The following is a 59,950-nucleotide window of genomic DNA, read 5'->3' as shown; positions in this document are numbered from 1 at the left end:
AGAAGTAGGAGAAAAAAAGCACTATTAATTATGACAAGCATATTTATGGGACAGCTGATGTGGCCTTCAGAAGCACAGCCAGTTTAGGGGAAAAACTTTCCATCTGTGGCAAGTACTTCATGGCACATGGTGAGCTCCTTTGTGGCATTTGGCTGGCCAAACCAGCAGCATTGTGGTGAGCTATTGCTCTGTTTCCTTTAAAGCAGCCTGGGGATGGAGGTGGTGTGGGAGCTGGGTGACAATACAGCCTCTTTCCTCCCTGTACAGCATGACCCAAAGCTGTGGGTCACTGCATGAGCACATGTGCAGGCTCCCTGCTGAGAAGGGTGTTGTGTGCTCCCAACAATGCAAGACAAACAGGATGTCCCCGACATGAATGCTCTCGCCCCCACGTGCACCTCCAAGGGGTAACCACTGCGCACTGCAGCAAGGCTGGACATCTCTAAACTCTTTTTCCTGATTGCCACTCATGATCTAACAGAATCAACTATTTCCCCTTGCTCATGTGTACCCCTTCTGCATTCAATTCCCTGTATTCTTATACATCCATCAAAGGGGCCAAGTAGCTGGGGCTTTCCTGGGTCATGGGGATCCCAGGACCAAGACCAGGAGATAAGGTGTGCCTAAACTCTATTTATTGAGCCTCACTGAAATTTAACAAATACCCAAAGATCACAGAAGGCTGCTTCATGAAAACCCATTTTCTTCACATACCTAAAAATTAATAGCTGCTGGCTCAGGTATTTTTCACCTCACAGAACTGAAGTAAAGGCACCTTCCAAACCACAAGAGCTGCAAAGTCAGCGCATCCATCAGTTTGTTCAAACTTCTGTTGTTCATGTCACCAGGCTCCAGTTTCTTCTGCAGGGCCTGGAGCTACTGTTGCATTTGCAGGTGACCCCAGCTTTACGGATCAGATCCTCCATTTGTTTTGTTAAGATGGAGCCCAGGACTCGGTTTTAACAAATACTGCTCACTGTTCATTCACTGCTCAGAACAGAAACCCAAGGAAGGCACAACTTCCATGTTCTTGCTGCAGCAGATTTCTCTGCCAGGAAAAACATTTTTACACTTATTTTTTTTTGTGTGTGTGTGTTTTAATGGTAACTATTTCTACATTATCTATTCCTAAGATTATTTCCTGTGGGAAAGATTTAATATTTTTAATTCCAATAATAATTTTAGCAACAGTTGCCATTTTCTGCCAATGTTTCTGCATTTTGGGATAGGACCAAATTATATGTTCTAAATTCCGCTTCTTGTTACAGTTTCTCTAGGAAAGCTTCTAAGGCAGTTATTTCATACCTCAAAAATTACAGGGAAAAGAATTTTCTTATGCTCATGAGACCAGTTTTCCATCCAGTTCCAGGCTATCGCCTGTTTCCTGCATAGTTAACCTCATTCTTCCATTTCCATTTAAAAGTCAAATGCTTCTCTCTCTCATTTAGCTTTCATGTTGCACTTAGTTATAACTTCCACTGCCAGTTCTTTTGCATCCAATTAGGAATAATTTGCTAACCAAGAATTGTGGCTGCTGCTCGGCAAATCTGGCCACACTGAAGAGTACAGATATTAAAGGCCTTCAGAGGCCCCTTTTTGTTCCTGTGCCCCTGGCACCCCTGCTTTATAAAGTTTTCATTCTGGAAGCAGCAATTTCTTAAAAGTTTTGAGGCAATTATTCACACTTTTGTACACACAGTAAGTAGTGTTACTGTGCATACATGTCTTTGCTGAAACCCAGGAATGAAATTCTGGTCTTCCCAAGATCAGCAGCGGGTTTAACCTTAGTAAAGTCAAGATTATGTCTCAAATGTCACCCGTGACCTTAATCAAGAACACTACTTCAAAATTAATAAACTCCTTGCTTGCAGTCAAGAAGAAATACATCTGGGCTTTTTTGTTTGTTTTGGGGGGTGTTTTTGAGGAAGAGGGTTTTTTAAGACAAACACTGAATTTATATAACCTCTGAAAAGAAGATACCTGATGTTTTTGCAGGAAGTTCAGCAGAACCAAGAATGCTGGGCACCAATCTCAATATATGGCATATTGTTCACTTGTCCAGATTTCCTAATATTTATTCCCAAGTTTCTGTTTGCATCTGAACTGTCTGCAAAGGATGTGAGCCTTCTACAGACAGTGCCTAATAAAAGATTTGTTTTTCAAATCAGTTCTTCTGTAGGTGAAATGGAAGTTGGCTTTTGTTCCCTGCAGCATAGATTCTAAATGACTAATACATGCATTGTGGAAGCACCCATTTCCTTCTGGGCTAGTTTCTCTTGTTTTGCTTAGTTGCAAAGATTCTGTATTTGCAGGTGAATTATTTACAGTTTAGAAATAAATCAGAGGCAACAGTCAGAGGGGGCAAGCAAGGGTTGCAGCTGCCCTGGAAGCACCACCACTACACAGAAAGTGACTGTGTTGAATTTTATGCCACCTGTTGACCTGGTCACACCACAGCAAGTTTTTCTGCAATCCTGCTCCTTATTCTTAAGGGCCATGAGGACAGAAGAAATTGTCTGAAGGTACTCAGAGATTCCATATCAAATGCTACATGAGAGATGAGATTTGGATCTCATGTTTGTAGCTCAAACCCATCACTAACATTACAAAACCAAACCCATTAAAACTTCTGCCTTAAAAGAGGCAGCAGAAGTTATCTGTTTCAAGAACACATAACACATTTTAGATTTTGATCCAGATTTTTAATAAATTGTGCCAGTAGAAGCTTTCAAAGGCAATGATATATCAATAAATAACAGTTAAATTGAGTTCCTGAGAAAGAACCTACCACATGAAAGAATGTCAGATAGATGTAAATAACAAAAAATGGCATTACTATATAAAAAAGCAGTAATACTGAATCTTACATGAACTGTCACAACACAAGCACTGCATACCTCAGAACATTCCTTTCATACAAATGTAAACAAATACACAATCATTTTTGTTTAGTTCAGGCTGATGAATTCATATGTTGTTGCTTAGATATCTAAACAATGGATAGGATAGGATATGCTAAAACATTAAGGAATAATATGTGGAATAATATACGGAAAAAATAATGAAGCTCCAGATTTAAAAATAAAATAAAGCAAAAACACATTAAAGGAGTGTTTTCCTCAAATGTTATTAGGTCAATCGCTTTAAACAGGACTGTTACACTAATCTGAATTAAGGATTTTTGTGTGTGTTTACTTATTTAGTTATATATAATATATATGCAAATATGTATGGCTTAATTATCTTTAGTATTCTGATATCACTTTGAATAATTCTCACTTATACATACAAGAAAAACGCGTATTTTAACATAGTTAAAAACTGATATTTCAAAATATGCCTATAATTTGACAGAAATGAAGGCCTATTGTGCTCCATCACAGCAACATTTTAACCTCTAGACAACAGGACAGAATGACCTATCAACAATGCCAGCATTTTCAGATGTCACTGGCTAAAACACCAGGGTCCTTAATGGACACGCAGCCAGTTACATGTAGGGATGTGATGTCTGGAAAAGCCACGTACTTCCAGGTTCCGCAGATGTCCGTGGAGCTGCACACGCCCAACGTGGCACTTGGGATCTGGACGCACTGTGGGAGCACAGCATCAGACATCCTGGTTTGCATCTGTGAGCGCTGGTGGAAGTGAACCACAACCACCTGCCTGGACCAGCCCCATCCAGGCAGCTGCCACAAACCAGTTTTGTTGTCATGGTCTTGCTGCTGAACCTTGGTGGGGAAACGTGTGCCGATGACGTGAGCTTACTAAAACGGTCTATCGCATCAGACCACAAAATCTCTATTCAGGTACAACCTTTGCAATCCGTTTTACAAAATTAATATTGGATACAATCACAAGAGGAAACCACCCACACAATACATAATCAACACACGGCTTAAAATGGTCTAATTTTAGACCCTTAGAAAAATGGATCCACAGGACCTGCCTGTGAATGGCAAGAAAAGGCCATTTCAAATAGAAAAACACTGCTCATGCAACATTCTTCACACACTAGACAATGAAATCACACCCAAATTGTCACTTGCTCACACTTTCTATTACACTCCAATAAGCAGAAGGAAATAAAGCAGCTTTAAGGTTATGTCACAATTTTGAAATGTGGAAAATACATATAATAAACAAAATCACCGTGTGAATACAATGGCATCAGTAAATTTAGAAAATTAGAGAGCAGTTTTCTTTTTTCATTTTTCTTTTTTTTTTCTTTCTTTCTTACATTATTGCACAGAGACCTTTCATCACATGTTCTTCAGCTTTATGCTTCTTCCTAAATGTGAAATAAGTGCTATGGATAAAATAAAAATGTAGAAAAGAAGAACAGCAGCATGATTTGTCAAAGTTAATCCCTATAATTTAGTAGGAAAAAAACCCTGCTATAAACAAAATATAAGTGCTCTTTATTCATTTAAAAAATAACGCTGACAGTTGCAGAAGTCTGTAAATGTTAATCTGAGTAGGGGGATGCTGACCTCAAATAAAAATAGGCCTAGAAATTATAGACTGCTGGCCTTGCAGATTTTGGTGAAGACCAGGATTTCAAGTGTAATTATCAACAAAGTTATTTACAGTAGAACTGACCTGAACTTTCAAGATTGCCATTTTTAGGACCTGGCCCTGCAAGCATCTGACTCCCCAAGATGTCTCCAGCCTCAGCTGAAGGTACACCTGAATAACTGCTGCAGGATCAGATCCTAAAGGATCAGCTAAAGGCCCTATTGGATTTGAGATTAGTCTCATCTGCAGTAATCTATACAATAATTTACACATATACAGGCTGACAAGCTCCAGTCTGATCCACCACACCTTTGTCTTCTACGTCAGATTTCTCAGACTGGCCAACTTCCATTCCAGAAGGTTTGGGATACCTGAACGGATACCCGTTGTCATCAAAGAATCTTCGGAAAGTAAACTCGTAAAAAGCATGTTCTGTGTGTTTGCTATTGGAAGAGGTCAGTGGATCCCACGTCCTGGTGCTGTCACCGCTAGCATCATTCCAAGGACTTTCTTCTTCAACCGGATCAAAATTTGAAGTGTCCATTGGATGGCTGATTTTTGGAACATAGGGAGCTGGCTGCCTACGGATATCAGTAGAGAAGTCCATAGAGTGAAAGAAAGAATGGGCTTTAATATCATCTGCTCCATTTCTTCCAAGCCTGTCTTCAGCAGCACAGCAGAGCTTTGTGATGAGATCAGTTGCCTCAGGGCTTAGCTTGATCTGTGAGGGAATGTGCAGTGTGCTTTCCCAATTTATCACCTACAGGTAAGAAAGGTATTAAGCAACTTGTAATCCTGTAAACAGACCCCTTGCAATGGCCAACACTAACTGTGCAGAAGTATACACATAATGAGTCCACTCATAGCCTGCACATTTCAGAGGTCCAAGAACCCAGTTATTAGATCGCATTGCTTGTTAATAATTATTTTAATGGATCAAAAACCACTGTTGGCCAGCAGACAAAAGAAGTAATTGCATTTTTTAGAAAGGCAGATTCCTTCTTGAATGCTCCCATAGCAGATTTGAGCATACTCAATTTACACATGATTTTGTGGAATTACTTCAAGGAATTACTCCACTTTTTCTCCAAAATGTAAACTAGGAAAAGTGATCACAAGACAGATCCTTTCTAATAAAGAACTACCCACTGCTCGACTTTGAAACACATTGCCAACTGCAATTATCACTGGCATATCAGCTTACTGATAGGCACTCTAAGGAATTTAAATGGATGAACTTGTGCTTAAGAAATCAGAACTCTGCTGAGAAGACTCATAAAACCAATACCTATCTATGCAGTTGGAAGAGTAAGTTCTGGTCTGATATTCAGTGTCTTTGTTGACTGGGAAAGGATATGTGCTTGCACAGAACTATTTAAAGTCAGGCTTTTTAAATTACTCCTTTCTCTAGTGAAACAAAGGGGAATTAGGTCTGTGCATGGAGAAGGGAAGGGAAAAGGTTAAAATTTTGCTACCAGAGATTAGGACTTTGCTTCAACTTACCTTCAGTTGGGTTTCTGTGGGTGTAGGAGCCAGAAAAGGAGGCTGTCCCACTAACATCTCAAAGAGGATCACACCAACACTCCACCAGTCACAGAGCTGAGTGTATCCTGAAAGGCAAGCCAGAGGTTGACCTCCACAAGCCAAGGAGAATGTGTATAAAGCTACTTGCAATTAAGTATTAAAACATACAGCACAGATTTCTGCCTTTTCTCAGACTTCATATTTGTGACTTCTGCTTGCTGACCCAAATTTTCTGCTGCCACTAGAGATCTAATCCTGTTGTCTGTGAACCTTTCTGAATAAATTTCATTCTGAACACAAACTGAGTCGTGAAACCATATAATTAGAAAGAATGAAGGAGGTTTTTTTCGTGCCCTGTCCCACACCTACACAGCACAAACTGGATCTCAAAGAATAACAAAAAATGTTTAGCGACCCCCGTAGGGTTCGGTGGAGGTGATACCACAAGTTTGAAAAGCTGCTGAAAGACACAGTCTGGCTCTAGAGACAGAAGAGATCCACACATGACTTTCTGAGCAAGTTCCAAGCAGATGAACAACTTCAATCACTTAACTGCTGTAACAAGACAAATAAGGTATATGTTTGAGATCTCCAAAAGGGAATGGGGGATTTAAACACTGATTTCAATGGAGACTTGTGTCATCAGATGATGTAGGGTCCAGTGTGAAATCTCTCAATTAGAGAAAGATCAGGCTTAGGATTTAGCTTGCAGACAACTTTGAACACCTAAATCTCCTTACTGCAGTGACCATGTCAGTTCTGCACAGATAGTCACAAAGTACTGTCTGAATTCCTTGACCGAAGCTTTTAAATGCAGGGTCTCCAGCGTAAATTGTGGAAAACGTTTTGCTGGGTTCCCCAGTTCTGGCTGGGAATCTGGAGGACATGTTTCCACAGTGATCCAGAACCATCAGCTGGTTGGCTGCTCACTGGGCCATGTAAACTTGACAGCAGTCAGTTGTACTCCATGAATACAGACAATCTGCTATACACCTGAAAAATACCACTGCTAATGTTATCCCACACATTTATTAGCAGTCTCGCTTAAAGGCCTCAGAGTGGGGATATACAAATACACACAAAGTATGACCACCACCACTGCCAGTAAGGTGATGCTAAACACTGGAGCATGGAGAGTTCTCCTTAATCTGAGCTAAGTGTTTGTGGCCTTCAGAATGACAACCTTCCAAAGCAGCAAGCTTATTTAAGGGAAAAAAAAAAAGTATTTCAAAGCATCAGCGTTCACTTAAACAGGAAAAAAATAAAGGTTTATCTACCTTTACGAAGCAGGACTTCAGGAGCGATGTAATTTGGGGTTCCAACTAATGAGTGGGCTAGACATCTCTGATGCTGCTTCTTAGCTCTTTGTTCCAATGTCTTCAGCCTATCTCCACATCTACAATTGGACACATCATCCCAAAGATCACTGGGCTCCATGCTGTCTTGTCTGATATGGCTCCCTTTCAAATGCAAGAGAAAGTTTACATTCATGATCATAAAACATGCACACGAAGAGAAAAATAGTTACCTACATCTAGTGCCATCTTCTACTTTCGCTAAAGAACAGCATTGAAATGTTAAACCCAAGGTATTTCCTTCTGCCTTCCTCTTCACAATGGGTTTTCCATACAAAATGTCCAACAGAATGTCTTTGTCTCTGCACAATGAAGTATGCTTCCATATGGTGGATACAGAACAATGGAGTATATTTAGGTTAGCTATATGAATTTTTTGTGACCTTTTTGCCAACAGACACCAATACTCCTCCACAGCACACACAGGACATGTGTGGACTACTTCAAATCTGTAATTAAATCATTTCACCACTAAAAGAATAAAGTGAAAAACTGCTGCTGCTACAGTGAACAGCCACTTTACTGACAGGGTTTTGAACAATACTGGAAACAAAAGGACTGGAAACAAACTAATTGCATAAATCAGAGAGAGACAGACGTAATACTGCCATTGACTGTTTGTCCATGTTCACACCACCTCAGTTTCCTCAGCTGGTTTCTGCCAAAAGGCAGGTGCTTGTTTCAAAATAAACAATGTAATACCATTCCCAATAAAGTCTAAAAACATTACCTTTCTGATAGTATTTTGAATTGTGAGTCCACCTGAATCCAGTGCACAGTCCAAAGTCAGTCAGTTTGATATGCCCATCAAGGTCTATCAGAATGTTGTCTGGCTTTATGTCTCGATGAATAAATCCCATTTTGTGCACACTCTCTATAGCCAAAGTGAGCTCTGCAATATAAAATCTAGCCAAACGCTCTGGGAAGACCTCCATCCGAATCAGTAGACTCATCATATCCCCACCAGGGATGTAGTCCATCACAAAGTACAAGTTGTCTTTATCTTGGAAGGAGTAATAGAGTTTAACCACCCACTCATTGTCTGCCTCAGCAAGTATGTCCCTCTCTGCTTTGACATGAGCCACCTGGTTCCGGTTTAGCACATCTTTCTTTCGCAGAGTCTTCATGGCATACAGGGCATGGGTGTCCACTTTGCAGGCCAGGCATACTTCTCCAAATGCACCAATACCCAGAGTCTTGATTTTCACAAACATAGATTTGTCCATTTTGGCCCTTTTAAGTCTGTTGTAGTTGGACTCCTTCTGGTAGAGAATTTTTCTCATTTGTTCCTGTTCTGCTTCACAAAGGCCAGCCTTTACAAAGAAAAGGAAACCACAAGAGCAAGTACTGTTATATCCATAGCAAGAGAACAATAAATGAGCATTCCCAAAACACATTTCTCAGAAAAATTAACCAAGAACCAGAAAAGATGCATTCATGAGAGACATACTCTCTTGTGAGTATTTCTGAGAAACCGGCAAATTCACTGTACCTTAACGTGTTACCTGAATTTGCTGTATCTGAGATTGGTCTGCCTGTCTCATTTGGCTGAACAAAAACACATGGGGCAATGTTGTCAGAGAGGGGAATATAACATAACAAACCTGACCATGCAATTTGGTTTACACCTTTCAAATGTGCACTTTCTCACTGCACTCCATGGTATGTATGCACACTGCAGTACAGCTTAATTTAAACTGAAACTTAAACCTAGATGCAGCAGTTCACTTTGTTCATGAATGGTTCTCCAGGGCAACTCACATTAACAGTTCCTACCTTGGGTGCCGTTTGCCTGTTGGTTTTTGTGTTGAAATTAATAAGCTGGTTTTGACCTACACATTCCCAATTACCTTGGAGCCTACTTCATAAACTGTTTTTCTTCCCCTGCCATATACAGCCTCCACTCTCAAGGTTTGTAGATCTCTTGAGCATCTGTTCTTTAAACTTCTCTTTCCCTCCAGAATATGTGCATCTAATCCTCAGGTCTGGCATCTGCTTAGCTACTGCAGCCCAGATCCTAGTGCTATTTTCCCCCTAAATGTATTATTTTCCCTCTGTATCTAAGTTGTAAAAGTGCTTACTTGTCCACCTCCTGTTCCCAGGGAGCCTTTCCCCAGCCTTCAAGACAGAGCCTGTATGCTGAAACTTTGGTTGTCCCACACTGTCCCTCTCCTGAGAGCCACTGGTGGCCTCCACCAGCAGAAGCCCCCTGGGTTGATCCCCAGGATCCTCTGACAATTCATCCACTGCCACATGCCCCTTTCTTCCTGCATACCCCAGTTCCAAAATCCTGAAGTAACTGGCATCAACTGAATCACTTCTGAGAAAAAGATTCATGCCTGGTGAGAAGGGGCACTGGGGAGGGGAGACGAAGGTGAAGCTGACTGATTAGCAGGCTAGACACCCAAGCATACGCCCACAGGGCTGCTGCTTAGGCTGATTTAATTTCACATCTGTAGTCTAGGTATCTAAACATGAATGTGGGCAGCCAGACTGTGCAATGAGATCCCCACAGTATAAAAATTAAATCTGTCTGAATAAAGGATGGAGGAGGTCTGCAGAAACTTGCAGAACAGGTAGGATGAATTTTCAAACTGAAGGGAACAGCCAAATTAAAACCAGGAATACTGTTTTTAAAATGAAAGGTAAGACCATCAATCCATAATAAAGGAAGTGTTTATTTTTTAAGGTAAAATAATTAGTGTGTTGTGTTCTTGGTTAATTCTAGAATAATGCAATATTCAGACAACCAAAATCTCCTGTGTGTATATTTTTAGTCAGTGAAGAGGTTGCTAGGGGAAGGAGTTGTTTTTGTTTATAGCTGAATTATCTCTGAATGAGGGAAAGCTGAAGAGTCATAAGAACTAACGCAATTAGCTGCTGTTTTGCTTCTCTAGAGATCATTCCCTATCTCAGTCTCAGGAAAATACTCACTAAATCCATGCAACACAACACAATCTGTACTTGCAGTGAGGACAAACTATTAACTGTCACTAAACTGCTGACCTTTCAAGAGATTTTAGAAGCATCTTCTTTTAATTTTAACCTCAACAAACAAACCATTGAGTTTTCTGGATCAATGTGAGCATCAAATGAATTGACTCTGGAAACTGACTGTGCTAGGGAAGATTGGATAGTTAATTATTATCTTATGCATTAATAATAGATTTCCTTAGAGCTTATCCTTAAATGCAAAAGTAGACTAGTCATATTCTAGTCATGCCTGGGAAAAAAAAACCCTCTTCCTCTGCCATATTTAAAAATTAAAACCAAAACTGCCAGAGCAACCATCAAAACTTGGCAGCTTTGTTTTAAGCAGCATTATCAGAGAATAAGCTTAGATTTGAGAGCAACAATTAGGCATGAAAGAAGCTCTATCACACAAAGTGCACCTCCCTGAAACCTGCCTCTACAACAAGTTCCAGCAACTATCCCAAAATCAGTTCAAGCTGGTCAAGATAAGATTACTTATATGATATTATTACTTACATGTGTTCAACAGACAACTTCCAGTCAAGTATTACACACTCATCTGAAAATATGGCACAGTTAATATATTGCCAAGTTGAACAATATCTTTGGTGAATGAGCAGCTATCATGGAAGAGGGAGGAAAGAGTTTTTTGCAAGAGCTGCCAAAGTATTGCCAGAGTTATCTCAGCCTCAAGCCTGCCTTCTGAGTTCTTACCTATGCAATCCTAATACTTTCCTGCTATGGGAGTTTTTGTTTATTTTCCTTTTCTCGTATGAAGATATATCATTTCACATCTCAGGTTTTTCAAACAGCCTTCCATACCTGCATCCACACTTCTAAGTGAGTACAGTCTGGTATAGGGAGGTGTCTGATACCTACTACTTCCACTAGAGACTGCCTCTTAACTTTTTTGATGGATTAAAAATAGAACTAACCAATTTGACCCACTAGTTTTTATTATAACAAAACAAGGAGAATTACTTTTGCCATTTCTTGCTCCAATTGCAATCTTCTGTTAATTTTCTGCTGGTAGGTCTTTATGACATTTTCTACATGTTGCTCCATGTAGAACTTGAAGGCAAAAGGTGAGTAGCTCTTTATTCGGGATTCTCGCTTTTCCTCATCTTTGCCGTTTTTTCGCACAGGCACCGGAGACGTCTGAATCTGCTTTTTATCCTTGCTTGGTTTTTCAGCTTTAGTGTTCTTGCTACTTTTATCATTTCGCTCACTGTTCTCTTCAGCCTTATTGCACGTTGAACTGGGGACTGGGACACGGAGTGTCTGCTCCACACCCATGCATAAGCAGTTGATATCAAACTGCTCAGAGGTACCAGGAAGTAACAAATGCTTGGGATACGGTGGTGGTGGACACCGCAGTTCCTGGTTACCATAATCCACGTCTAGTTGATAGGCATTAGCTGCCCCAACAGGTGGCACGTGCTGCTCAATGATCTCCAAGCCATCCACAGCTGGTGCCTGCGCAGGTAACCAGCCAGGATGGGAAGGTCCCACTGCAGTCTGAGGCTCAGGTCTCAACACTCGCATGCTCTTCACTGGCTGCAGAATATGAGCAGATGTGACTGCTGTGATTGTATTAGGAGACGTAATTGAAGGATCAGGTTTTCCTGGAGGAACCTGTCTTATAGACACTGTCACTTGTGGCTGTTGCTGGTGGTTGTTAAAGGAGTTTGTTCTGCTTGGCACTGTGGCATCAGGTCTGAAGGATACGTGTTGCCGTGGAGATGTTTCTATTCCTGGATTTTGTAAAGAATCTCGGCGTGACGGTGTTGCTGCCTGCCACTGCTGAACTTGAGGATTATTCATGTCATATAGGTCCATGTTTAGGCTATTTCTAGACGGAGTTAATAGATTTTGTGGTGGACTGTCTGAAAAATCATTAGCGAAGGCTGGACCTCTGGGTATCACATGCATTTGATGAGAAGAAGGACTCGTCTGTTTGTGATGAGAATGTGATATATACAGGCTTGCTGGTGCCTGCTGAAATGCATGACCAGTATTATTCTGAACAACTGCCCCTTTATTTGGGAGATTGGCATATCCTCCCTCCTGCTGCATCTTGTTTTGGAAGGATGGACTCCGCTGGACACCATACCCCATAGGCTCCCCCTGCACCATCATGTGCTGCCTACTGTAATGTTGGCTGTTGGAGCCATGGGATGCCTGCAGCTGCAAGGCCTGACTGCTGTGATTAGCCACTGGATAATTAATCACAGAAGACTCAATATTTGTAGGGTATGCTTTCTGCTGATGGCTAGTTGGTGTGCTGTGAGTGCCTACTCCAGAGGGTCGCTGTACAGGAGCATTCATAGCTGAAGACTGCGAAGCAGAGATTAAATAGTCCATGTATGGCCTTGGAACTTCAGTAAGCATATTTGCACCTTCTGCTCCAAAGCCTGTCCCTTCATAGGCTGCATTACTCATCTGATGGTAGGATGGAAAAGATTCATTGGATCCTTCAAAGCTTGGCCTGCGGGTTACATTATTTGGCACAATACCCTTTCCTTTATAAAAAGAACACAGAAGAATGTTAGGAAACAATTCAGGTGAATGAAACTCTTTGTATTTTATTACTCATCCATCTATACATACAGACATACACACACATACTACATAGGGACTATGTGTTATAAAAACAACTTTCAAAATCTAAATTAAGTACTCTGAACATTTAAAGTTATAGGTGCCAAGTACTCCTACTGATAACGAGCTACTGGCCCACAACACTGCTCATGCCAGGAATCATCAGGGAGTCCTATCAAATCATGAAAATAGAAGCACAAATTCCCTAACTATGAACTCATCAGATTACACTACAGCCTGGTTTTTAAAGCTGGACCAGTATTATCACTTATTACTCACAGAGAGAAGGAAGCTACAGAGCAGGGGGTTAAGTACAGCACCAACAGGAGGACAAAAGCTCCCAGAAGGACTGTCAATACAACTTAAAGTCAACATTGCTGTAAGCTACTAGGTCATCACATAGTCCACATCTTCTGTATGGTGAGCCCACTGCTCACACGAGGGATCTGTTTACATCTCTCTGTTCCATCTTTCTCCTCAAAAATCCTTCTTTCCTTCTCCTTCACGTAAACAAAGGCATCATACAGTTTGTCCTGTATCATTTCCAATGTGTTGGACACAGAATATCCCCTCATATTACTCATGTTCCATCTGTTTGGAAGGAAAATCTTTCAGGGTGTCAACATATTAATTTTAGCTTGAAGAATGTGCAGAGACAAGATAGCAGCATGCCTACAATGGAAGTGTTAATGGCACTTTTCATCAGTTCTTTGATCTGAGGACAAATTGCAGGTATACAAAGAACTGGCTGTGCTAAAAAGACAAGGGGAGACACTGTACTGTTGTGATTTTTTTGTTTCCCTTCTGATACTTTAGCTTTCAAAAATCACAGGATTTGGCCCATTTATGCCCAAACAATTTCCTTTTAAAATCTTGACTTCACAAGGCCCATAAGAATAGTCATGCTGAACTAACAGGCTTTAGCATTGGATTGCAAGCTTTTTGCATTACAGTGTGTCCCAGCTGGGCCAGATGTAGCACCCCTGAGCACAGCTGCTGACTCTTCACCTTGACACACGTGCCCTGTTGCATACAGACACACAAGAATGTGCACATTATCAAGACAGGTTTATGTCCCCTCTCTGCACACTGGAGAGGCTGCCCCCATACTAAATGACACCTTCATAAACAGTGCAATGTTCTGAAATGGAATCAGGTTGGACAAATTATCAGAGTTCTTTAAAGTGAAATCTATAATCGGCAGCTCTTTCTCCTGTGATAACAAAAGGCCAAGCTTACCGAGGCTGTATTTAAAACAACAGCCCCTGACAGTTCATCTGTTGGGACACAGTGAGAGGTACTGATGAGGCTGTGGCATCCTAAGAAGTGTGTACTCTGGCCTGGAAGTGGGAGGCAGCCATAAGACCCATTTGTCATCTCTGTCAGTAGGATTCATGCTGAGCCTCAGAGGCAAACTGATTTTGCTTTCCCCTATCAGAGGCCATGAGGGAAAGTAGCAGCAATAATTGTCCTTCTTTGGGACACATAATTCATCTGTGCAAAGAATCTTGATGTCAAGAGAGATATGATGTCCACCTCCTAGATTTGTATACCAGTAAGTCTGTTCTGGTCTGATAGAGGAGTATTTGGATTTGTAAAGACACCAAACGTGGTAGCTGCAGATGATTTTTTTTCCACATACTTCTATCCAACATGGATAGGAATAGTCTATTGCCATACACCAGTAAATGGAATTCAAAACTAGAAGATTTAAATTCTCAAACTGCAAATGAAAAATTGCTCAGTAGCATCACATGCTTCCTAAGAACCAGAGAAGACATATGCTATCCTAGCACAAACAACATCATATCAAACACATCAGTATGATTTTGTGGCACTTTAGGCAGGCAAACATCAATTGCATGATATTTAAGTTTTGTATTCTGTGTATCCTAAAAGGAAAGGTGTATCTTCATCTGGAAAGCTTAAATATTCAAAACAGCTGCACGCATTGCAACGATAAGAAAGCAAAACTAGATGCAAATGAAAGACAACTGAGCAATTAAAATGTTAGCCTAGAAAGGTTTTTCAACCCTTTCATGGGAAATGTATGCTCTTTAGGACTGGGTGTGTTCTTTCAGTTTAAGGAAAAAAGCCTTTATAATATAAAGCAAAATACAGTTTAGTAATTCCATCAAAGTTATCTGGAATTTTGTTTAAGGCCCAGCTGAGGTCAGATTTGAGCATGTATTAGGACAGAGCTCTCCAAATAACAAATTGGCCAGTACTACTTTGTCATGTAGGCATTCTGCAGGCTAACACTCTCAGAAATGTTTTCTTAGAGGTTTCCAGAATTTCCCCAAATAATAAAACAGGAAGTCTAAGACTGATAGAAAGGGCAGCTGATCTGCTCCTTATACAGCCAGAACTGTCACCCTTTTCCACCACATCTGAAGCTTCATTTCTGAGAGTGACCACCTGAAAAATGAGATTCTTCCCTGCATGTGGCTACCCTCAAGGTCCCCCAAGGAAAGAAGTGGCTTTAATGAAGATCCCCCTCCTATCTGGGATTTCTCTTCCTCAGCTTTTCTCATCTTTGGACATGCCTCTCAATCAGCTACACCAAACTGAACACTTTTCCCAACAAAGATCTTCAATTTGACCAAGAGGCAGAGGATGGGTCTCTGTCTGCTTGGCCAATTTTTGAAACTGAAAGAAGTCACAAAGTCTATCCAAACCAGACCAAAGACATTCTGCAGGGCGGTTAAGTGCTAATATCTGAATGAAATTAACTCTTGCAAGGCCTTTTGTCAGCTATGGTCTGATGTTGGCTGATGAGGCATATGCAGGGCCCAAACGCTCCAATTTGCTAATTTACATAAAACAGCATAAGCCAGCAGGGATGAGTGGAAAAGCTTCTGCCATCTTGGCCCTCACTGTTTCTGCAGTGTACTTAAAAGGATGTTAACATGAATGGAATTCCTGGGAAGTGAGCTATTTCACAACTCCATAGCAATTACCTACAAGCACAAGCTTTTACCTCGCAGTAAACTTGAGATGACTGAGCTGACTAGCACCAAAGGATAAACAGATTTCAGTTTAAGAAGGACTATGAATGTGTACGTAGACAACTCTTTCGAAGCAGGTGAGCTGTATTCATGTTACAGACCAGCTCACCTTGCAGGGCCATACTCAGTTTACTGTCTCCTACAAGACTATATGCAACACTGTCAATCCACTACTTCTCCCCAGCGACAGCCCTACTTTAAAAATTAGCTTATTGCAGGAAAGAAGAACACAAATTTAAAAAAAAAAGTTCATGCTTACCTGGTGAGGTTTGCTTAATTACACGTACTATCTGTTCATTTCTAGGATCCAAGTAGCTCATCTTACTGATATACTCCAGAGCTGCTTCAATACTTCTGCTGCCCGTCTGCTTCAGTGCTCGGACAGCCATCTCCTGTATAAAGCAAACAAGAATTGAATCACACTGAGACAAAACCCAAGCATTGTACCGCAGGCTAGTAAGCAGTGTTTTTACATTTATAGAAACATTTTAAACATCACATCACAGCTGTCTGAAACTAAATGGACTCGTATTTTGAAAACATCTGCATGCCTTACACAACTCAGAAAGTAAAAGAAGAAAATAACAAAACACACAACCTCCCCAGAGTCTGGCAATTAAAGAAGCATCAAATTGAAATGCGTGCTTTAAGATTCCTTAAAATAATTTTTGAATCAGGTCTGGTAAAGGCAGCATAGTTTGACACTGGATGAAATGAAATTAAATATTTAGCTTTTGGTATTTGAGAGCATGTCTCTTAGTCACACCTGAACACAGTAAAAGCTTTATCCTTTCACAGATGCCACAAGAAGCTAATTAATTAGGTGGGGGCTGATTTCTGCTCACTAGAGTCAATGGGGAAGAAAAACTGCTGTTTTCAGTACAGCTGGGACATCATTCACTATTTGTTTGGAAAATGACTAGGCATACCAAACTGAACGTCCCATTGTTAGTCTTTTCAGCTGTACTTTATTGGGCACATGTCCATCACTGAACAGTTAAAGTGAGTGCCAGACACACAACATGAAAGCTAAAACTGGGGCCAATATGAATGGTCTAGATAAACTACTCTAGTAACCCCTGTTCTGCAGCCAGCAAGTCACAGCCCCCTGCAGTTTGTTTGTACTTTTACTTATAGCACAGGTATAAAGAACACCTTTCAACAATGACTAGCACTGCATGACTGCAAAACAAAATTCACAAATCCTCATGAGGCTGCATGGTCTTTTCTAAAATGATGGAGAAACTGAAATCCAGAGCTTTAATGCTGAATTGAATTGAATTCAGTGAATTGAACTCACTGAATTCAACCATCAGAAACTTAGATACCTGGTCAAAAGCAGTTGCTGAGAACCTTTCTATAATCACCTTCAAAAGGCAATTCATAAATAGATATAACAGTAGATAAACTGACCTTTAATGATAGGTGATTAGAGGACTAACTTGAACTAGACTCCCAGCTCTTGGATGGCTGAAGCTGTATGAAACGAATTCCGCCCCAAGGAGTTGCCTGCAAACATCAGTATCCTATTATCTTGCCACTTTACTGCTATTTTTAGGGGAATTCTGTCATTGCAACCTGCCCACCGAGCACTGAATCAGATGGAGTTTGTGCCTCCTTGGCCTGGCTGATTGATTGCAGATGTGAAGGCTGGGCTGGTACAGGCACACGGCCCTCCCACAGGTCAGCTCTGTGCACTGGCTGGCAGTCAGGTAGTCCCGGCTGGAGCAAAGAGCAGCTCCGCTTGACTGAGCTGGGAGCACATGTAACATACTCGCTAATTGTTTACTTAGCAAGGGAAGATCATCTCAGATGACACTAATTCACACTTAGCACAGAGCCACACGCTGGCAACTTGGCATTTTGCTTCACTTAGCTCGTTCCCCTCCTACTCCCCCCAAAATGGCAGCATTTTCTCCATTACTCAGAGGTTCTGCTTGGGGAACAGCTATAGCAAGCTGAATATTTTTCATACAATTTATGATTCATAATTCATAGAAAGGCAGTAGTTGGTTTCACATTTCCTATAGCTGAAATACTTCACTGGCATCAGCACATTACTAAGGACAATTTTAAATCAACAGAAAACTATTATGTATAAAGGAAAGAATCTCCCATAATGTTTTTTCCTCTTTCTTTTTCTTCTTGTGGATACATTTCTAAAGTTTTAGCAAATTTGCATCCTAGTGCTCAGCATTCTCATCACCCAGGGACTCCAGGCTTTACAGCCCTGTTCCACAGGGCTGCTAACACACTCTGATCCTGCGATTCTGTGATTTACAGCAGTTGGATCTAGCTTTAGTTCACAAGTCTTACAGTTTCCTAAACCAAATGTGCTCCATACACACATTTGTGCTGGCTTGGATGTTGGGGTTTTTTGGTGTTGTCTGCAATGGAGTACCAAGAAAATAAATGCTTGGTAAGCAATTATATTAATGATTAATAAACCAGCCCATATAATCCATTTCTCCCTCTCTTAGCTGTGTTGGCTGTATACAATTCAAAGGAGCTAAAATAGGATAATTTTTTATCACCAGCAAGGTGATATCACCTCTGAAAGCAATGCTTTTCCTACCCATACTGTGGCAGGACTTTCTCCTCTATTGCCATTGCCTAGGTGTGAAAAGCACAGTAAAAGTTACAATGGTATTCTTGAAGCCATTGCATGTTTTACCTTCAGCACATATATTAGGGGATTCATATTTAAGCTTCAGCGGGAATAATGTGAGGAGACAAGCACAATAGATTTCTCTGTGCACTGCTGGATAGCCTAAGAGGCCAGCAAGAGCTTGGGACCAGCAGGTGTGTCCCTGGCAATCCTGCCCTCGCACTGCAGCCCCATGTTCCAGATCACTGCTTCTCATCTTTCATGAGGTCAGCTTCCATCCTCCCAAGGGTTTCCTCATTACATACCCTGTTTGCTTAGAACTTACATTACTGCTGGAAAAATGAAGTAAGCTTTTTTGTGGCTGAAAAGAACACCTGTGATTCTCCTGTACACCATCCTGTAGCTTTGGCCCTTTCCTCTGTAGCTCTCATGAGACACAAAATAGCCCCAGTTTCTGATGCTGGTTCACAAAAACCTCACATCATCTCCAAGCAAATGGAGAGTGGCCAACAAAAAACACCCCAAACATTCCACATACAAAAGGAAAAGGTTTTTCCTCAGAGGCAGATCACATATAATTCTCCAGCCAGGGTACAAATCTCTCTGGGGGCACATGATACTCCAGAAGAGTGGAGAGCAACAAGAAGCTCAAGCTGACCTTTGTCCTCCTCAGCATTGTTTATCCCATTGCCACTGTCCATGCCTACAGCTCTCTTCTCTCTGGTAGCCACCTGAAAAGGGCTCCTTTACTTCCAGCACCTTTTCATTAGGGATGGAGGACACACTAATGTGTGGCTGGGGCTCACAGAGGATGTGCTCTGCCCGAGGTGGCTGCTGCTCTCAGGGCATGGTGGCCCTCTCCTTCCAATACTCAATGCAGCAATGACCTCTGTTGAGTAAGGCAGCAGGGCTGGGATGACACAGTGAAAGGCTGGCCTCCAGGAGCCTGCTGAAGGGGAAGCTGGCTCCCCACTGGCAGCAGAGGCCAGAGCCTGAGCTGCATCTGCCAGAAATCAATATAAGGACTGTTTGGAAAAAGGGCAGAAGATGGATTAAGCAGTGTCAGTAATTACACTGGTTTGAGAGCAGAGGCTTAAGTGAGATGGAGGGTGTTTGTGAGAAGCAGCAGAATGGTCAAGAAGGAGAGAAATCAATGACAAAATATTGCAAACTGATACGGTAGACAGTAGAAGGGCTGAGGAAATAAGAGGGCAGACACCGAGGGAGGATAAGAGTGCACAGCTACACTGACACAGATAGAGCTGTCTTGATTGTATGCCACTCTAAGGTAAGTATATCTTAGAAAGAGAAGGGGGAAAAAAAACAGACCAGAAATGAGACAGGAAAAAAAAATCCACTTGGAGCTGTAGCCAAAACGCTCAAGTAGGCACAGGATCAAATCCAGCTCCTACTGAGGTCAACAAAGATTTCCATTAACTGCAGGGTACACTGCATCAGGCCCTTTGCTTCAGATCGTTTCCTTTTCACCAGGCCAAATGCTGTCAGCTACAGCAGGGGTTGAGAAACCCGGCTGCTGACTGTGTTCTGCTGCCCCACAGCCAGCTGTCAGGCTCCAAGGAGAAACACAAGCCACTGGCAGTGTGCTCATAAACCACAAAGGAACAGAGCAGTCCCGGCCCAAACTCATTCTTTGTGTTCTGTGTATTCCCTTTGGAGGATTCAAACATCTCTCCGTGCACAGCTTCTATGCATCTTTTGCTTCCAGACATCACTAATTATTGGTGAAAAAATAAACCAGAAAAAGTAAAGCTGAAAAGCTACAAGGGGAAAATGTGAATTTACAATTAATTTTATTAACTCTGTAATTAATGTTACAGCTGCAATATTAAACCAAGGTTTCAGTGGTCAGCTATGGTTCTGCAGAGATATAATGGAAAACCTAAACCACAAAGGAGATTGAGGAAACTCTGCAGGATCCCAAATGTGTGGATTCATGGAGAAAAATGAGGAGGGTGGAGTTTCCCAACTCATTCCTACAGTGGTCTACCTAAACCAGACAGCTGCATGGTCCACATGCTCTCTGTTACTTCCCCAGTCTCACGATGGTAGATGGCAGCTTTCCAACAGATTGCAAGATTTTGCTAAAAGGAAGGCCACCTTTCAGCTCAGATGCTCAAGAGGGAAAATCCTTGTTTGATGGTAAACAGATATCTGGATGTGTGCATATAAAGACTTCATCTCACTCTGTGCTCCGTAGGCAATGCAAAAGGCTTTCCCCATTTTACCCTCCCGCCTGGCTGCACTCCACCAGCATTGGCAGAGGTTTGCGTTCTTGCTGTACTACAGGGTTGTCCAGCAACATTTTTCATTCAGAAAGGTCCTTGTTGCCAAGATGTATTTATCATCCAAGCGAAGATTGCACAAGAGGTTACAATAAGTAAGACTTTTTCCCAAGAACATTGTGTCTGAAGGAGACAATAGGTCCTCCAAGATTTGGCAAGGGTAATTAATTGCTAACAACAACAAAAATTAATTACTTGCTTTCCATTCACAAAGAAGGATGGGAGACAGATGCAGGAAACAGATACAGGTTCCCTACAGAAGGGAAAAAACTAAAGCTCATGCCAAAAGAGATGATCCAGCATTGATTACGAGCCTTTCTGCAACAGCCCAACATTGTAGGATTTTTCATTCATGATTTTAAACATTCAAACCCCAAGAAGTTCAGGAAACGATGTACAATATACTCCAACAGAGCTGCTGCAGCCCCACAGAACAGATAAACTGTTGGGGCGCTTCATCCGATTTTGTACTCTACTTTTGTTTTGCCTGTTTTCAGGCTGCTAACACCAGGGGCTAAATTTTGCACACACAGTCCCATGCCTACTATAACCTTGATTACAATATTCTAGCCACATAATTAAGAAACTATCCCGAGTATCATTAGTGCTTTTCAGTTTTAGTGTATCAAAAAAAGCATGAGGAAATTAGTGCTGGCAGGAAACTACTGAGTGACCATTTGTTTGCTGCAGTATCACTTGAAACATTCATAAACCATTCAAATGGAGAACAGAACAGAAACTAATGGAGATCTACCCCATGGCTAGTTAGAGGTTTTCTGCCCCCCAGTGCTCCTGTTACAAACTCCTCCAAAGCTATACTGCTTTGGCAGTGACAAACTTCCGTCTTACTTTCATCCTAAATTATGCAGGATCAGTTTATTCCCTCCGCCTTTAGTTTTGATTGTCTTTTAACTTCATCCTTGGCCTCCTGGGTGAACAAACCACATTCTTCTAGTTTTCGCTTGTAAAACAGGATCTTCATTCTCTTTACAGCTGTAGTAGCCCATCCCTTTATCAAGAAAGATCAGATTGGGACATGTTTTTGATAAGAGCTGCACACACCATTTTTGATGACGTGCAAAGAGTGGTAGAAAAGTTATCCTTGTGGTAAAGTCACTCCTTTTTCTTGGTTGATTTCAGCAGAGGAAGTTTAAGTTTGGAGCTTTAATCCTGGCTTTTGGTTCTCTAACTTTTTGTGCTTCAATTCTGGTAGCACTCCAGCTCTGAAGGTCATCCTCTGTTTTGGTCAGGTGCTCTAGCCCCGCTTTCCACTGACTGTGTATTCCCCCCTCACACTGTCAGAGCAGTTCTTTTCTTTTTTTTTCTTTTTTTTTTTTTTTGTTAAATACCAGACTTACTAAGGGTTAAAGTATGCAAAAGAGACACACTGTAGTACATAAAATCGGGGTAGAAGAAAAAGAATATAGACAGGTGACAAAATGTAAGACTCACAAGTTAAATCACATCAACATATGAAACAAAATACATGACTGTAAATTAGGAATGGGGAATTACATGTAAGGAACAACTTTAAGCAGAAGGTTCTTATATAACATTTTCAAGGGATATTTAAAGAACTAACAAAGGGAGCATGACCAAAGAATCAAGAGGGGATTTTGGAAATGAAACAGTGCTCTGGTAAATTTCCTATCACAAGAAGAAAAAATAAAAATAAATCTAATGTGACAGTCACTGCTATGCCACTGCTCATTCTGCTTGCCTTCCAACTCTTGTAGTCTTTATTTAGCTGGTCACCTACAGAAGGTAGGCATATTTACTATTCTCTGTTTGTATGGCATCCAGTACAATGGGGTCCTGCTATTCTGTTTATGGCAGTATGATAACCTATTATTAAAGTGAGGTAATTAAGTCCAGCCCAAAATATGCAACTTGGAGTAGCAGGCAAAAAGATGTTGGAGGGGTGAAATGTCAATTCTGCTGGGTCCCAGCATAGAAAACCTTGTATTGCTACCGCCACAGAACAACTCTGAAATAAGATTACCTTAATCCTCTAAGCCACAGGACATGGCACATTTCACAGAGTCACAGAATCATTAAGGTTGGAAAAGACCTCCAAGACCACTGAGTCCAACCTTTGACAGAATATCACCTTGTCAACTAGGCCACAGCACTAAATGCCACATCCAGTTGTTTCTTGAACACCTCCAGGGATGGTGATTTCACCACCTCCCTGGGCAGTCCATTCCAGTACTTGACAACCCTTTCTGTGAATAAATTGCTCCTGATGTCCAACTATATTCCTTCCATAGCTATAGGAACTATAGCTATGGAATAAGCTAATAAAACAAAAGTAATAATATAGTAAGATAAAGTAATAATAAAGTAAGAGAATCTATCTACTTGCTTTTTTTTCTCCCAGAGAGCATCCTCTGAGGATCAAGACTAGAGCTATTCAAACTTTTTCCAGTATCTTTTCAGATTTAAAACTGCTCTTGATGATTAAAAAGCAAACAAATGAACCAGATAAGAGACACCCATATTTGAAATTTATCACTTCAGTTTTTGTATTTTACTAGCCTTACAGTTCTTTCACAAGTATCATAATAAAGACTTTTTGACTTTTTTTCCCAGCTGCTTTCCCTTAAGTTGATGACTAATCAAAACTATTTAAGTTCTTCCAAGAGAAGAAAAAAAAAATGCTCTATAGATTTAGCAGCAGGGTAAAGAACAACCATCATAACACTTTCACCAGCTTGGAAAGGGTAAGAGAGAAAAAAAAAGTTGAGAACAGTAACTCGAAATACAACAGAGCTCCTTGTCAGGTGCCTAAAAAGGCACCAGTTACATCAAAATACTTTTTAGCACTATGCAACTCGTATTAAGTAGCAGTATAGAACTTTTTTGGGGGGTTGTCCTTGTTTGTTTGTTTTTTAACTGAACCTCTGTGGTACATGCCCCCACCATAGACACACTGTGCTTGGCCGTGGGTCACAGAGGATCCCTGCCATTTTACACCACAGTCCTTGTGCTCCACGAGCTGTTCAAATATGGCTCTTTGCCTGAAAAGGAGAGATACGAACTTCAGGCTGTGAGCCAATCCACTGTCCCAAAGTTAAGACATTTGGAAACAAACCAAGCATGGCTGCTCAACATATTTCCAAACGAATGCCTGTAAAATGAAGGGAATATTTATAACAAGGCATCTCCAGACAAAGAGAGTGTATGTAAACACTTCAAGAAGCTCTGATGAACTATTCAAGAGATGCAATCTGTTTAAAGGAAAAACACACACGCACTGCAATGTTAATTTTCAAATCCAATCAGAACATTTAATCAGACAACTCCTGTTGATGTCCCAGTAAGTGTGTGTATGTACTGACACATATAGGGATTATATAGCATTCACACATCTGTGGATATGATTTTGTTTAAAGTAATCTAATTTCAAGTAAGCCTGTGAGCCCTCTGAAAGTAATATATAAAAAAAAGACAGAACAGTTTCTTTCATGAAGAAATAAGGCTCTCAGTTGTATAACCAGTCAATGAAGAAGAGTAATTTCATTATATATAAATATATATAGATTTATTGTAGCATTTCTGGAAGCATATCAGGCACTCTGGAAAGGATCCAGGAGAAGGCCACAGGAAGCTGGAAGAGGTCCTGCCCCAGGCAACAAACCTGCACTCTGCATGAAGCTCAAGTGCCATGAAAGAACACGCAAGGAAAGAGACACCACAGTATTAACACCACCACCACAAAGAGAGTGGAAATAACCGAGAGCCACCATGAATACCACTTTTTTTTTCTTTTCTTCCAAATAGGCTGGGAAGGAAGAACAGAGCTGAGCTGCTCTGTCCCAACCAGAACACAGGTATGAGAGGAAAAGGGAGCAGGGTGTGGAGAGCTTCATCATGGAGACAACTTAATAGACAGACCTGAGGAACAGTGACACAGAGACTGTTCTCCCTGGTCACACTGGCCTTGGAAAAAGCACATCTGTGGCTGAAAAGCTGAAGCCAGAAGACTAGTTTCCCTAGATATTTAGTGGAGAGAGTGATACACCCAAGATATGCGGTGACTTGCAGCCTACCTCAGAGGCTTTCTTACCTAGCAGGCCTTTTCTGAAGGCACCCACTCTCTCCCCCAACTTTTCAATGAGCACACACTCCTCATTTAGCAATCAAACTTGGCCAATAGTAATAGGCAACAGTAATAGCTCCCCGAGTAAGAAAATTGCCATAATGGAAAATACACACGTTCAGATCCCACATTAGGACTGAGGTGTAAGGAGTAAGAACATAGAATTCCATTTTGAACACACGTAGTACTGCAGGACTATCTATATTCCAAAACTTACAGGCCAGGTTTACATTAACGGCAAAATAAAGTAGGGCAGAAAGTGTGTATTTGTACCTCTGCAGTGCTCAGAGTACCTCCTAACTCCACAAAATCCTTTCTACTGAGATGGCATCCCAAAGCCTTTTGCATGCACTGTGCTGAGCCCTACACAGACACAAGGGAACAATCCTCCTCTGCAAAGGATTTTTAATTTAAAACAGAACAAACAACTGTATATACAACCATAACTGTTACTCATTACTCTTTAAGTATGCTCACTGGAGAGCTATTTAAACTATTTAGAGTTCAAGTCTAACAAATGACCCATGGCGGGTGCATCAACAGACAAGAAGTTGGACAAATCTCTCCTATTCTTTCCTCAGCACTAGAGCGGGAGCAACCAATTAAGTGCTAATTCAAAAATCTTACACTGAGGCAAATCATGTTATAAACAGCATTTACAAATTACTGCACTGGCAGGTTTACATTACTGAGCAGCATGGAAGAGTTTTGCTTACTTCATGCATGAATGAATGCACATGCACACACATGCAAGTGTGCACATAGCTCCTTCCCAAAGGTGCTGTTTTACTTTCCTGAAATTCCCTTGCTTTGGTTACAGGAACAGGGAACTTCCCAGCCTCTGCACACAGTCTGTAGCAGGTTCAGCCTCAGCTCCAGTTCACTCCTTCTGGCAGCCACTCTAGAGACCTGTATTCTGTCACACAGTGCCTCAGCCACATGCCTTGCATTAACTAGCGCAGCTTAGGAGTTTTTCCTGTTCCCACAAGGCAAGTCACAGCACTATTCATCAATACTTTTAATATTACAAAGGTAAGATAAAATCCTGCAATAGCTTTTGAACTCGGAAGAAAATTAAACAGAGAGCAATTAGAAAACAAATTCAAGTAGAAGCAAATGAGTTGTCCCAAACCAAGAAGCACCATCATCTTCCTGTAATGTTCACTGAAAACCCCTTCTGGGTTCCTGTTCACAATTTTTAATAACTAGAGGTGTTACCTAACACTTCATTCCCTTTTCATACCAAGCCCAACACTGGGTGAACTCTAAGGCTTACAGCTGTTACTCAAAGAATGAGAGTCACCCATCTGGTACTCCAAAGCAAATCCTTTCTACACAGCAGAGAAGTTCAAGCTAGTGGAGAGATTTTTACTAAGCCTCTGGATTTCAATTCAAGTAACTTGACTTGAACAAGACTAACTTGTATGTAATTTGAATGAATCTTGAATGCAACACCATCTATCTCCCTGTCTTCTATTTTCTTTATCTTAACAGTAAAGCAGTTGACTTGACATAGGGAGCAGAAAACCCTTTCAGCAGCAGCAATGGGTAGCAGGGTTTGCCAAAAGCTATTAGCAGACAGTACCAGCTGTTACAGCCTTTATAACTAGGAGGAAGACACACATGGAGCAAGAATCTCCAAATATCCAGTCAGTACTAGGTTTGAAACTTTCCTCTGGATTGGTATGATTTACACTCAGAAAGCAATGATGAATCAAGAAACTCGATTCAAAGACAGAATTCAGTTTGAAAAGACATGAACAGGAAGCATTTTACTATCACTTCTTCATAAAGTGTATTGAAGTAATTAGGAGAGCAAGAGAGGTGCTGTGCGTGTCACCAATGCAATCAGAAAGTTTTTCCACCCAAGAGAATGGACAGACTTCAGCCACACTGATTCCTCCACTTCTGCCCTCGTGTGACTCAGCCAGCCTAATGAAACTTCCACATTTGGCCAACAGTGCCGACATTAATATCAATGTCAGTATTAAAGGCCAATTTGAGAATATTAATAACACTGCAGCACCCATCAAATAGGCAATACAAGCTCCTGGAGAAAAAAATCGTATCAAGTTGCCTTCAGGAATTTATCAATTCCACTGAAATCTGCCAAACTCTCAACACACATGGAACATAATAAAGAGCCTTGCTCAGAAGGCATCTTCAAAGTTGACACAGAATTGAATCCAACTTCAAGGGACAGGTGCACCACACTGCAGAACAGCACTGTTGCTTAAAGAAAGGTGCTCCAGGATTGCTTCATTGCCAGTTGTGTACCAGGATCCTCCTATATGAAATCCAGCCATGAATAAGAAATGGCACCTGCTACTCTGCACTCTGGGGGTCCAAGCGAGTGTCCCTACACTCAAGGAGTCCAGTCCTAAAAAATAAACCCAAACCCCAATCTACTCCTGATACAATGCATCTCAAATTACTAAATATATTAAGAAGGCAATTCCCACCAAAGCATCACTTTGCTGTGCAAAGGCCAGCTGTTATTTAAAAAGCACTATACAAACTCCTTCAAGTCTACCCTTGGAATTGGGTTCTTTCATGTTCTTTCTCTTGGGTGGGATATTTTATGGTATTAGTATTTTACACCTATTAGTAATCAGGGTATATTTGCTGCAAGAGCAGCAGGCCATCCATGCTCTCCTCCAGACTTGCTTTTCCCATACTGAGCTGTCAGAATGATAATACAATCCCTTCCTTTTTTCTTTTTTTTTTTCTGAGACAGCAGTTACTTACTCTATGAGGGCACCTAAATCAAGCTGGATAGAATAGCAGTTCAGTGAAGGTTTCATGATGAGCTTATTCCTCTTCATTAGCAGCAAGTGATGTGTTTTCTAATTTTATTGCTCACGCATTAGCCAAAAATGCATTTGGCTGGCATTACATTTACAATAATGCTATTCACGTATCAAAGCATTTCTTTTCAGTGGCCACAGATAGCAAGATGAATGCTTCTTGTTGCTCTTCCTTCTGCTATAAGGATACATACATATTGAGTTATGTATAAAAGAGGATTTCTACAAATATTCACAGAGCTTACAAATTATTTCTTAGCTAAATTGGATACAAGGGACCTGTAAACTGAGTATTCAGATTCAGCAAGATGAGTTATGAGGTTTGTTTTCCAGGAATAATGCCCCAAAGTACAGAAAAGAATTGTTTCAAAGACTGGAAGAGTGGTTTTGTGCTGCCAAACGACAGCTGTTCCTCAGAAAGTCACATGGTGCTGAAATGTGCAATGCTTTAGACCTGTTTATTGCATTTCTCCATATCCAACTCTACAAATCGAATTTTGCATGTATTCCTGTTAACAGTGCCTCTGTAATTTTTACTGAGTGCTCCCTACTTAAGGCATTACCATTTTTCTTATATTTTGTAAGATTTTATGTAACATTATATGGTGGGGTTTTTTCAGTTTTAAACCACTAGAACTTTCAGGTGTTGTTTTAAAACCTCCAAGGTAAGAAAAAAATCAAGTAAAGACAGTAAAATTAAGCTGCCCATCCATATTCAAAGTCAAGTACTAACATAATGTTTCAAACAAGGTTCAAGCATATTCCCGATATGGCCTTTAGAAGTTTACAAGAGTTTTGTTCCCCTAATTATTCTTTGGGGAGCACTTTTATAGAACTTATAAGAGCTCCAGGATGTCTGGTTGGAATGCATTACCACTGAACTGTTCTCTCCTTTGAGGATTTGTACCCAAGTGATATCAAGCAGTAATGCACAGTCTAAAAGAAAAATATATCTGAGAAATATAGCTCCACTGTGAGACAAATGAAGGCTACTTCTCTCTCAGCCTCCCAGTGCAACACAGTATATCTCATGTGATTGAAGAAACATCTGGGTTTTATCTTGAGATTCCAAATATTTTTCTGTAGAGATACATACACACATACACAGAATGCAAGTGCTGCACAAGGCAACTTGCCATATTTATTGTTCATAGCAGGAAAATGCAAAACTTTTACATACAACACTATTTTTAAAAAAATTGTTGGCATTTTTGAATTTTATGTGGTAATTGTAATGCTATCTTCCTTTTTTCTTCCAAATTCTCTTTAAAAAATATAAAAAGGCATTCAGCTTTTAACATTTTAAAATCAATATGCTCAACCTTGTAATGCAATATACTCATACACGGTAGCATACTAGGGATCTCATTAGACATTTTCCAGAAGTCTCCATGCAGCACTTAGTTTCACTGACTCTATCAAATAACATGTATAACTACAGGTCCAAAAGTAAGAATTGCTAAACACCACTAACTGGCATTTAATGATTTTTAAGACTACAAAAATATCTCTTTGTACTAAATGCTTTATACGACTACAAGTCAGTGTAGCTTTCTGCAGTTGCAAGATAAAACTCTCAAATCTACCAGTGCTAGAGGCAAAAAAAAAAAAAAAGAGAAAGAAAAAAAAGACCCAGCTGCATAAAATATCTTAAGGTCAAGCTTTTTACATGTAAAGCAGCCGCAGCAAAATTATTCACATTCTTAGTACATAACTGACCAGCACAAAATTCCATGGAGAGGTAAACAATTCCCCCAAGAGAGCAGCTGCATCTTCTTCAGACTGGGAGCTACTGTGGGGAGGGAGAAGTGCCCACTGAGGTCCCCAAAACTGACAAGAAGCGTGAAGAAAAGACTGCTTCTGCTTCATGATAGTGCTTCACTTGAACTGGTCCTTTACTGTGCTCCATGAAAATAGAGAAGTGTAAAAATAAGTAAATAAATAAATAATAAATTGAAGCCAGTTGGTAACACACACTTTAATTGATGTCCTAGAAGAATGCTGTAAGCAGGAACCCAAGTCCAATTCAACACAGAAGAGTAGGGGGACAAATATTAGACAATATTGAACAAAACTGAAAGGAATACAGTCATCCAGCTTTGCTTTTATTGTGTAATTATTTTCAAAAATGTACTTTGAAAGTGTAAAACTATTTCTTTCTAGGTTTCCACATTATTTCTCAATTTGTCCTTTTTTAATCTTTTTTTTTTCCTTAGCAGTATCTTTACTCAGTTCATCTCGATGTTACTTCTGTTGGCTACTGGCCAAGTGGCACACTTTATAGTCAAGACACACAGTACTAAAGAGGCATCTTTCTCACTCTGCTCCATTTACATGCAAAAGCTGTGAGATGTATTTTAGTTTGTTGTAAGAAAATAAATCTTCTGGGAAGATTTTCCTCAATGCCATTCCCTTAACATTAGAATCTTCTCACAAACCTGCCACTAGCCATCAATGAAATCAGCACAGCAATATGAAAAACGACCACATCAGCGTTCATAACTTAGTATTCATATATATCTTCCAGCTGCAAGTGTGTTGGCAGAAATGTCTGTCTTGTCCCTGGCTGCCTGTCACTGCTCCTCGTGCTGGAGGTATCATTTGCCTCCCTCTTGCCTGACCACCCTGTCGCCCACTTGCCACCAGAGACAGCTGGGTTAGCACAGATTTAGCTGTTGAAGCATTTTGCCCAAGTGAGCTAGGGTTAACTCCAGCAGCAGCTCCACTGGGGCAATAAGACCTGGGTGAGAGGAGGAGTAAGATGAGACAGCAGTGAGCAGATGGCCCTCTCTGGAGCACAGCTGGAAGGAGGAGAGCACGTGAGCACAAGGCTGATCTTTCTCAGCATTTCCTCCAATGGTGGTTGACAGCCAAGGCAGCTGCTACCACTCTCAACTTCTCTGCTCCTTTCTATGCCTCCCTGCTGTACCCCTCAATTGTGCTCATGTCCCTCCCCTCATCCCCAAAAAGTTATTTTTAAGTGGGATCACTTCCCCAGTCAGTCACCACTCAGCTCTGCAAACACTGTGCTGGCACAGCTTGCGAGAGTGAACTAGGGAGGAACAAGAGGGAAGACCAGCAACTCTGGCAGCAACAGCAAAAGCTGCTCTCCAGGAGCCCCAGCCCAGAAGTCTCCTCTGTTTCCTTCACACCAGCCTACAAACTTCCCAGGTGAACGGAATATGCTTGTGATATCTCAGACCATAAGGTTTTTCTTATTTTGTTTCCTCTATGCTGCCTTAAGAAAGTTTTTAATTGCCGTATTTTGTGTGTTGGTATCATATTAAGTTTAACAAGCTATTCCCTCTTATTTTTGCAGTTATCACCTAATATTTCAAGGCAACAACAGGACATTTTGCAGAAATACATTTGAACATTTAAAAATATATAGCCAAGGGGAAATAGTCTTACATGACAGGCTATAAATCAACATGTTAGACAAGTAATTTTAAACCACAGGAGGAAGAAAAAAAAATCTCACTGTATCAAGCCAATAAAAACTCTCTAACACTCTAGAATATATTGGACCTCTTCCACAACAACTATATTTCTTACAAAAATACCGTATTTTGAACTTTAAAGAAATCTGAACTTGATTAAACTGAAACAAAGGAGAGGGAGGAAAGCAGAGCAAAGTACATGATTCCACTCATCCTTCACAGCTGAAGTCTTAGGAGGAAGTTTGAGAAGGTTCAAACATATATACTCTCTTGAACAAGTCAGTGTTGACACATTTGCTTAGTAGTTCCCAGTAATGCTGGCAGTATATCAGTATTCCTCACCTCTCTCCTTCAAGCCTTTACTCTGACTTTTAGAAGACTTGTTTTCCAATGCTCTCAATCCATATCACTTGACAGGAGAACAACTGTTTTTCAGGCTTCATTATTATTAAGCTCAATACTGGGCCCAGGATTGTTTGGGTAAAAAAGCCTCCTCAGCAAGTTCACTGATGACATAAAGCTGGGAGAAGGGGCTGATACCCCAGAGGGCTGTGCTGCCCTTCAGAAGGACCATGATAGGTTGAAGAGATGGGCAGAGAGGAACTATCTGAAATTCAACACAGGCAAATGCAGGATCCTGCACCTGGGGAGGAATATCCCCATGCACAAGTAACAGGCTGGGGGCTGACCTGCTAGAAAGCGGCTCTGTGGAGAATGACTTGGGGGTCCTGGTGGACAACAAGCTGTCCATTAGCCAGCAGTGTGCCCTCATGGCCAAGAAGTCCAACAGAATCCTGGGGTGCATTAGGAAAAGCACTACCAGCAGTTTGATCCTGCCCCTCTACTCAGTCTTGCTGAGGCCACATCTGGAGTCCTGTGTCTAGTTCTGGGCTCCTCAGTACAGGAGAAACATGGAGCTCCTGGAGCGGGTCGAGCGGAGGGTGGCAAAGGTGATTGAGGGACTGGAGCATCCCTCTTACAAGGGAAGACTGAGGGAGTTGGGCCTGTTCAGCCTTAAGAAGAGACAACTGACAGGGACCTCATCAATGTATACAAGTATCTAAAGGGTGAGTGTTGAGAGGATGGGGCCAGGGTCTCCTCTGTATTACTGAGCAATAGGACAAGAGGCAAGGGGTACAAATTGATACACAGGAAGTTCCAACCAAACATGAGGAAGAAGTTCTTTACTGTAAGGGAGGTTGGACCAGATGACCCACCGTGGTCCCTTCCAACCTTACTCATCCTGTGATTCTTATCATCATCATCATTATTATTACAGCACATGCTCAGCTCCATGAATGCTATTCAAAGACAGCAATGTTTCTTCTAAGAGCTTTAAGGGTGCAAAATATTAAGAAATCAGTAAGAGACAAGTGATCACTTCTTCCTTGAGAAAACATATTCTTAAAATTGAGGCCTACAGCAAAATCTCACTGAGCAAAATTTTTCTTTAATATTTCAGAAGCAGAATGAAAACTGGCCATATGTGCTTTAATGGGGTAACATTACCAGTAACAAGCAAAACACTACATGGCATGGGAGGCAGGATTCATAATTCAGAGTTCCAGAAACTAAGAGATTACTGCACATTGTTGAGCCTCAATTTCTGCATGAAGTAAAAAAATACCGTTTCTCTGCACCTGTTGAACAAAGCTGCCAAAGGTAAGGATATATGCCTGGTTAGGCAATCAAGTTCCAACTTCCTAAATTTCCCCTAGGAGAATTGGGTGGAGACAGTACTCCTACTGGTTTCTAACCTGTGTGCACATTGCCAAGTACTGTTAAATATGTCATTGCATCATACCACGCTGCAGGTTCATGGGAAGATCTGTGTTTGTGTACTTTAAGCATGCCAAACCCAAAACACAGCTAAGCCTCCATGGCAATGACACATGGAGACGGTTCCCTATATTTTGATAATCACATTCACTCTACACTGAGAGATGGTCTTGGAACAGTTTCTTCAGCTCCAGAGAAATGATCTTTCCTCACTTCCACTGTGTGTGCATCTTACTTGGGCCTCCAGTTGTGTGCACACTGCTTTGGATAGTGCTGTGAGATGCAGAATCACAGATGCAGTGACTCCTGAACAGCAGTTTTCCAGAAGTGGTTCCAAGGTCAATATTCACTTCCTGTAATAGGCATTGTAACTGTCTATTCCTTTTCTCCAAGGCATCCATCAGCATTTAAAACTGTTGACATTGTGATTAATTATTTTTAATCAAGCTTTCCAGTGTCTGCTACCACCTTCAGAGACTAACTACAGAGGCCAATGATACTGAAGCTTAGAATTATATGTATTCACATACATACATATAAAATTATGCCTGAAAACCTGCATTCAACCTTTTTTTTTTCCCACAAATGAAATGTGCAGGATTTACATTTCAGAACATGCAGTAGCTGAGATGTTGGAACTATCCAAAGTACTGCCATGCAAAGCAAACAGTAATATAGTCACAGCAGTTCCATATGCAGCCCATTACTTGAATGACTATAATGATTCTTATATATCAATTTTAATAGCCAGTTTTCAACTTACAGCTTTTCTCTGCAAAAGGGAAGAACTAAAAATTTAGACTAGTACTCTAACCTGTAATAATCTGACAGCCTACATTTTAAACAGGATCTATATCCTAAAAGCCAAATGAGCTTTCAGTGAGTATTACAATGCTCCCAGCAACTGTGTTCTCAGCAACATGGCCTCAATACTTGTGACTGCTGCTTGTTCAAGAACAGATGTATTGGTCCCATAATCTGACCAGTGGATGTTTAGGATTGTATGGAGGCAGCGTTGATGGAAGCGTTCTAGGAGACGCAGGTGGTGGCGGTAGATGACCCATGATTCGGAATCATATAAAAGAGTAGACAGCACTATGGCTCTGTAAACATTGATCTTGGTACTTTTCCTCAAGTGTTTATTACGCCATACTCTTTTATGGAGTTTTCCATGTTGCTGAGAACACAGCTGGGCTGAGCAGGGCACATCTCCAGGATGAAGGACCACCGCCTCCCTAAGATCCTGCTTTATGGTGAACTTGCCACCGGCTGCCGCAAGAGAGGAGCCCCGAAGAAAAGATACAAGGACTCCCTGAAACAACATCTCAGCCTTGGCCATATTGATCAACATAACTGGTCTACTCTGGCCTCAAATTGGAAGGTCTGGAGACACACCATCTATAATGCTGCTGCTTCCTTTGAGAACACACGCAGGATCACCCTTGAGGAGAAAAGACAATGCAGAAAGAGTCGTGCCCTGCAGAATATACCACCTAAGGAGTCTTTCTCCTGTGCCTTTTGCAATCGGATATGTCTGTCTCGCATTGGCCTCATAAGCCACCAGCATGCTTGTAACAAATGTGGATAGAGCCTTCCCAAATCTTCATTCGCGAAGCCCAGCCATGAGCTGATGACAATGCTCCCATCTAAGTGATCTCTCTGCCAAGCAACTTTGCATTCTCTCTAACCTGAAGTGTATGGGCTGTGACCAGCAGCTGACTACTCATTTACTTCTGCTCTGAACCCATGTTTTCAATACAACCTCAAGCTCTCCTCTTGAAGAATGTTAAGCAAGCAGACAGTAAGAATGACAGAGATATTTACACAAACAATAAAACCACTAAATATAATTTCCTTTTATCTTCTCTGTACTCCAGCCTTCTTGCATCCCTATGCTAGAAAAATCAGTTCAGGTTGCAATGTCTTCTGGGTAGAGACCTCATTTTTTTGCAACGATGTTGCACCACACAGCTTCACTTCAATGTGAATGTATCAGTGGCTTTGTATTTGATTATCACTGCAATGCAAATGTGAAACCCGAAGTGAACAGTAAAACTCCTGTTAGCGGATTTACACTGGTAACACTATCCACATCACACCAAGGTTTTCCCAATTTCTAACATGCAGGTCCTACACCAAAGATCTTGTTCTGTCAGGACAGGTACCATCATAGTTTTTTATAATGCTGTTAGAAATTAATGGAAAATGCTGTGGACACTAACATCGTAATTTAGCAAAGAAAGAGGGAAAATACCAGGTATGCTGCAAGTTACAGGAATATCTCAACTGGTTATTAATTATCACATAAAGCTGAGTTCAGCTCTCTGGGTAATCTGAAATCCATGCTACAAATATTAAATAGATATGAACATATTTCCATTTAAGGCCAAAATCTGTGCCAAACCATAAGTCTAAGTAAATGGACTTAGCATGTGTGCATACTGGTGGAACAAGAGGACTATTTTACTGCTCAAAATAAGCAGCAAAGCACTGGTTTGATGAAATCACTAGGAATTTTACTGCTGATTCCAGTGAGGGCAGAATTTCAGCTCAAGACTCTTCATAATTTAGCACAGTGGGGCTGGGGATACGACCCCAGTCTAGATATATGCCCAGTTGATCTGAAATCCCAAACCACTCTTCCCAGCTGTCTCATCTCACTGCATTCTGCACAGCAGTGCTCAGGGAACAGAGACGGGTTCTACCAGAAACTCAGACTGCGCAGGCTCTTCACATTTTGTCTTCTAACACAAGCAACCAAGAGACCCCCTGTTGCTGCAGGTGGGGTCTGAGGAAGGAGGACACTGTTACTCAGTAGCTGATGAAATGAAATCCCTCCCCACTCCCTGCAGCACTTCCTGCAATGCTCCATACACTAAAGTCATACACCACTACAAGCTGGATCGCAGCTCAGTGCATTCCACTGCACTTTGTCACGCTTCCCTGACCAAGACTATGCCAAAAATTACTAGCTTTAACAGTTCTCTGGTGAGTAAAAGAGCTTTTGCAACTCTGAAACAGAGCTGAGTTTTTAATTCATGTTAAATCTGCTTTTCTGTTCTGAAGGAACATTTTTAATGCTGCCTGTAATTCCCCTTCTGTGCTTTTTTCTTACTTCTGTAGTGACTTTTGTGAAGATAAAGAGAAAATTCAAGCTGACTAGTTTTAAAAGGCTTAAAGAGACCTCTAAAATATGACTGAAGTAAAAATATGAACTTGCAAAATACAAAAATGAAAAAGATCCACATATTCATATAAATCTAGAAATACATGGCAATAAGATTCACAAGAAGGTTACCACAGAGAACAAAATCCAAAGTAAGACAGACTATCTAAATCAAGCATAGAGCAACATTATCCAGAATTTTCACCTTTACTGTTTATGCAGTACCCAGCTGAGCACAAGCTTGGAATACAGACTGCTCCTGCAAACATCCCTTCTGGTCAGACACTCTAAGCACTTCCAGCTATAGGCTATGCCCTAAGAAACTTTCCTTTGTAATCTTTTATTCAAAACCCATGCCTACAATTACTGAAAGGACACGATTATTAGAAAACTGTAAAACTAACCTAAGTATTTAACAGAGTAAAGTGTTCATTATGCCAATGCTTGATTCCCCTCTCTAGCAGAAGAATACTGGCATGATGCACACGCACCCAAAAAAGGGATCCCACTTCTCTCCAAGCCAGTCAGCTTTGCTCAGCACATCAAGAACTGTTGCTGGCTCCAGCCCATTTTTGGAACAGAGTATTTCACTATCAAACCCCATCTCCAGGCTGACCTGGAAACATGCCTGCCCCGATTTCTCCTTGCGTATGGAAATAATAAAGCTATTTTTACACGAAAAGCAAATCCTTTATTTTTTCAAAGGCAAGAATAGCCATCGCAACAAGCATAGAAGCCAGGTATTCAGAAGAGAGGAGGGTGTTACCTGGAAGTACAAAAAGCAATTAAGCCTTGTGAACAGAGCATGTGGGCAGAATAAGGGCTTAAGCATGACTTTAGACAGAAAGCACAAAAAACCACTGAAAAGATAGTGGGGAGGAGGAATGCAAGGTAACCAGGAGCTTTTAAGTTCGATAGGCTGGGAAGGTGGGGAAGACACCCCTGCAGTGACCATCAGCTACCGCAAGCAGCAGGCACACACTGTGGGGGTCACTGGTGGGAACCCTGGTGTGCAGAGAGCAGCTTGGGCTCAGGCTTCTGCTTCTTCAGCAGAGCTGAAGAAAAAGGACTTTCCCAACACCCAGTATGATCCCTTCAAGGCAGATACTCCAGTTAAAACCACCAGTTTGCTACTAATGGCTGAGCTCAGCACTAGCACCTCTGTGAGCCCCCCAAGTAAATTTCAAAAATCACACTCTCTCCTCACACACCCAGTTACTGGTTTTTAGCAGGGGCCTCATCCTTGTTACGCTTCCCATTTGCCCTCATCATTGTTAGTTCCATTAAGCCTCTTCCCAGACTGGGAAACCACAAAACTACTATGTGAACATGGTAAAACTAACTAGATCTGTGGTCTACTGGCAGGGTTTTCCCCAAATTCATGGCCTCAACAGCTTGTGTGCAAGGAGGGCTCATGGTGCCCTGCTAGTCTGACTCAGGGTTTTGTCTCATGCTGGACAATAGTCCTACTTCACATTAATGGGAGAGAGGAAGAGAAGGAAGTTTTATGCACAGCAGAAAACAGGATAACTGGCTTCCCCCAGTGAGATGTAGATGCTGTGCTAATGCTACAGCTGCTGTTCTTTGGCCTGTGTAGGGCAGGGTGATGACTGAGTTCATACTTCACTACACAGCAATGAGCTTGGGACCACAAATGCTTCTGCACAAGGCAAGAGAAGAAAATGGTTCTTTGCAAAAAACTAAGGAATCCTGTTAAGCATGAAGCATTGCTATTTGCCCAAAATAGCGTTCCTGGAGGTGCTGAACACACAGCAGGACGTTCTGACCTTCCCAGGAATCTAGGATAAAGCAAGCCTGCCTCCAAACCAGAGCTGTGCCTCAGACTCTCCCTCCTGAGCAGCGATGTTCCAGGCTCAGGGGCAAGGGATTCTCCCTGGCAGCAAATCTGAGCACCCATTTCTTCCTGAGCAAGGAGCAGGGCCTGCAACAGCAAGTTCTCAACCTCCACCTTACAAATCACAGGGAAGTTCCTGGAAAAATTTGTTGCAAAAGGTTTTACAGCACCAAAGTACTACTGAAAGATACATTTTTTCTAGGTTACTTTGATGCGGTTAAGAGCCCTGAAGGTTCGCTTCTCAGTAAACAGAGAGGTGAGGGGCGGGGGGAGGCACACCAACGCAAATGAAAATTCTTGTGGTTTGCTTTTGAATTTTCTGGCACTTCCCAGTGAGGTCCTGCTTTTGTAGTATGGGGAACTGGCTCATCATGTGCCCTGGCATAGACTGATGACTTTTGCCCACTTGCCCCAAAGACCTAGGATCTAGGTCTTTGATTTGCACTGTTGAACACTGCACTAACATCTTCTCTCTACTATTTGCATGACTGTAAGACCACAATTTCACAGGTTCTTCATAAAAACCTTCAAGAAAGAACTCAATGAACCTAGTGTTTGCACTAGAGAATATAGCAAAAATATTTTCTGAAAGGGAGAGATGGCCAAGGTGCAAGAAATTATCATAGAAAGGAAATAGAAGAGAGTTTCTAGCATAACAACTGCTGGAGCACCGGAAAGAAAAAGAAAAATTCCATCCTGCCCCAGCATACAGCCAGCTGGTTGCTACCAAGTCTAGGCAGAACACATCGAACAGGCAGTCAGGGGATCATTTAAAAAGACAATCAAGAAATTGTGCTGGACAATCAGAAAAAAAGAGGCTCCAGCAAGATGGAATGCACATCTCTGGAGAAAACTACTGAGAACTTGTTTGGAGCCAGGACAAAAAATATCCCAACACAGAGTGAATTTGTCTTGATTCAAAGATCTCTGTCATATGGCCACAACTTTTTACAGTTTTAATTGGGAAAACCAGATAGGTTTTTTTTTGTAAACAAAGATACTCCCCCACACGTTAGTATTTCCAAGGTTCCAAATACATTGTTTAAATTACATTTTATACATCTTTATCAGGCTGACATCTGGCAGGATAGTGGAATGAACTCAGTGACTGTGGCAAAGCTGGAAGAAAAGCATGAATGGGGCAGGTGATTAGTTCAAGAACAGACTACAGAGTCCTGATACTGAAGGGAAGAAAAGATGCAGAAACGAAAACATATGGGGTGTGCTGGCAAAGTCCCATTACAGTTGCATCTATAATTCTTCAAGATGCCACATCAAATCTAAAAATATAATGCAGAATTCTGTAAAAGACTTCTTTCTTAATAGCTTGCCATTATTAAAAAAATCAATTCATTTAGGGTATTCAGAGGCACATAGAGAAAGGCCTGTAGGAGGTGTTGAATATTAGTCATTCAAACCTTTGGAGCAGAAAACACAATGACATATCATAACAGGTAAAGAAAGGAAGGTATAGACTTGAATAGCCTTGAAGATATGTAAGAGCTGATAGAATGGAAGAACAAAACAAACAGGGAGGGAATTAAACTGCAGATCAGCAACAGTGATCTCTGAGTCTCTGCTGACATTTTCTTCTGTTTTGAAATAACCCCCATCCAACGGATTCATAAATGGTGTATAAAATCCAAATGTATGTAAGGAATAAGAAACTGCATCTTTGCATGCTTCAGATTAAATGAGTAATTTACAAATCTTGCACTGGAGTAATGAAGGATATAGAAAACAGTTGCAAAATGTTTGGTCATGCAAGCAACATACATTTAAATCTCAACATTTTTCCATTTACACTCCTTTTATATTTCTCTACGTGCATAGAAGACAGTGTGTGTCACAGTAACAGTTTCACATACGCACACATACACTGATAACAATTAAACACAAAGCAGCACAGAATATAGTAATTTTCACAGACTGTCCTTGCCATAGCCATTACCTGATTCACAAAGTTAGGGGTACACAGCGTTCTTTGGCTTCAGCCTTCTGAAAATTAACTGACCTAGAAATAAATTTTTTTAAAGTATTTTCATATCCTCTCCCATTCTCTTCATCCTTTGCCTCCCTGGGGAAATATTTTTAATTACTTGGATTCACTCAAAAGGAAGAGCACAAGTTTCTCATCAGGAAAAATTCATCTTTCACTCTGCAGGGAAGCAGAACACAGCCTCAATCATTAGAATCTTGTTTACTTAGACTAAAAAAGAAATCTTCAGTGCAGTACCAAATCCTATGGATTAAGTTCTTCACAAACAGCTGGTACCATGCAGACACTGCAGGCATCATAACACATTTATGCATATATGCATCTCTTGGGTGAAACCTAATTTCTCTGTGTCCATTTGTATCCAAGAAGTTTCTTGTGGACCGCCAGTGACAGTCCAGGTGGCAGGACAAGACCATTAGAATCAAACCAGTTTTGCTGTGCTGCAGTCATAGCTGGGAGACTCCATCAAGCTGACAGAACAACCTCAAGAGAAGCTGCCAAGTAATATAAAGTCAAAAATATTCCAGCAGCAACAGTATTTTGGGTGACCTGCAGCAGATGTGTAGAGCAGGCAAACAGCAAGAGTTTGACTGGTTGACTTTCACTAGGCTTTTATTAAAGCATCTTCTGAAGATTGGAAATTGGGATCACTCTCAAGAGTGGACAATATGAGACTACTGCTAGTGCAACTCCACAGACCACAATATCACAGCAACTTCAGCCTCTTATTTGGTAATCAGAGACATTGTTAAATTTAATTTATTTTTTTTCCAAAAAGATAGCAAATGATGAAAACTTAGAATTAAGGACCAGCTTTTCCTACCCTAAGCCTCAGACCCAAGCAACATAAAAATGTCAGATCTAAGCTACACTCACAATTAGGTTATGAACATAAGTTGAATGTATTTCAGATACTACACACATGACCTATATAAAGATAAGGCCCAAATTAACACAAACAACTGTAGCTTTAAGCAAACAGATTGTGTATCTGTCCCTTCTTAATTTCACTAGTGCATTTGTTCCAGCAGAACTTGATTGTAGAATATCTACTCTAGAGTAGCTGTGTCCATAGTGAGGCACCTTGCAATCCAGCCAGAATTCTTTCCTAAGTCAAAGAAAGGAAAACCTGGGTCTACCCAGCTGTTTCTTAAGAGAGATTCAAGGCAACGGTGGGGAATTAATGGACATATGGACATATCCACTACATGAGAAAAACAGCAGCTTCCACCACCAAGAAAAAAAGACATGAAGGTCTCATATCTCTCCTCATCTGCTTTAGACAGCACTGCACACATGCATTTGCAAGTCACAGAAACAGGCAGTACCCCAAGGAGCAAAGACTGTAAGTACTAGAACCTGATTTTTGGAAGTTTAGGGGGACAAATGGACAACACACATGGGACATGGACATTCCACAGGAGTCACCACACAAGCCGCTGCTGAGCAGGATTTGAACTCTGGGCCCTTGGGAGCGCCAACAGGTTGTGGTCTGCTTGATATGGGGGCACAGTAAGAAAAAAATGGGGAAAAAGGAATGTTCTTGTAAGTTACTTTATGGATATTCGCCCATGCTTTAGGAAAAAGAAAATTAATAATAACAAAAATCACTCCACAGAAATATGGCACGTACCTCTATATCACAGGAAAAGTAGCCATGGGCTTTTATTTGCATTCTACTGATATTCAGTTGGCAGTTTTAATATATTTTTTTATTTAGTTTAGCAACTACCAGAAAAGCGTTCCTAGGTTGAACAAAATAAGTTCTAAATGCACATCTTGGATTGCCCCTAAAGACTGTAGCATGCAAAAGTTTTGCATCCAGTGCTACTGAAATCTCTCTAAGTTTAAAAACATCATTCAATTTTTTTGAGAAAGAAAAAAAAATCCCACAGACAACCAAAAACCACTCTGACCCCAATAGAAGAAATGCTATTTTAAGTCTCGTTATAAAATCCCATTGGTTCCTCTCAGATACAAGCTGAAAAGAACAGCAGAGATTTAGGCTGAGAAAAACAAAAAAAACTGCAAAAGGAACAGTTACACCCTACTACTATTGTGATATCAACTTCCTGTTAAAATAATAACGGCAATCTTCACTTTTGGTCACAAGGGCTTTTTTATTCGCAGACTGAAGTAAATGCTTATGTAGAATTTTTAGTGACTGTGAAGAAGCCATTTCCTTTTTTTATTAAAAAAAAATCCACAGCTCAACATTCTCCTGGCAATTAAATTTTAATAAATACAATTTAAGTATCCAATGCAAGTTAATCCTGTACCCTGCTACAGCAAGACATAATTTTAGACTTTTATATTAACTCCTAAGCTTCTACAATGTTTATCTGATATGAGAAATAGGGAAGCACTGGTTTAACATAACTTAAGATTCACACATCTACAGTTGAAGTCTGGCATCTGATTCCTGTTCTGTCATTTCTAACATAACCCTACTACCAAGAGGTAATTTATTCTACAGTTAGATAAAGAAGAAAGGAGTCCAACAGGAATAATGGGCAGACTTTAAAACATAATGTAGTCTTGTTCAGTGCCATATTACTGACCATCTGCCACAAAGCCACATCTTGTCAAGGGAAGGAGAACATTCAATTACTTATTATACTGTTAAGGAATACTTCCACCACTAGGAAAACTCTGAGGGAAAATACTTTTCTTCCTTCTGCAGGACCAGCATACTCCAAGCCATGCTCATACAGAACAATATCAAGAACCCCTTCCCAAATACATTGTGGGAGTTGTGACATGATACAGAGAATCTAAGTATATTCACTAAGTATCATCGAGAAGTGACAGCAACACAGGTAGTCTGGAGACAAGAGAAAGGGCTTAGGAGAGAGAGGTGTCAGCAGGTATCAGCTCAAAAGCAATCCTCGCCTCTTGCTTTCAGCCCCTGGAAAGCTATGACTCACTTTTTTTCTGAAGCCACTAAGAACTGAAATCACTTAAGGCACTCACTTCAGGCATATTAGTGGGAAAACACATTCCGTTACAATGCTCTGATGGAAGAACACTGGATTATACTGGAAACTTCTGAGAAATGAGAAAAAGGTTGAAACCAAAAAGGGAGGTGAGAAAGAAAAAAGTATAGGAAAAGGTTATGAAACAAGCTCTCAAAACACCTAGTAAAAAGAAGGCAGAGTGAACAACTTACCTTCAAATGAGGGATGCAAATGGAACACACAGGAGACTGCTGGCCTGAATTACCAGATCTATTTCAGTTGCTAAAATAAAACCTTTCTCCTGCATTCAGCAGTAAGTGCCCTCATTTGAACATCCCTTTTTTCTTCCCTGTAACCCAAGAATACTTATATCCTCCTGACCTACAACATAGCTTGTAATGACTCTTACCACCTTTAATGTATGTCCCACAGTATAACCCAGGCAATCTTACAACAGCTCATTCGTCAGTCATTTTTCATTAACAAAACAATCTGAACAGAAACACCCAGAGAATGAGTAAGACATTCATCCCGGAGGTTTTGGTAAATAGCTGGGCAGGCAGAACTCCTAATGCAGGTAAAGTTTACCCAAGCAGAACACAAAATTTTGTTATATGACAGGTCAATGTTATGAAATTAATTCCCCCGTTTACTCAGAGCTGTTACAAAATTTGTTGCCCTTCACCTTGAACGCAAGCTGTCTTTTTAGACTTGTTCTCTTAACAAATACATCACAATAGATATTATACTACACCAAACCTTTAGTAAACTTGTTACTAAAACAAAACTCTGCATTGTATTTACTTCCTCTCATCACTCCAACAATATGATGAAAAGTCATACTGCTCAGTAACACACTGCTAGATGGCACAAGGATCATAGGTGCCAGCATGACCTAAAAATCCTATATAAAACAGCAAAAGCAGAATAGAATTTCAACCCACCCCACCTCTACAAACTGAATCCCATTAATTCAGTGTTATACAGATGACAATTTGGTTAACTTGATATTCTTAAGACACACTACAGTATCCACAGACACCATTCCACTTCCGTGAAAGACAATACGATTAGTGATCAATGGACAGCTCTTCCCCTTCAGAATGTCCTGATATTAGCACAGGTGGGTTGTACATGTTTTACTACAGATATATTTTAAAAAGTCTCTGAAAAAAAAAAAAAGTGTAAAAACTTCCTCACCTCACATATCCATAGTTGTACAGTGGATAGCATGTTACTGGAGGTACATAGCCTATAAAAAAATCTTAAAACACGATTTTTTTTCTTAAAAACAGCTGCCCAAACAAACCACGTCTAGAAATCTTCACCCAGAAAAGGCACCATTGCTCAAAGGAAAGTTTGCTTGAGGGAAGGAAAAAAAAACCCACAAAAGTGACAAGTGTGTAACATTCCACAGTTCATCTAGAACTGCTGCAGCCCACTCTAAGTTACAATGTCAGTGGCTGTTTATGCTCTAAGGAAGTACAGTAAGTACAGTACAGCCCATTCAGGTTGCTGGAATGTCACTGATCATATGCTCAATTGCATCTATTCATTAGAAAAATTCAATCCACAACAGCAGCTGCATTTACCACCACACCCCAAACGCCAAACACCATCCAGTTGCCCCAGGTGATTCCAGCGGTTTACCATCCAACAGGACAGATGCTCCATGCTCTTGTCCCTCTACAGTGACTGCAAGTTACACTTCCAAGACTGAGTTTTATTTACTAAAGAATGGTATATTAGGAGTGCTTTTGGCTTCAAGCTTTTGCAACAAAAAAGATCTGGTCTTTAGCAGTCATGTTCTACGAGTTTCAAAATTATTTAGGCTGCACTAATTATTTTTGATTCAAACTCGCTAAACAATTACTGTTGAGAAGATGACTTAAGCAAACAACAGCCAAGTTACTCCATTTGTTTCAGAAAAACAATGACTAATTATGCATGTAATTTTGTTCTTTATCTCTTTTTTAAAAAAAAGTGGGTAATTCTGGCTTCTTTCAGGTCAATTGCAAAGTCCCCATTAAGTTCAGGGGACCAGATCTCACTGTAAAATCATAAACTGCACAGTGGCTGAAAAATAAATCTTTCTGAAAGAATATGGGTCATTTAAAAGGACACTGGCAACTTTCTAACCAATTAAAAAAAAAATCTGTTTTCACATGTAACACCTACAACGACTGTAACTGAAAGACACAAGAATTTGGTATTTAATTCATGAATTACACCGCATTTCATATACTTGTTAAGTTTACCAAGCGGTTTATAACCGATTTCCTGGCTGTGTGAGTCTTTCACAGAGCAACAGTAAAGTATTAAAATGTTATGTTTCCTTTTTATTTAATTAAACCAATTTCAACTTCATCTTAAAACTTAGAGTCATTTAGGCAGAACAGGTTGCTACAAACCCTAATAAGCACCCTAACATCTCTCCTAAGATGTAAAATGGTTGTTGTTAAAAACTAACTATACCATATGAGTGGAACTAGTAAGAGTAATAAGTAGAAGTATCCTTTCCCTAGCCTCTAAAATCTGTCTTCCTTCTCAATTGCCACTGCTTCCCTTCGCTCTTCCAAAAATCCTTATTGTGGCCTAATAGACAGACTGAAGAAAAATCCTGATCCTTGCATGGTGTCTACCACAACAGATTACCCACAAGGTTAGGATTACTTTTCAGTGTTCCATCTAGAACATCAAAAACCATCAGCCCAAATTCAACCTGAAAATGGAGTTCCCGTAAGATCAAATTGAATGTTATAGCTATCTATTCATTCTTCACAGCTTCCTAGAACACCCACAATTAGAGCTTCTTATGACAAATTGCCAACTTCAGGAGGCTTGCAGCTGCTGAACAGCTGACTTGTGTACCATGAAGCAGGATGGGGAGGTGTAAGATCCTGTACTCTGCAGACTTGCAGTAGAGGAAGGCTCGAGTAGACCATTAGCTATTCATGAACTGAAATCCTTAACCTCAAAACCTCTGCTCCTGGGATTTGAGGGCAAAGATGGGAGGTGGGCTTCAATGCCCATTTACCAACCTCACACTAGCATTGGGCTCAGAGTTATATAAAACCATCCCCAAAGAAAGCGAAGCTGCCTTCAGTTCTCCATCAAATCAGAGATCTGTTAGCTACAGGGCTACAGAAAATGTCCATGTGGTAGGCATTTAAAGGCTTCGATTCACAACCAGGGACAGGGTAGCTTGGGACTGATAATTTACCAGACATCATGATCTGAAACAGTTCGGCATCTGATTCAAAACAGCTCAGGAAGGGAAAAAACTAGAGAGAGTAATCAAGTCTATCGCGCTACACCATGCCATCCCTAGGGCCAGATGCCGTTCAAACCATCTCAAGAGAATCCATTCATTCACAGCCCTTCAGGACAGCCAACCTTCATATGGCCTGGACTCACATCAGAAAACCCAGCATTTTTAGCCACAGGATTCCAGTCGTCTCGAAATCTCTATGTGGACTCCAGCCAAATGTGATCTGCTTATGCCTAGAGCTGAATGCCAAACACGGCTAAGGGATAGGCCCAATAATGCCATCTCGAGGCAACAAGTCAACCTTGGGAGAAACTCTAAATATGAGGATGGAAGGATCATGGCCAATGAGTAGGGGAAAAAAAGAAAACAACCAAAAATGTGCAGATAAATTTAAGGAAGTATCAAAAATCTCCACAGCAGAGTCAGAACTGGGCTCAGCGCTCTATAAGAAGCAATATCATTGTATGAACACTGAAGTCAAAATAGCTAAATATATAAAAAACTTTATAGTCCATTACACCTCCTTAAATACCAAGAGATTTAACAGGTGGTCAGATATTTCTGTTTTATACATTGGTTTAACACTACTGGGCTGTAGTGTGCTCAAAGTACTTTCCAAGATTTCAGTCCAACGAGCCTGTTCTGTGTGTGAACAATTTGTCCGTGTAACCTACCAAACGTGCACTTCCAATCCAGAATCCAGCTGTGCTCATTTAACCTTGGCTCATACGCACAGGGAGTGTTCTCATCCTAAACAGCCAGGGAACTCTAGAGGGTAGAGTTCTAAAACACACTGTTTTCATGGCGTACTTAAGATCAGAGAAAATCCTTGGTTTCTCCACTTAAATAATTCAGTACAGCATCTTGGTTCACTGGACTAGGAAGTGTTTACTTATACTGCAGCCCTTCTCATTGGATCTGCAACCTACTCTAGCTCTGATTACCTCACATAGCATAAACGCCTTGGAATAGAAACAGCACTAATTAGTATTTATGTAGCTCCAGGGAAATGCACCCTGTTTACGATAATGCTTGATGTTAGTTTTGTTATACAGACTCAGAACACAATGTAGGAGAGTCAAGAGACTCACACTCTGCCATGACTACATGGAGGCTAAGTTTTGAAATCCAGGAAATGCCACTGAAAGCACTCTGGTTTTAAATCTCTCCAATTTAAATCAAGGATTATAAATGGAAATGTTTCAGCTTGTCAACAACTGCCATTTAATGACATGGAAAAAAAGTTGTTCCTACAACAATCAGAATCTGAACTCAAACCAGCACTTTGTCTCTAAAAAGCAAAATTTTGAACTGTTGTTGGACAGAGGTGAAAGTCGATACCAATACTGGATGCACAAGCAAGATGAAGATAGATCAACACAAAAAGACTGTGTTCTGCACCAAGTGAATGGTCTCTGAATTAAGAAAACATTCTAGTATCAATCCCAGAATGACCAAAAAAAAAAAATCACCTCTACACCCTGAGCAGGGCTACCACCTCTTAATAGAAGGAGAGAGGTGAGGAAAAACAGGTGTGTACTGAACCACTGCTGTTTGCTGAACATCCAGCCAATTCCACCTGCTTCTGGCCAACAGAAAGGGAGCTTCTTCAAATACCATATACTGTCTCTGTCATTTCTTACAGTTGCTTCTGACAGTGAGCAGAGCTTAGATCTGCTAGACAAAATTCCACCCTATTACTCACAGTTGTTGCAGAGAAAAATTAAGAACAAAAAAGAAGAAATAAAAAAAAATAAGGCAAGTTACCCTGTCTTATATATCAACTGAAGAAATCATAAAAGAATCCTAGAGGTCACCATGACTGTCTTTAACATGAATTAATCCCAAACTAGGCACTTCTCTCAAAAGGAAGTCCATCTACTCTGCTAGTCATACAGCAACACAACTGCCAGAGGAATTGGTGCATGTCTATGATTCTATTATTTTGACAGCCACCATCAAAATCCTTTCTTCAATCCTGAGTGTAAACTTGTTGTGACAGCACTGACAACCCCCTCCCCTCCAAACTGGTACGTACCTGATCACAACCTGCATTCACCAGCTCCTGGAGCATCTGCCTGTTCACTTCAACAGCTGCTGTGGTGCTCGACTCATTAGCAAAGGGCAGCAAAGAATATCTAATTTCCCGCAGAGCTTTCTGATATGGTCCAAACTTGGGCGTTTGTCTCATCTGCTGCTGCCTTGCAGCATCCTTCCCTATTAAAATCTTAGGGTCCAGAGAAGTTTCACTGCCTGGTCCAATAGGCAGTCCCTGACCTGAAGATTTGGATGGCTGCTTTAAACCTTCTCGAATCTCTTGTAACCTTTGTCTGCTGTTTCCAGAATATGTCGTAGCAGGAAAAGTCTTTGGCCTCATTGTTAATCCAGTTTTCTCTGAGCATAAATACAGCTTTATGCTTTGTTTTTTTAAAAGTATTTCAAAAAAGTGTCACTTGATATTTTCAATTTCTTGTAAACATAATCCTTTGAAGAGAAAAAGGCAAAATTCTCAAGAGATTTCTGCCAATGTTCTACTTCAGCTCAAAATCTTCACATTTCCTACAGAAAATGAAAATCTGTGGAATCATCATTTTGCAGACCGACAGTGTCTGAAACAAAAGAAAACAAAAAGTACATGGAATTAAGTTCATAGTGTGAATGCCTCTGAAGGGACAGCATGACAATTAATCAAGTGAAAGTGAATCAGTTTAACCTCTTAAGCTGTCACAGCTGGATACCCTTTAATGATTTTCACTTTATCTGTTTTCAATAACAGGATTCCAAAAGGCCTTCTCAACATAATCAATAAATAATTCATTTTTCTTTTAAGTTTAATTTTCAAAATAAATTAAAATAAAACTTTCAAAAACTACAACATTTAAGAATTTTACAGTACCCTAACTGTGGCAAGTTTCCCATCCAATTGCATAACCAAATCCCGGAGAAACCTATGCTATTTCATAATTAGGGAAGAGTATGCTCATGAAATGTTTTTTTCCTCACTTAATATTTTGTTTGTTTTACACTAGCTGAGCCTAGATTCAGAAGTTTATGAAGAAGATTTATAATGGAAATATTGATGACTCTAACCATAGCAACTTCTAGTATTTCAATAACAAAGCAAATAACAGAAAGACAAGACATTTTGCCTTTCCACATGAATATCTTGGCAAAGCCTGAAGGTAACAATTCTCCCCAGAGCTGGAAGGACGAAGGGGGAAAAAAAAAGGAGGCGAGGGGGTATATGATATTTCATTAGCTGTGCCTTATAGGGAAGAAAGGGAAAAGAGGGGTAAACAGAGCTGCACAGTAACAGCAGAAGACAAAGAACCAGAGCAGATAGCATCCCAACACAGAAAAAAAAGACTTTGAGACAGCTTTATGCACCTCTTCTGACATGCAGCAGAGAACAACTATGCAGCTGAGCTACTGTGCAGCTTGTGATCCCTGTGAAGCACAAAGTTACAACAAGAATTCTACCTTAACTAAGTTTTCATACATCACCATCAGAAACATTAAATAACGGTGCATTTGGAACAGGATTAAAGACAGTTTAATCAGAAATGTCATCTAGCAATGCTGCCTATGCAAGTTTGCTTCTGCTGCTGCCATTAGCACTTGTAAAGTGACTTTGAATGGTGCTCCAGCCACTGCGCTGGTAAAGTAAGAATTCCGCTCAGTTGTTTTCAAATCGCAAATACTGCCGATGGTAACACACTGCATGTTTCTCTCCGTCACTCAGAAGCTGACTGGTTTTTTTTTTAAAAGGTGCTTTGCTTGTGATCATCCACATTTATAACTGAAAAAGAGCTTCTCCACAAAGTATTGTTCTTTATTTTCACATGCTCAGATTAAAAAACTTCACTGTGGCAGCCCTTCCTGTGACAGCTATAGCATTTCCCAACAAAATAACCATTTCCATACATTTACCATTAGTTCTCGCTGCCTAGCAAGCAGCTTACTACTGTGAAGGCCAAGAGAAACACATTCACCTCTGAAGCCCATCACCACTTCCTCATCAGCGCAGAGTCCACTTCGAGCTTTCCTCTACAACCAAGGACTGAAATGCAGCAGTGAAGTCAGACCCAAGACTCTTCTGGGATGGTTCACCAGTTTGAAATGCAGGAGCACAGACTAACCACTCGAGATCAACCCACGTCAACCTCCTTTGCTACGATTTAAATGCTCTGTTAACTAAAAAACACCTATAATGCATTTGAGGTGTTGAGCTCCTCCACTTGGTACTCCCTACAGATATCCACCAACACTAACTCATAGAGGAATGAGAGTGACATAAATGCCCACATGCACACTGGAAAGGGTTTGCCACTTGTTTTAATGGGAGTGCTAAAGCTGTTCATCTAGATTTTGATGTTTTCACAAATTGGCTATTAATCAATAACGAATCAAGCTTTCATTGTCCTAAGTGAAAACAAAAGCAACTAAAGGATCCCAAGAACAGAATTTTTTCTACTTGGGCAGAATATAGCCCTGTTAAAAAAACAAACCACAATAGTATTGCAGCCTTCTTCAGATTACATCATAACTAGCTAGAAGATACAGAGCAATTAATTAGTCTATAATTGTCTTTCTTTTCCTGACAGCAGCAGGCACCATATGGCTGTGTTTAGGCATCTGGGTTGTTCTTCCCTTTCAGTCCCTGTGCCAATCCTCAGGCCTCGGACACGCTGGGAGAGCTTGCAAGACCCCCACCTTTTCGCAGCAAAAGACTGCATTCCCACTTACACACACACTTCACATAAAGAACTTCTGCGACCTTTAGCCTAAGGCCAAGTCTAATAATGCTGGGTCAAGCCAGCTGGCAACTTCCTAGGCTTACATCTACAATACTGCTAAACCAGAAAGAAACATTGGTCGTTCAGACAGTATGAATGAGAGCAACAACAACAGTAAGTAGTGGAGCTAAGTGCAAACCTGTTTCATATTTTGCAGGGCTTTTTTTTTTTTTAAACTAAATATGTAAGATAAGCCAAGAAACTGGAACACTAAATATTACAGATGATTTACAAAGAAAGACAAGCTGCCTGCTTTTTAAAATCTTCCTGTGATTTGCATTTTTAGCAAAAAAATAAGATGATTGTATGTTTTAAAAGATATGTGGAGTGTCTCATTCTGTCTAAGCATTTCTGACTGTATGTCTGGATTTGGATAACTCCAAATCCATCTAATCTGCACCTTGCCTACAGCACGAATGTATCAATAGCCTTCCTACCATCAGGAGAAATTATTTTTCAGAATTATTTTTGAGTTGTAAGCCATTCTGACTAAACAGTGTTCAAGTCTTTTCCAAAATGTTATATGTTCTGTACTAATTAGAAGCTTGTCCATTACCCCGAAGATTCGACACTTCAAATAAGTACAGCATTACTTCAGTTGCATCAAGTTAAACGATTTCTGAGCAACTGATTATTTTGTTTCATTTGAGAAATACCTATAGCTGCTCTGGCAGCAAACAACCAACCACACTGAAATTATATGCTGATGCCTGTTGTTCCAGCAGCACTATCTATTCACTCCCCTGTTTCTTAATTCACCAACAGGCTGCGTGTGCTAGTGGCTCTGTGGAGTCGGGACACAGACAACAAACTAAAGCTCGCCTGAGCCAGCGAGCTGTTTCCCTGTGCGGGTACCGGCGTCAGCTGAACTCGCACTCGCTGCAAAAGGAAAGAGTTTTAAGAAACTGCTACAACAGGCTTCCCTCTCTCAATTTACGGGTATTGCTTTGGGGTTTTTTTGATCAGAAATTCATGGAAGCAGGGACCGTCCACTTTGTATTGGAGGTCTATGATGGGGGGAAGCGTTTCAAAGATTTCATTATCATACAAACCGTGCTCCTCTTCGTAAACGGGCACACGGTAAAAGCGAAAACAACTGAAAAGAGGATTCTCCCCCAAACGATTCCTCCTCTCCTTCCTCCTGCTAACACAACTGTCCAGAAGTAACCCTGTGCCCGTGTCCCACCGCCAACCACAAGCACTGGCCCAACGCAGGGCAGTGGGAAAGAGCTCACCTTCCCCATGCACAGCAGCCCGGCAGGGACTGATCGCAGAACCCGGACACTCCAAATGAGCCTTTTTTGCGTCATTTGCGCGAGTGCCTTTCACAGGGAAAAGGGGTATTTCAACACGCACACCGCTCACGAGGCAGCGGCGAGGGTGGCGAAGTGCTGGATTTTGGCAGTGACCTTCAGCTGACTGGGAACAGCGGGGCCCCCGCCGCGGCCAGACGGGACCCCGCGGGCTCTGGATGCCCCCGCCCGGCTCCCCCCGGCCCTCGCCCCCCGCGACACCCGCCCAGCGGGCTCTGCTCCGGCGGGGCGCCCCCCACGCCCGCCTGCCGCCGGGAGCACCGGCCCCTTCTCCGCCAGCCCCAAACCCACTCCCTGCGCGGGCGGAAAGCTCCCAAAACAAACTCCGGCCATTTGTGAGCAGCTCCGGCCTGCTGGGGCAGAGGCCTCGGACAGGCGGACCCTCACCCCCCTCCGCCAGGGCCGGGCTGGGCTGTCACACGGGTGTCCGGAAAATGTCGGAGGGTGCGGGCAGGGCGCCCAGGCTGCCCCCGGGAGGGGACGCGCACACGGGACGCTCACTCCCGCTTCGAGGACCGACCCACCTCCGCTCCCCCCGCTCCTCCACGGGACTTTCCCCTCCGCGCACACAGTTTTGGGGGATGGGGGGCGCTCACACCGGGGGCTGAGGGGGAACTCGCGCCCCCCGCGCCCCTTCGCTCACCTCCCCGGGGCGCCCGGCGCCGCCGCTGCCCCTCTGGGCTGGGCACGGCGCGGCTCAGCGGCGGCGGCGGCCGCGGCGGCGCGGGCCGTTCTCCATCCTCCCCCTTGGCCGTCCCGGGCGCCGAGTGCGGGGCGCAGTCGGGACATTCGCTACATTGTTGGCATTCCATTCGCGCCACGTGACTCCGCGGCGCCCGCGTCATTCCACTCCCCTCCCGGCGCATTCCAGCGGGGGGAGGGGCTTCCAGGGCGGGAAGGGCTGTCGCACCCTAGGGGGACCGAGGCGGCGGGGGCCGCCTGCCCTCCGCCCGCAGGTCCTTTCGGGGCGCCCTTCTGTGGGTTTACAAGCAGTACAAAGTGACGCTTTTTCCCCCTCACAAAACCCACTCCACTCACAGCAGCTCCCGGCTGGGTTCAGGCGGGAGAATGGGGTGGCTGAGGTGATGAGCGAATGGCACTGCCTCCACTTGTTGAGGTGAAAAGGGCTGAGGTAGAATCATAGAACCACAGGATGGTTTGAGTTCGAAGGCACCTTAAAGATCATCCAGTTCCAACCCCCCTGCCGTGGGCAGGGACACCTTCCACTAGACCAGGTTCCTCCAAGCCCCATCCAACCTGGCCTTGGATATCTCAGGTATAAGGCATCCACAGCTCTCTGGGCAAGGAAGGCAGCTTGGAGGTGCCTGTCCACTCACCCCACGCTCCAAACTCAATTAACATTTTTGTTTATTCCTATTTAAGGGGGATTACTTGTTTTTTATGCTGTTTCACCATGGTAAGGAGACAAGGGGGCTATGAGGTACCAGAGAAGGGCAGACAGGCACTTCACATCTGGAACACAAGCTGCAAAAGATTTTTGGATGCAAAGTTCATGTTTGACCTAGTTATGGATGTAGCTGCCTGGAAAAAGAATCATAGAATAACAAAGATTGGAAAAGACCCCTAAGATCATCAAGTCCAACCATTAACACAGCATCGCTGTGTTCACCACTAAACCATACCCCCACATGCCTTTTGACCACTTCCAGGGATGGTGACTCTACCACTTTCCTGGGCAGCCTGTTCCAATGCCTGACCACCCTTTCAGAGAAAGTAATTTTCCCTAATATCCAGTCTAAACCTCCCCTGGTGCTACCAGGGGAGCAAGACAATGACAAGAGGCCATTTCCTCTTGTCCTGCTGTTTGTTCACTGGGGGAAGAGATCAACCCCCAGCTCACTACAACCTCTTTTCAGATATTGTAGAGAGCGATAAGGTCCCCCATATGAGACTGTTTTTCATGAAAGCAGAAATATTATGGTCTTTAATAGAGACAATTCTCCATGAGAAATAATCCCCACATACCCAAATACAGTAATGTCTGGATCTAGGAGGCTGGCTCTGACCCCTCAGCATGACGGATACCCATGCTAGCCATTAGCAAGGGGTACTGATATAGAGTGAAAATAAGAAAGTAAACTTTCCCATATATATGCATATATCTATAGGTCATTAACATGGAAGTAGCCTGCAGTCCTGAAATTCTTCAAAATTCTTAAAGTTCTGTTGCAAAGCTGAGAGGTGCTCATTATAGAGTCTCTCTGTTCAGCAGGGAAAATGTCAGTCTTGCAAACACTTAAGACACATGTTTATCTTTAGTCATGTGACTAGTCCCAGTGTTTTCAACTGGACTGAGAGCACGTATGAAGAGAAGTCTGTGCATAACTGTCTTTCCAGGATGGTAACTATATTTACAGCCTTTTCCAAGCCATGGACACTATTTTTGTAAGTAATATTACTCATGGGCAGTCCTATCTAAGGATGTTTCTCTGAGATTGTTTATCATAAATTTTTTCCATGCCTTCCACACAAAACTGTCAATAGTGCTTATAAATTAAAAGTACTTATAAAAAAATAGTGCTTATAAAAGTTCTGGTTTGGGAGGAGAAGTGACTGCCAATAGAGCACTACATTTCATGAGAAAAATGCAGCCTGATGCAGAGAAATTGTTTAGCACCTCATCTGAAGGCAGTCAGTTACTGTATTTAAATCACTGTCAGAATTTCAATAGTGTCATTGACTGGAATATATTGCAGGGTGGGGCGGGGGGGAAAGACTCTGACTTTGGAAAGCTATAGAAATCCATCAGGTTCACACCAGATTCCAATGTTGGCAGTATGTTGCAGGATAACACGGTTCATTTTGCAATCTTCAAATACCTGCAAAACTGAAGTAAATTTTAGATGATATGACAGATGCAGCATGGCTTCATTTTCTGAATTACTGCTGTGCTTATCCGATGAAGCATAGCAACAAGATTGCCCAAACCAGAAATTGCTCAATGGTTTGAGACCTTTTCCCAACAAAGTTCAGGCTAGTTTAAAGAAACAGCATCAAGATAAAATTTGCTTACTCTGTGCTAATATGCTCTTTTGTAAGATTTGCTTGTCAACCGCATTCTTAAATCTAGGTAAAACAGATCTTTTCAGTTATTTTTCTCCTTTGGAAAGGTTTGTTTTCCTTTTGCATTCCAATTGATCTGGGAATGAGACTCAGCTGCACTATTTCGCTTCCTGGTTCCATCCAGCTGCACTTTCTGAATTTCATGTGTTCGCACAGAGTTGCTGGGATAGAATTCCCTCCAGCAGAGCAGCAAGAACAGGTGAGATGGGTTGCATCAGCTCTCTAGGAAGTGCCTGTATTCAGCTGGTCTGCTACAGATGAGGAGACTATTTCTGCTTTTAACCTTTAGAAACCCAAACTATAAGAAATCATGTTCCTCAAAAATACTAGGGAAATAGAAATCAGCTAGGTTGTAGCATGATACAACAACTGGGTTAAAACATGGTTTGATTTTTGTACGTTTTTTAGGAGATTACTGTGTCATCTCTTTGGAGATTACTGTCAAGTCTTTCTTCCCACCTATATCTCCTTCCACTGTAAGGTATCTCCAGAAGGAAATACGCTACATAAAAAGAGCAATACCATTTGTCTGTGCGAACAGCAAATCTGTACACAGACTAGACTATGAGGTAGTAATCTGCCATGAGTGTGTTTATTCATGGCTCCGCTTCAGTGAATGACAGATGCTGGATCTGTGGCGACTACAGCACTCACCTTCTGACTTGCCTGAGCAGCTGCCTGCCCTGTTGTGTGGGCACAGTGGGAGAGACCACAGCTCCACCATTTCATGTTCTTCCAGCCACCTGAAACAGCGAGGGATGTGGGAGATCTGTGCAGCTCCATCCCCTTGCATATAATGCTGTGAGTTGCCTCATTCCCTCCCTGTACTCATTTCACTGTTTCCCAGTACTCATTTCACTGCTGGGCCACAGTGTGACTCTTTCTAAACTATTGTATTTGGAAACAATTACCAAATGGTGCTGCTAAAAATACTCCTAGCAACCAAATAATTATGATTTGGGTGGGATGAACTTTTTCTTTACACAGTATTTGTAGCCAATAAAAGCTTGAACCCATTCAGAAAACGTGAAAAGGGAAGGTAAAATAAGAATATCATCAGCAATGTCTAGTTCTCTGCCAGTCTTCTTCAAAAAGAGCAAAACACACATGTGAAATGACTGTGAATATGTGAAGATATGTGTTTATTAGCATACAGGAACAAAGAATTTGCTGACAGTGATGTCCTTCACTAGGAAAACATGTTTAGAACAAACCAGTGTAACACAAAATGAATTATGTGCAAGGAAAAAAGCAAAATCACCGAAATGTTCTTGTTTCAACATATTGATTTTCTTTGCAGAATGATACTGGGTAATCATTCTTCCCAAATCACCGATGCAAAACCAGTTTGAAACAGGAGTTATGAGTCCTCCAGCACAGTATAGACAACAAAACTTATATGTGAAAATAATGTATATGTTTTACCATGATGCAAAATTGCATTTGTGGCAGTCAAAGTTATTCTCACTGCTTCAATAATTCAGTGGGTGTATGGTTTAGATATGGGTTTTTTTTTTTTCCTCAGGAGTATGTCTATGGGATCTATTATAGCATTCTTTTGGGGTGGCAAAGGTGTAGTGAACATAAGAGCTGGTACTTCAGAAATTCATTTTATTTCAGCACAAAGGAGGTGAAATAGAACAAACCTGATAGGGAAGCTGCCTCAGCTTTGCAGAGAAACATGAACCCAGACTTTGGTTAACAGGGTAAGGCATCCTGGATGCTCAGACTGCCTTTATAGCCCTCACACAGAAGGTTCAAAACTGAATTTCACAAGGGCCCATGTTCATATGTACTCTGCTTCCAGCCCCACACTTTGTATCAATCATTGACTGCAGCTGGAGCCCAGCAGAGCCCAAGAGGACTAGAGGAATGTCGGGACTTTGTGTGGAATTTCACCAGTTCGAGCCAGTTGTGCTCTTCATTTGGCAATGAATAGCTGAAGTTTTCAAGTCCCTGCAATCAGCATAATGGCATCACTTTGTTCAGATGCAATGCAGATGGCTTTTGAATATCACAGCCAACCAATTCTGAAATTTTAGGAAAAGTTTTTAGGCAGTGTCCTTCTGATCCTGGAACAAAAGAGAAGAGGGTAATGCAGGATATGTGAAGCCCTGGCATCTGGTCTGGGCATCAAGCAACCATCAGTCTGACCTGTAATTATCTTTTCATCAATGACCTGGCACAGTAGCATCTCCCAGCATAACAATACCTCCACCACAGCTTTGTCTTTCTTGCCACAGATGCTCTGAATGATTCATCCTCTGGACAGAAAGAAATGGTGTGGGAGGAACACATGAGCTTTCAAAGCCCTTGGCTTGGTGCAGAAAATGAGAAACTCTGGAACTGGTGAGGACAAGGGTAGTTTCCCAAAATACCTGTGTGGGGAGAAAAAAAATGAGGGCATTGTGAGGAACACCTACCTTGAGGGAACAAATGAGGCACTTTTCTTCTCTGGTACTCTGGAGCAGAAAATACAAAGGAATTCCCAGAGTGACTGGTATGAAGGTGAGGATTTGTGGCTAGGAAACTCCAGGAGGAGCACAGCATGGGAAAGCATCACCAGAGCACATGGGGAGGAATGAGCCATGTATGTAGCCTGTGGAGACTACAAGTGCCCCCTGCCCCATGCACACACACACACACACACACACACACAGACACCAGTGCAAGGGCCTTTAGGGATCATCCAAGGTTTCAGAACAGTGACACTCTATGGAAATGTTTCATGGTGATTTTGGAGGAGGAGGTGGTGGCCAGGTCTACTGAGCCGAAGATAACAGAGATCAGCTTTTCTCCTTCCCTATTCCACTTTGGGACTGACAGCAAACCGTTTCACTTCTCCACCTGAGCTTCCCTGTCTGTAAGGAAAGAGGAATAATTCCCATGTCTTGGAAAGGCTAGGAAATCCCTGGATGAATAGGTCCTTCTCTGACCTATCGTCACATTAAATTGACGTCTCAAAGTCCAGCATCTTAATTTAACATCAATTTAAAAGAAAGCTGTATTCATTTCTCCAATAATGTACTGTACCTATTTAGAAGGCCTGGTATTAAAGCCCCAGGTAGCTCTACCCTTGAGAAAATTGCATATACTTTTAAAGTATCTATCAAATTTGCATTTTGCATTAGACTGATCTATCAATTTAAAAACTGTTGGCAGATAAGGAATTTATATTTTTACCTCTACAATAAGGGACATATTTTGAAGTGAGTTTATGCAGGCAAGGATGTCTTTAATACGTTTCAACTGTTATCCTGAATCCATTGTTTTGTTGTTTTCTGTTATCAGCTTTGAGAGTAGGAGAAGAAAATCTCCTATTTCCTGTGATATAGCTGGTTAATGGAAAACCTGAAATCTGGAAAGCAGAAAAAAATAGTGTTTAATTTCACAGAAAATATAGAATTAAGTCATTATGTCAGTATAGGATGACACAAGCTTTGTCCATTGAGCTCATATGTAAGGGAAACCTGAGATTTTTTTTAGATAAGACCCTGGAATAAGAGATAAAAATTACTTATGTGGCAGACACCACAATTTACTTATATGAAGCCCAAAATAGCAGTGAACAAAACTTGCTTGAAAACGGGTACTTCCAGTTAGTTACCATCTTGCAATTAATGCCTGGTCACTAAAGCTAAATGTCATATTCCCCAAAAGCACCAGTAGAAAGGCACCTACTAGACACTGTACCAGAGAAACCTGATGGATAATTGCCAACAGGAAGACAAAATGTTACAGAGATGCAGCAGTCACAGCAGGGGATGCACACAGCTCACATCCCGAGGGTTAGTTAGGAACCCGCATCCATTTGCCTGCAAACCAGACTGAGTCACGGACATTTTACCACAATTATTCCTAACTATTCCCAGAGCAAAAAACAAGACCATTTCAGGAAGCCTCAAGGTGCTGACATCTTAAAAATTTATCAAGATCCTTCTTGTCCTAAGTAGGGACAATAAGGTATGGCTAGAGAGAATAAATATGCTAATAAAAGGAGTTCAACGGTGAGGGCTGGTAGTCCAGTATCCTTGGAAAATAAGACTAAAGAGACTATAACCATCTCGGCTTACAAACATACAAATGGTTCTCTCCCAGCTAAAGGGTAGAATTGAGTCACAAGTTAGCACTTTTAATGGGCTGCCTTATCAAAAACCATACAAGGAAAAGCGATACTTCAGAAAAGGACAAGAAAGTGTCAGATTAGATATCAATTGAACACATTTTGGGTTTCCAGCTTAATGTGTGGTTTGGACTTCATGTGGGTCTCAGAGGAAACCATTCCTCTTCTGAGATTTTGCTGGATCTGCCAGAGTCTGTAAAAGGAGGGAAGTATAGTTGGAAGATTATCAAAAAAATAGTGACCATGGTAATAAGCTTTGGATAAGATCTTTGAACAAGACTTGGATCTGTCCCTGTAAGCTTTGTTATTATGACTAAGTCAGCTCTAAAGGAAAAGAAATAACAGTAATGATTTTCAACTGATTAAAT

The 59,950-nt window shown here is 41.4% G+C and overlaps 1 protein-coding gene across 2 annotated transcripts; it reads right to left on the bottom strand.

Moving 5' to 3' along the window:
- Positions 1 to 2,680: 2,680 nt before the first annotated feature.
- Positions 2,681 to 53,178, bottom strand: LATS2 (large tumor suppressor kinase 2). 2 transcript variants are annotated; one of them, XM_051779113.1, is made up of 8 exons: positions 53,019 to 53,178; positions 48,305 to 48,875; positions 16,239 to 16,371; positions 11,352 to 12,892; positions 8,128 to 8,710; positions 7,320 to 7,502; positions 6,022 to 6,128; positions 2,681 to 5,278 (listed from the first exon to the last, which is right to left on the bottom strand). In XM_051779113.1, the coding sequence occupies exons 2-8, from the start codon at positions 48,641 to 48,643 to the stop codon at positions 4,784 to 4,786; spliced, it is 3,381 nt and encodes a 1,126-aa protein (XP_051635073.1). In that variant the 5' UTR covers positions 48,644 to 48,875; positions 53,019 to 53,178; the 3' UTR covers positions 2,681 to 4,783. The 2 variants fall into 2 exon arrangements, with proteins under 2 accessions (XP_051635073.1, XP_051635074.1); XM_051779114.1 differs by lacking the exons at positions 48,305 to 48,875; positions 53,019 to 53,178 and adding an exon at positions 44,196 to 47,195.
- Between the last annotated feature and the right edge of the window lie 6,772 nt (positions 53,179 to 59,950).

Source organism: Manacus candei, unplaced genomic scaffold, assembly GCF_025592945.1.
Source record: "Manacus candei isolate 608988 ecotype Guabito, Panama unplaced genomic scaffold, ASM2559294v1 h1tg000014l, whole genome shotgun sequence".
In the NCBI taxonomy this organism is placed as follows: domain Eukaryota; kingdom Metazoa; phylum Chordata; class Aves; order Passeriformes; family Pipridae; genus Manacus; species Manacus candei.
The sequence above is the reverse complement of the archived record's forward strand: the minus strand, read 5'-3'. Positions and strand labels throughout refer to the sequence as shown.

Coding starts and splice junctions, on each gene's coding strand:
- LATS2 (XM_051779113.1), bottom strand. CDS start 48,643: ATGAGGCCAAAGACTTTTCCTGCTACGACATATTCTGGAAACAGCAGA. Junction 12,893..16,238: donor AATTAAGCAAACCTCACCAG/GTAAGCATGAAC, acceptor CTTTTTATAAAG/GAAAGGGTATTGTGCCAAAT. Junction 6,129..7,319: donor TGAAGTCCTGCTTCGTAAAG/GTAGATAAACCT, acceptor CTTGCCTTTCAG/GATACACTCAGCTCTGTGAC.